The 72,089-nt window shown below is 42.2% G+C and overlaps 3 protein-coding genes across 3 annotated transcripts in view; 2 read left to right on the top strand and 1 right to left on the bottom strand.

Annotated features, from left to right (window-relative positions):
• Window positions 1-491, bottom strand: part of LOC145008334 (uncharacterized) — a 732-nt gene extending 241 nt beyond the window's left edge. The window contains exon 1 of the mRNA XM_078966953.1: window positions 1-491. This exon is cut by the window's left edge and continues 241 nt beyond it. Coding sequence (XP_078823079.1) covers window positions 1-256 — 256 coding nt within the window. The 5' untranslated portion in view covers window positions 257-491.
• A 37,547-nt stretch (window positions 492-38,038) lies between these two features.
• On the top strand, window positions 38,039-47,521 carry LOC145010698 (zinc finger BED domain-containing protein RICESLEEPER 2-like). The gene is made up of 6 exons (XM_078969206.1): window positions 38,039-38,043; window positions 38,131-39,032; window positions 39,110-39,162; window positions 46,930-47,251; window positions 47,327-47,391; window positions 47,474-47,521. Exons 1-6 carry the CDS (start codon window positions 38,039-38,041, stop codon window positions 47,519-47,521), a joined length of 1,395 nt encoding a protein of 464 aa, XP_078825332.1.
• Window positions 47,522-60,233: 12,712 nt separating this feature from the next.
• Window positions 60,234-61,136, top strand: LOC145010697 (uncharacterized). The gene is made up of 3 exons (XM_078969205.1): window positions 60,234-60,405; window positions 60,483-60,777; window positions 60,887-61,136. Exons 1-3 carry the CDS (start codon window positions 60,234-60,236, stop codon window positions 61,134-61,136), a joined length of 717 nt encoding a protein of 238 aa, XP_078825331.1.
• Window positions 61,137-72,089: the final 10,953 nt, after the last annotated feature.

Raw genomic sequence — 72,089 nt, 5'->3', positions numbered from 1 at the left:
CTCCTGTAACCACCGACGAAGTCGCCATTCTCATCATCATCCTCACATAACCGTCACGGATCCCGATCAGTAACTTCTTCGGAGAGCACCGAAACTTGAACTTCAGTTTCAGCTTCCGTGTTATTCTTATCCTCCAGAAACGGCTCCGCCGTTTAGGTCCAGATTCGTCGCGACTGTTCCCGCCAAGGCGCTGGTAGCGTCTCCTCCGCCAGTATCCTTTAACGCCTTTGTACACTCGATTCGTGATACCTTCCATCTTCGAGATTTATCGACTTAACTGCTTGCGAACAAAAAAAAAAAAAAAAAAAAAATCCAAATCAACCGATTGGTACGTGAGTACGCCTAGGAGTCGTAAGGTGAAGAAATGTTGATTAAGAGAAAGTAAAGAGGAGTCGCCGGAGAAGAAGGGTGGGTTGGTGGAGGGTGGGGGTTATAAATAGAGTTATGAGAGCTGTGCTGTCGTTCGGTGTGTGTGTGAAGTAGTGGAGATGTGGTGGCTTTTATAATTTTATTTCTTGCATTTCACACTTAATTTGGGCCCAGCTATCCCGTCCGTCGGATTCTGGTGTTTGACCTTCAGAAAAGGATGACTCGATAACGGGTGATCAAATTCTCAATATTCATCCACTTCTTTTTCCTAATAGAATTAATAATTGTTCTTATAATATCTGGTTAAAATATTTGTATTTAAATTCAGTTTGAATATAAATCATGGTAACCAATGTTGTCTAAAATTCTTACATTGTTAATCAAGTTCGATGACTAACAGAAGAAATGTTTGAATATTGCAAAATGCTTATTTATAGAAATATGAACGATATTTATTTCTATTTTTAGGTTTAGTTAAAAATTAACATGTAAAGATGTCAATAAGCTTCCTATATATTACCTCAATTAAAAAAATATAGTGCAAGTGAAGTTTACGTATTTTGATTTACGAATTAGAAAACCAGAAAAAATTACTTATCATTATTTCTAATTAGCGGTTTAATTTAATACGATTGTTAGGTCACTTACTTTGTTTAATGAAAAAACAAATATATGTTCATTGAAAATAATATGTCGTTATGGGTCTAAGTGATTACTGCCATCCACAATCTGAAGAACAAACAAACTGATTATTTATCAAGGAAGACTATACCGGAGGTTTGGAATAATATAGCAGGGGCAAAACGTGATTTGGAGATCTGTGGCTTACATTTTAATGATATTATTCAGAAGAGCGTGAATTCAGGTACCAGCACACTATTTTGGTTGGACAGCTGGGTTGATGGAGGTAAGCTAAACAACAGATTCCTTGGTTTATACTCGATAGAGATGAAGAAAAAATGCACGATGGCGGACATAATTAACGTACATGGGTTCAATTGGGACTGGGCTTGTGAAGTCTGGGTGACGGGACTCTCACGTGAGCTTGCCCAAATCAATGAGCTTGTGGGTCTTTTCACACCTGGCGTTGCAAGTGATGGGCAGCGATCTGGTCTCGATTCCAACGGGGTCTTCTCTATTGATGTGGTATGTAACACCCAAAGTCAGGAAGGCCAAGAAAGGAAAGGAAACCCTAAGTTTAGGGTACGACTCGTCGAGTCCAAGGAGGAACTCGGCGAGTCCGAGCGGGATCCGGTTTCAGGAGTTAGTGACCGACTCGGCGAGTCGGCTAAGAGGACTCAGCGAGTCTGGTCTGAACGAGGAAAACCCTAATCCCGGGAGTTGTATCCTATTTAAAGGGTGTTATGTCCCTCCGTCAGCCTCCATATCATCCTAGAGAACCTATAAACCCTAGATTTCGTGTGAGCTTCCATCATTTGAGAGAAATAGCTTTGGAGGAAGGAAACTTTGGAAAGGAACTTGAAGATCAAGAAGGTTGCTTCAAAGGGGAGGTGTAGATCCGGGATCTACTTCAGTTTGTGTTCCTCTTGGAGGTAATAAGCTGCTATCTTCCCTCCGTTGCATCTAGATCTACTTTTGTTATGAAATTTAGGGGTTTTATGGTTGTTTGAGACCCAATTCGAGTTTGGGGCCTAGATATGTCGTTGCCACTTCAGATCTAGTGTTGGGATGGTCCAATATGTCATAAAGCATCAAAAGATGAGTAGTTGGTGAAGCCCTTTTGTCCCTAAACCTAGCCCTAGAATGTTTTGAGCCTAGATCTCTTTAGTTATACGTAAAGTTTACAACTTTACGTGAGGATTGAGCTCTGGGAGTATGGATCTATGAGTTGGAGCCCTTGCATGGCTCGAAAAGCCACTATATTGATTAAGAACTGGAGCGACTCGGCGAGTCACATGGGGGGACTCGGCGAGTTGGATGAAGTTGGGCAGGAACTCGACGAGTTGGAAGATGAACTCGGCGAGTCTGTTGAAGATTGCCTTGGACTCGACGAGTCAAGTCGCGAAACCCCAAACCCTTTCGAGTTAAGACTCGGATCAGTGAGTTGAGTAGGGACTCAGTGAGTTGGACAGGTCAGGACTCGGAAAATCGGTGAACTCGGCGAGTCAGCAGGCAGACTCGGCGAGTAAGGTTGACCTTGACCAGGATTTGACTGTGACCAGAGTTGACTTGGTTGACTTTCGGGGGATAGTTAGACTAAGTGTTGCATTGATATTGGTAGCTCGGTGAGCTAGTGGAGCAGGAGTTCAGAGAGTTTCCAGACAGCAGCTAGAGGGGTTATCAGCAAGTTCAGCAAGATCAGGTGAGTTTCCCTTTATGTGAATGGGTCTAAGGCCACAATGTCGGCCCATGTAGATACGAGTAGGAAGACCCGTGGGTTAGCCCTAGGCACAGTATGCTAGTATGATATTCAGGACGAGGTCCAATGATAGTGGGCGGGTGCCCAAGGAATAGTTTAAATGTTAGTTTATACATGTTGTCTGTGTGATACATGTATGTGCTTGGTAGGGAGGTAAGTGTGGGTCTCGTATCTCACCAATGGCAGAGTGTGGATGGTGTTCCACATCTCATTAGCAGCAGAACAGGGGCGAGGCCCAAGTTAGGGAAAGAGTGAGTGTGGGTTGGGCCCGTATCTCACTTTTAGTAAGGGCGTGGACGGGGTTCCATGACTCATCAGTAGCAGGACAAGGGCGGGGCCCAAGATAGGCGAGGCCTCAGGACAGGATTTGTGAGTATATGTTAGCTTATGTGTTGTTATATGCTTATGTGCTATTATATGTTAGCGGGCGGGGCCCAGTGACAAGCGAGGCCTAAGTTAAACAGATCTGTATCCGAGCGGGGCTCGAAGCCAGGCGAGGCCTGGAGCGGTGGGGTTGTTGTAGCGGGCGAGGCCCAGAATAGCGGGCGTGGCCCAGTATGTGCAGTATGTGGTAGGTTGGGGAACTCACTAAGCTTCGTGCTTACGGTTTTCAGTTTTGGTTTTAGGTACTTCCGGTAGCGGAGGGAAGAGCTCGGGGTGATCGCATGGCACACACCATAGATTAGACAGCCTGGGAATGTTTTACTCTGATAATGAACATGTGTTTGGAAATTAATACTCTGGTTATGATATGGATTGATAATTATGTTTGGGTAAATGGCACAAAAAACACTTTTTTTACACAGAAATTTGATTTTGACACCGTGTTTTTTATTGTGTCAATTTTGACACTGTGTTTTCCAATTTGTTACAATTCTGACCACTTGACCGGTTAACCAGGTTATATTCTGACGTGGCATGATGACGTGTCAGTTTTGATGACGTGGTATGCTGACATGATATGCTGACGTGTCAAAATTGATTTTTTTTTCCACAAAAAACACTAAGTTTTCACTTTTTTTCGATTTTGACACTAAGTTTAATTTTTTATTTCAATTTTGACACTATGTTTTTTTTGGTTTAAGGGATTCGGACATGCTCTCGGGTGTGTTTGAACTCAAACTGAGAAATTGGTATAAAGGTTTTCAAAATGAAAAGACAGATTGTAAAAAGAAAGTTTTGAGAAAGAAAACAGTTTTAGAAAAGCAAGAAGAATTCAGAAAGAAAAGAATTTTGATAAGAGAACAGGGTGTGGTGCATGCAATCAGCCGAGCTCAAGTAAGTACCCCAAAATACCCATACAAGTTTATGTTATGAATATCGGTTAATAGAACAGCATGCTAGATTAGGACTAAGGATCTAGCGAGGATGCCTTATGTGCCTGTTATATGTGCCTTGAGCTACATGATAGTGCTGATTAGATAGTAATAGGATAGCCTGTTTAGGTTATGCCTGAGATTATGAGTTGGTGTTGCATGCTAGTATAGATTCTTGGTATGATATTATGATTGCTTGAGTATGTTATTGTTAGATTTTTCCCCTTGTCTGAATGTTGCTTGCTTTGTGCATTGTGGGACTCCGAGTGATGGGAGTTAGTCATTAGGTGGATACGTCACGTCACATGTGATCAGGGTTGAATAATCTTAGAGTGTTGGATTTGTCCCTATTGCGTAGCTCTTGTTTGAGTCCAACCGTTGGAAGGACGAGTCTTTTACTTGAAGGATTATCTGAGCCTCGTCACATGTGATGGTATCTATGTAATGGCTAATTGGCATCACAAGGAGTCCTTCAGCAGCTGAGGACTGGTTTGGTTTGAGTCAGAGGTTTCCTTAGGGCAAGTCTAGGATGAGGTAGTGCTGGGAGCGATAGTAGTAGAAAAGGGGCCTGGTGGAGTCGACGCAGTTCTTGAGGAAAGTACGGATAGATGTGGAAGGTAGTATGGGCCCGTACTACTGAAAGTAGAGGATCCGTACTCTATTCGGGAAAGGCCGAGACAAGACCGGGAACCTGGTAGTGCATGTGTTCGGTCTCGCAGCAGTGATAAGTATTCTGTTAGTGGCTGTGTTATATTTTCAGCATGGTGATGTCGCGAGAGAGACCAGTGGGCGGATCAGGCGCCGGAGAGAGATCAGGCTCGGGTTCAGGAGCCGAGCAGCTTGAGGAGCGAATGAGGGAGTTGATATCAGTGGAGGTTATGCGTAGTATTCTAGACCAGACTCCTGTGATCTTTGGCACGGTTAAGGAGGGTATATTGGAGATTTTGGATGAGAGGCTGGGAGCCTTCCGTACCGAGATAATGGCTTTGATGGGAGCGCGTACTTTGACATTTCGAGAGTTCAAGGATTGTGGGGCGCCAGATTATCATGGGGCTAGGGACCCCATCACTAGCAGCAGATGGTTGGCTGACGTTGCCAACGCATTCGGTATGAGCCGGTGTCCTAGGGGGACAAGGTCAGACACGCTTCCTGTCTTCTGAAGGACAGAGCGAGGGATTGGTGGGAAGAGATTGGTCATGCTTTGGGCGATGATGTCGTGTTGGACGCGATGACATGGGGTGATTTTTCAGCCAAGACCAGGGCTGAGTTTTCACTGATTATTGAGGTGCACCAGTTGGCACGGGAGTTTCAGGATTTGACGCAGACCACTGATACTGTGGCGGAGATCACCGCCAAGTTTAGGGAGAGGGCTCTTCTTGTACCGCAGTATGTCACGAATGAGGAGATGAAGAAGGCCTGATACCATGAGATGTTGAGGGATGACATCAGGCAGTTTGTGAGTAGGTCCAGCTGCAAAATGTTTGAGGATATGATCGCGCGAGCTAGAGAAAGGGAGATTGATTTGGAGCAGATCCGGAAGAGGAAGCCAGATGAAATTCAGACAGTTTCGGGTTCTGGAAAAAGGCCCAAGGGATCGTATTTGAGACCGAGTGATTATCAGGACCGCAGCCGGTGCGGGAAGTGTGGCAGGGCGCACGGGGGCGCGTGTAGGAGTGGTAGCGGTGGTGAGTCTGGCTGTTTCAAGTGTGGTCGGACTGGTCATTTTGCAGGGATTGTACTGCTACCACCACACAGGAATCCGATTTGATATGTTTTCACTGCAAGCAGCGGGGCCACAAGAAGGCCCAGTGCCCCAGTTTGTTTTCGACAGGACGAGTGATGGCACCTACCCCTGCAACTTTGAGGATCACAGACAGTCGTCAGGGCCGTGCGGAGGCGCTTGCGGTAGGAGGCAGGGCTTTTCAGATAACCACCCTGGAGACGCGAGCAACGCCGTATGTTGCAGGTATGCGGCTTCCCCTTTTCAGCTCTTTTATTTGTGCATGATTATATTGTTATGGTTCTGCATCATTATCAATATGAGTATTTTGTTGGGTTTTAGCCATAAGAACTTTCCTATGTGTGCATGCAAAACCCTATTGCTTGGATCTAGGCTTTCTAATAAACATGCTTTTGAATCCAAGACTTCTAATGGCTAATTAGGTTAAACAACAATATTAAAACAGATCTAGAATCATACCTTTGAATCCCTTGTTGATCTTGTTTGTCTTGGAGCTTCTAGAGTCACAATTGTCACTCCTCTAATGGCTTACAAACACCAATAGCAAGCAAGATGATTTAGGAGAGAGGAGAGGGGATGGAATTCGACCAGAGGTTCCTTGCTTCAGGTTCTACAAGGTTGTACGTCAAATTCCCTCACCCATAGGGGCTATTTATACTATTAGACTCCTTAAGGGCTTCACCCTAAACCCTAATTGGATAATCTTCTCTTAAGGCTATCCAAATCCATTCCATAGATAACCCTATGGACGATTTTGAGCTATCCTAAAGCTCTTAGAATCCGTCCAAGGTGTATCCTAATGGATTTATAGTCTAAAGTCTAACTATCAAACAATTGATAGTTTATACCCTCTTATTTAATTAATCTCTTTAAGTCACCAAATTAATACCAATTAATTTATGACTTATATTAATCAAATAGCTAAATATTATTCCTTATAATATTCACTCTCTCTTAATAAATCATCCTTCAAGTTGCTATGGTGAAGGCAACCCAAAAGGACCATGCACCACCGAATATAGTTATAGCCTTAGACACTATTCCAACAGTCTCCCACTTGGATAAGTCTAGTAACTATACAAGTACAATACGGTTCGCAATCGTAGCTCTCAAAGACGCTGTCAACTCTGATCTAATCAATCTTGTCCTTTAGATAAGGGATCGTACAGTCCTCTGTTAGATATCATGCTGACAATCCTATGGAATGGTTAGTCTAGCATTTAGATTTCTCGATCTTCGATTTATTTGACATAGAACTTAATCGAACACATCAATTCAGTTCTGACCGGGCCTGGCACATAAGTCAAATCAAATCATCGAGTGGCCAAGATATCTCTTCTATCCTCTTAGGATAAAATTTACAGATAAACTTCGACTTATATGTATTTACTTATTCATTAACCAACTATACACAACAATGCGTTTTATAACATCAAGTTACTGATGCGTTTTCGCATTATCAATGCACAATCAATTAACAAATAATAAACCATATATCTAGGTTTTAAGACCATATGATATTATCGTCTTTCGATCACCTTTTATATCGTATTCCATAAGGTGATTCCAGCAAGCGCGGGTTTATTCCAATGCTCAAAACCAGTTCATAAGCACTCATGAACGTTGCAGCAACCCTTGCCATGTCTAACACCATTTAGACATTCTACACACCAATTCATAACAATCTTCATTCATATCTACTCCCAGCATATGAACGATTGTGGACCATTTGAATAATTCGATTATTCCTAATAAACTCAATTATTCTGGAAGTCAAAACATGCAAAGTGAAACAATAGTTAAACAACTAACATGTGACAATAACTTTACTCATAAATAAAACTCCTTTATTTAATCATCAAATGTTAATTACATTTATCTATTATATGTTTCTAATACTATCTAATCTATACTAATATCATCCTTCAGCCCAATACTCCTAGCATGCTGCAAGTGCTTAACCCTACTCAGTCCCTTCGTAAGCGGGTCTGCTGGGTTATCTTCTGATGATATCCTCTTCACTACGAGTTGTCCTTCTTTTACATGATGTCTAATGAAGTGATATTTTCTGTCGATATGTCGAGATCTACCATGATCCCTCGGTTCCTTGGTCAAGGCAACCGCACCTTCGTTATCACAGAAAATCTCCATGGGCTCCTTTATGGCCGGCACAACTCCAAGATCACCGATGAAGTTCTTCAGCCATATTGCCTCCTTTGACGCTTCGCTCGCTGCGATGTACTCTGATTCGCACGTTGAATCAGCTACGGTTTCCTGCTTGGAACTTTTCCATGTCACTGCTCCTCCATTTAGGGTAAAAACCCAGCCCGACTGCGAACGATAGTTGTCCCTGTCGGTCTGAAAGCTGGCGTCACTATACCCTCGCACCTTCAAGTCATCACTCCCTCCAAGGACTAAGAACCATTCTTTCGTCCTCCGAAGGTACTTAAGGATGTTCTTCACCGCAATCCAATGTGCTTTGCCAGGGTTCCCTTGATATCTGCTAACCATGCTCAAAGCGAAGGCTACATCAGGGCGAGTACAAGTCATAGCGTACATGATTGAGCCAACTGCGGAAGCGTATGGTACTCGGCTCATTTCTGCTATCTCAGCTTCGGTACTCGGACTTTGAGTCTTACTCAACTTGGCATTTCCTTGTATCGGTAGTTCTCCCTTCTTTGAGTTTTCCATACTAACACGTTTTAGTACCTTCTCCAAGTAAGTATTCTGACTAAGTCCAATTAGTCTCTTACTTCTTTCTCTTACTATCCTTATTCCCAAAATGTAAGAAGCCTCTCCGAGGTCCTTCATAGAGAAGCACTTCCCGAGCCAGGACTTAACCTCCTGCAGAGTCGGGATGTCGTTTCCTATGAGTAATATGTCATCGACATATAGAACGAGGAAGCTTACTATACTCCCACTGGCTTTGACATATACACAAGATTCGTCTTCGCTTCGTACAAATCCAAACTCTTTGACTTTCTCATCGAAGCAAAGATTCCATCTACGAGACGCTTGCTTAAGTCCATAAATGGACTTCTCAAGCTTACACACTCTATTCAGATGCTTCGGATCCACAAACCCCTCTGGCTGAGCCATGTAAACATCCTCAGCCAACTTTCCGTTAAGGAAAGCGGTCTTGACATCCATTTGCCAAATCTCATAATCATGAAATGCGGCAATTGCTAGCATCACTCTAATAGATTTAATCTTCGCAACTGGTGAGAAGGTCTCATCATAGTCAACTCCGGGAGTTTGAGTAAAGCCCTTCGCAACCAATCGTGCCTTATATGTGTGTACGTTCCCATCCACGTCGGTCTTCTTCTTGAAGATCCACTTGCACCCTACGGTCTTACGTTCGGGCACGTAATCAACCAAATTCCAAACTTGGTTATCGTACATGGATTGGATCTCGCTATCCATCGCCTCTTTCCATTTCGCAGACTCCGGGCCTGCCATGGCTTCCTTATAGCTATTAGGTTCATCAAGATTTACTAGTGTACCATCACTAATATACGTGTCCCCTTCGGTAGTGATATGAAAAACATAAAACTGGGGATGAACTCTAACTCTATCGGAATGTCTAAGAGGTAAGGATTCGTCAATCGGTTCAATCGGAGTTTCCTCCTCGGGTTGAATGCCAGCGGTATAGGTTCCTTCATCTATCGACTCTTGAATCTCTTCAAGTTCGATTTGCCTCCCACTGTCTCCTTGGCTTATGAGTTCTCGCTCTCGGAAAACTCCTCTCCTCGCAACAAAGATAACATTATCTTTCGGTCTATAGAAGAGATATCCAAAGGAAGTTTGCGGGTAGCCAATGAAAATACATCGCTCACTTCGAGGTTCAAGCTTGTCGTGAGTATCTCGTCTTACGAAAGCCTCGCAACCCCAAACCTTGATATGTGCCAACGAGGGAGCTTTCCCCGTCCACATCTCGTGAGGTGTTTTGGCAACCTTCTTAGTAGGGACTCGGTTAAGGATATGGGCGGCAGTCTCTAAGGCATACCCCCAAAAGAAGATAGGTAGTGAAGCACGACTCATCATAGAGCGAACCATATCCAATAAGGTTCGATTACGCCTTTCTGCCACACCATTTAACTGCGGTGTCCTAGGAGGCGTCAATTGCGAAACTATTCCACACTCCTTGAGATAATCGTGGAATTCAAGACTTAGGTACTCTCCTCCTCGATCGGATCGAAGCATCTTGATTTTCCTGCCCAATTGATTCTCCACTTCATTCTTGAACTCTTTGAACTTTTCAAAGGTTTCTGACTTTTGCTTGATTAAATAGATATACCCATATCTACTATAATCATCGGTAAAAGTCACATAGAAGCGGTTCCCATCCTTCGTGGTTGATCTAAAAGGTCCACATACATTGGTATGTATTAGGTCTAATAGTCCCTCACCCCTTTCACAAGTACTCGTGAAGGGTGACTTAGTCATCTTTCCAAGTAAACAAGACTCGCATGTGTCATCTTCCCTAAGGTCGAATGACTCCAACACTCCATCCTTTTGGAGTTGGGCTATGCGTTTCTTGTTGACATGTCCAAGACGACAATGCCACAAGGATGCTTTATCCATACTAGTGGAAGAATCAATATTCAAAACATCATTTCCTAAGTTATCAACAATCATAACAGTTTCATATATTCCATTACATGGTATAGCTTCAAAGTAAAAGACACCATTTAGATAAGCCAAAATAGAACCATTCTCATTATTAAAAGAAAATCTAAATCCTTGTCTATATAAACCATGAAATGAAATGATGTTTCTAGCCATTTCTGGCGAATAGCAACAATTGTTCAAATCTAAAACTAAACTATTCTTAAGCACTAAAGAATACACTCCAATCTTGGTCACAGGCGACGATCTTCTGTTCCCCATGATTAGATTGATCCTTCCTTGCTCCACATCCCTACTTCTTCTTAGTCCTTGCACATTAGAACAAATGTGATAACCACAACCGGTGTCAAGAACCCAAGAAATAGCATGATTAGAATCATTAGATTTGATTGCATATATACCTGTGAAAGATGGCTTGATCTTTCCTTCCTTGATGGCTTGCAGGTAATCCGGGCAGCTTCTCTTCCAATGTCCTATCTTGTGGCAGTGGTGGCACTCTGCCTCCTTCGGGTTAGAGCAGGGCTTAGAGGGATCAACTTTGGTCCCACTAGAAGAGGAACCATCTCGGGCTTTCACCTTTCGATAGTTATTTGAAGAAGCTTTCCTCTTTTTTCCCTTCCCTTGACCAATAGCCAAGACAGGAGCAGCGGATGGATTGGGAGTTGGTGCAACAGACTTGTCCTTGAAATTGCTCTCCGCAACCCTCAAGAGACCTTGGAGTTTACTTAGAGTGACCTCCTCTTTGTTCATGTGGTAGGTCATCCTAAATTGATTGTACATCGGAGGCATAGAGTGAAGCACCATGTCGATCGCCAAGTCTTCGCCGAAGTCAACATTTAACTTGCGAAGGCGGTCGACATACCTTTGCATCTTTTGCAAGTGCACGGTAAGAGATTCTCCATGACCCATCTTGGCGGAAATCATGTTAGTGAAGATCTCGTAACGCTCTTGTCTCGCGTTTTGGTGGTACCTCTCCAACAAGTCTTGATGCATTTCGTATGGATACATGTCCTCGTAGGACTTTTGGAATTCGGAGTTCATGGTGGCGATCATGATGCAATGTACCTTCGTTGCATCTCGCTCATGAGTTTCAAAGGCGGTGATTTCGGCGGGAGTAGCAACTTCGGGGTTGATTTTCTCGAGCTTCTCATCGAGGACATACTCTTTATCCTCATAGCGAGCAATGGTGCGAATGTATCTTATCCATTCGCCAAAGTTCGTTCCATCGAAGGTGACCTTTTGGCAAAGGCTCATCAACGTGAAAGAACTAGCAGCAGCGTTGTTTGCGTTTGACATCTATAGAAAGGACAAAGATCGATTAGAATAAGAATCCCTAATTATCACCCAATAAGAAAAATTAGGGCTAGGATCCAACAATAACATTTACATACTAGAAAAGGGATGCCGTAATCTATCATGCAAATAAATTGAAGGTAAGTGAATGACGATTCACTAATTCTCCATCACAAAACTTAAACTTTTAGTCCTAAGTGTTTTTGAGAATTCCTAGATTCGGATGAGATTCATTGAACTATTCAATGGCATGTTTAAATCTCGATATGCCCATCTTGTTTGTGACTGGGATGCCGAGGATCACAAAGTGGGTGTGAATTACCATGCAAATTCACATGGTGCCTTCATTGTAACGATCACCTATTCGATGTGCCGGTAAACCACACACGCTCCATCGAACTATGATGAACAATGAATCACCCTTTGCCACCTTCACTTAGAACCAATTAGTGTGCCGGTAAACCACACACGCTCCACTAACATCTTAGCAAGGTGCAAAGTGTAATTTCATGGGATTGCATCAATTCACTTTTCCTAAAGTAACTAAGATTGGGAAATTTAAAAAAAATTTAGTTACTTCGTATTTCTTATCATACTTTTAATGAGAGGATGAGGTTGCCCTATCCTACCCGTTCGGCTAACGACCCTCCACCAATCAAGCAAGCGGTGGGTGTGAGTGTACACCCATTAAGCGCCATTTTATAGGCCGCAACCTTATACCCACCTTATAGATCGGCTTCGTGAATGAGGCCTACTAGCGGTAAGACTAGCATTTAGTTATACATATATATATTAATCTAGTAATATCATATAAGTATAGGGTTACATTTTAAACTTTTCATAATTTAGGGTTTGAAATTTAAGATGTTTAAATTAAAACTTTTAATCACAAATATAAATTTCAAACCTTTAGGGTAGGTTTTAAACATTTAAAACATGAAGGATCAAATAACAAATAATTTCAATTAACAATTAATATTCTAATTATCTTTAATTGATTTATCTTGATTTCTTTGAAGATAATTACCAAAATAATTAATCATTATCATATAAGGAAATTAAATATTTTATTGGATGATAAATATCTTTAATTAGATCAAGATAATAGTCATATTTATCAAAAAATCGGATTTACATTGATCTAATATGATTAAGGTAAGTTTCCATAAGATAATTATGAAAAAATCCCGAATCTGGCCATTCCTGACGCCTAGACTCGCCGAGTGCACAAGGGGACTCGCCGAGTCAGGCCTACTCGATGAGTCCACCTTGGAACTCGACGAGTCAGTGACTCAAAACCCAAAAAATCGAATTTTGCAGGTTTGTTTCAGTTAATTAAGCAACAATTTAAAGAAAACCAATCTAGGCTCTGATACCACTGTTGGGTTTTAACCATAAGAACTTTCCTATGTGCGCATGCAAAACCCTATTGCTTGGATCTAGGATTTCTAATAAACATGCTTTTGAATCCAAGATTTCTAATGGCTAATTAGGTTAAACAACAATATTAAAACAGATCTAGAATCATACCTTTGAATCCCTTGTTGATCTTGTTTGTCTTGGAGCTTCTAGAGTCACAATTGTCACTCCTCTAATGGCTTATAAACACCAATAGCAAGCATGATGATTTAGGAGAGAGGAGAGGGGATGGAATTCGACCAGAGGTTCCTTGCTTCAGGTTCTACAAGGTTGTACATCGAATTCCCTCACCCATAGGGTCTATTTATACTATTAGACTCCTTAAGGGCTTCACCCTAAACCCTAATTGGATAATCTTCTCTTAAGGCTATCCAAATCCATTCCATAGATAACCCTATGGACGATTTTGAGCTATCCTAAAGCTCTTAGAATCCGTACAAGGTGTATCCTAATGGATTTATAGTCTAAAGTCTAACTATCAAACAACTGACAGTTTATACCCTCTTATTTAATTAATCTCTTTAAGTCACCAAATTAATACCAATTAATTTATGACTTATATTAATCAAATAGCTAAATATTATTCCTTATAATATTCACTCTCTCTTAATAAATCATCCTTCAAGTTGCTATAGTGAAGGCAACCCAAAAGGACCATGCACCACCGAATATAGTTATAGCCTTAGACACTATTCCAACATATTTTACTTTGTGCGGCTTGATTGTGATCGAGTTATATGCCATCTGCATACCTTGGATATTGAATAGTAGTTAAGGGATGGGCTCTATTGGAGAAGGATGCTTAGGATGCAGTAATTTTAGCATGCCTAGGCGGGACTTGGTATGTCTCGCTAGTTCGAATCTGTATAGTTTTTAGAAATGGACTGGTTAGATCCCTAGCTATGGTAATCTTGGGGTTCCTCAACAGATTGATTATGGATTGGTAGCAGGCATTGGGTTTTCTTTTCGAGCATTGAGCAGCGAGGTGTAAGAAGAATCGAAGTGGGGGAGAATCCTCCGAGTGTTCAAGGGTAAAAGCATGCAGGTCCAGAATTAGTACATGATCTTTGAGAAGGAAAAGAAGTGGTACAGCGTTCAATGGTTAGTACGTGGTTGGGAATCCCGGTTAAAGCACGGTAGAGCGACGGGAGAGCCGTAACTTCCTCCAGCAGCGGTCAATGGTGGAAGGTGATGTAAGACTGCGGGTAAGCTGTAGCATTCCATAGTAGCTTTGTTAGTGGAGTTAGGGCGAGGTCCTTATCTCCTAGTGATCAAAGAGGGATCAGGAATGGGTAGTGGATGAGAATAGTAGGGAGTACCTGTATCGCCCTAATGAGGTGAGACCTTGGGAGAGGCCGCTACAGGGCGTAGTTGGGTGAGACCTGTGGGCGAGGCCCGTACGAGAGTGGTTAGACAAGTGAGACTAAAAGGATAGAGGCGGGTGAGACTCGTGGGTGAGGCCCGGGAGTTTTAGTAGCACAGGTGAGACCTGGTAGGGACCGTACTATCGGATAAGGGATCGAGGATCCCAGGATTGTAGTGCCTGAATGGCAGAATAGATTGAGCAATTACAGGTAGTCGAAGTGTCTTTGAAAGTCGCTGGGAGCGACTAGGAGTTGTGCTGGGACTCACGACCGGGGGAAGCCGGTAATCCAAAAATTGATAGATTGGTAGGGACCAGGGTGGTCTCAGTTTATTCGGAAGGCAGATAAGGAATAGCAGAAATTTTCAATCAGTAGTAGCGCTGGTAAGCAGTCTAAGGTGGTATTCAGTTAGTGGATCGTGGGGTGCTCGACACCAAAGTATAGTAGAAAGAAATGACCAGTGGATACTGGCGATAATGACCCGTAATGAAGGTAGCAGAAGGAATGGACTTAGTGAAGGATAGGACCTTCACAGTGACAAAGGAGATACTTGGTTATGGAGCATCGCCTTGCGAAGGAAAGAAAACGCACAAGGAAAGAGGGCGTGAACCCCTATGGGGTCAGTTGCAGTACTCAGAGAGTACCAGAAGGATTGTTGGTTGGGTAAAATATGTTTCCAAAATGTGCAGGGTCAGGGTTGACCCGAGATTATTATCTGCAAGGATTAATGGTTTTCAGGAGGACCGAGCGAAAGGCCAGCGAAGGTAGGCAGCGGGTTTTGGATTAATAGTAGGGTATTGGAAGCAGATTGCAGGCGGTGGGCCATAGCAAAAAATCGAGGATGAAGTTTAGTTTAAGTGGGGGAGAGTTGTAACACCCAAAGTCAGGAAGGCCAAGAAAGGAAAGGAAACCCTAAGTTTATGGACGACTCGTCGAGTCCAAGGAGGAACTCGGCGAGTCCGAGTGGGATCCGGGTTCAGGAGTTAGTGACCGACTCGACGAGTCAGCAAAGGGGACTCGGCGAGTCTGATCTAAATGAGGAAAACCCTAATCTCGGGAGTTGTATCCTATTTAAAGGGTGTTATGTCCCTCCGTCAGCCTCCATATCATCTTAGAGAACCTATAAACCCTAGATTTCGTGTGAGATTCCATCATTTGAGAGAAATAGCTTTGGAGGAAGGAAACTTTGGAACGGAACTTGACGATCAAGAAAGTTGCTTCAAAGGGGAGGTATAGATCCGGGATCTACTTCAGTTTGTGTTCAACTTGGAGGTAATAAGCTGCTATCTTCCCTCCTTTTCATTTAGATCTACTTTTGTTATGAGATTTGGGGGGTTTTATGGTTGTTTGAGACCTAATTCGAGTTTAGGGCCTAGATATGTTGTTGCCACTTCAGATCTAGTGTTGGGATGGTCCAATATGTCATAAAGCATCAGAAGATGAGTAGTTGGTGAAGCTCTTTTATTACTAAACCTAGCCCTAGAGTGTTTTGAGCCTAGATCTCTTTAGTTATACGTAAAGTTTGCAACTTTACGTTAAGATTGAGCTTTGGGAGTATGGATCTATGAGTTGGAGCCCCTGCATGGCTCGAAAAGCCATTGTATGGATTAAGAACTGGAGCGACTCGGCGAGTCACATGGGTGGACTCGGTGAGTTGGATGAAGTTGAACAGGAACTCGACGAGTTGGAAGAACAACTCGGCGAGTTAATTCGCGAAACCCCAAACCCTTTCGAGTTAAGACTCGGATCAGTGAGTTGGACAGGTCAGGACTCGGAAATCGATGAACTCGGCGAGTCAGCATGCAAAGTCGGCAAGTAATGTTGACCTTGACCAGGACTTAACTGTGACCAGAGTTGACTTGGTTGACTTTCAGGGAACAGTTAGACTAAGTGTTGCATTGATATTGGTAGCTCGGGGAGCTAGTGGAGCAGGAGTTCAGAGAGTTGTCGGGCAGCAACTAGAGGGGTTATCAGCAAATTCAACAAGGGCATGTGAGTTTCCCTTTGTGTGAATGGGTCTAAGGCCACAATGTCGGCCCATGTAGATACGAGTAGGAAGACCTGGGGGTTAGCCCTAGGCACAGTATGCTAGTATGATATTCAGGACGAGGTCCAATGATAGCGGGCGAGTGCCCAAGGAATGGTTTATATGATAGTTTATACTTGTTGTCTGTGTGATACATGGATGTGCCTGGTAGGGAGGTGAGTGTGGGCGAGGTCCCGTATCTCACCAATTACAGAGTGTGGATGGTGTTCCACATCTCATTAGCAGCAGAACATGGGTGAGGCCCAAGTTAGGGAAAGAATGAGTGTGGGCTGGGCCCGTATCTCACTATCAGTAAGGGTGTGGACGGGGTTCCATAACTCATCAGTAGCAAGACAAGGCGGGGCCCAAGATAGGCGAGGCCTCAGGACAGGATTTGTGAGTATATGTTAGCTTATGTGTTGTTATATGCTTATGTGCTATTATATGTTAGCGGGCAGGGCCCAGTGATAGGCGAGGCCTAAGTTAAACAGATCTGTATCTGAGCGGGGCATGAAGCCAGGCGAGGCCTGGAGCGGCGGGGCCGTTGTAGCGGGCTAGGCCCGAGGTAGTGGGCGAGGACCAGATTAGCGGGCGTGGCCCAACATGTGCAGTATGTGGTTTTGCATGGTATGTGGTAGGTTGGGAAACTCACTATGCTTCGTGCTTATGATTTTCAGTTTTGGTTTCAGGTACTTCCGGTAGCGGAGGGAAGAGCTCGGGGTGATCGCATGGCAAATACCATAGATTAGACAGCCTCAGAATGTTTTACTCTGATAATGAACATGTGTTTTGGAAATTAATACTCTGGTTATGATATGGATTGATAATTATGTTTTAAGTAATGTTTTATAAAAGAATTTTTTAGTCTTAACTTTTGGGACGTTACATGGTATGTACCAAACTGACTGTTACATTCCCTAGTTTCCCTCTTCATTGCATTTCTTGGTTTCAAAAGGTCCCTATTAAAGCCCTTACTTTTGTATGGAGGGCTAAAATGGATAGGTTCCCATCATCTATAGCTTTAAATTAACGTGGAGTGACTTTGGATTCCTTAACTTGTGATACTATAATGGGGTTGATGATTGTGCGGGCCATATTTTAACCGAATGTAATTTTGCTAGTACAACACAGGAATGGATGCTCATGTGGTGTAATATTGTCGTTAAAGACTTCATCAGTGTTGATGACTTACTTGTCTTTGTGTCTTCATGGGGGAACTATCCTAAAAGAAGGAAAATATTGATTCTAATTTGTTACGGGATGCTTTGGCTTATGTGGAAAGCGTACAATGAGCGGGTGTTTATAAATGGCAAACCTTCTCCTACTTTGGTAGCTAATCACATTAAATCATTGGTGTACGTTTGGGTGAAATATAGAGGGGTAAACAAGCGATTAAGTGGTTGATTGGAGTATTTCTCCATTTCTATGTTTGTAATTGTACTTAATTTAACTTCTCTTGTACTGTTTGTTTGCCCCTCAGTTGGCTAGTTTCTTACTAGTCTTAGGCTTTCTTTATATATCATATTTGCTGTTTCCAAAAATGTAACGACCCAAAAATTCAGCTTAAAAATTTCATTTTCCATTATAGTCAAACAAAGATGTTACCTAATCCAACCAGTCAAAAACATTTATTAGAGTTACATCCCAAAATCACATAACGCAGAAAACACGGGTGTATGCGCTTCGATCAAGTCAGGCCCTTTGTAACATCCAAAATAAAAATTTAAATTATTGAATTTTTGGTCCCTTAGTACGTTGGGCGTACTTAGGAGTACGCTTAGCGTACTAGGTCCTTTTATGGACGCGGGTGTTGGGAGGTATGCTGGGCGTACCAAGGTGTACGCGGGGCATACACGTCAGGGGCCAAAAAACCCTAATGACGGACTTGAGGCCTATATAAACAACTTTAACCCCTTGGGGCTAAACCCTGGAGAGCCTCCACTACCCTTAAACGTCATTTTACTGCTAGGATCTTTGAGGAATCATTTTGTGAGCTCTTAAGGTGTATTTTTGTGCTCTCTAGTGTTCATTTCAAAGAGAAGGGTTGGTCTAGCAAGCTTGGAATAGGAGGGAGCTTCAATATCTTGCATCATAATCATATTTCAGAGCTTTTGGAGGTAAAAATCTAGCACCTTTCCTTTTTGCTCTTTAGTTTTAGCTAGGGTTTTTGTAGTTGGTTCTCTTGATGGATTTTCGGCCTCATTTGTTGGCTAGAACGTCCCCATTCGTAAATAAGGTCAGATATGGGGTCCTTAAACAATTTGAGGGTATAAAAATAGGATCTTGGTGGAAGTCATAACCTTATGAATGAATGAGAGGCTTGGGAAAGGTCTTAATGATGACTTTGGGGGCTTAATGGACATGAATAGGCATAAAGTTAGCAACTTTATCACCTAGGAGGTATTAAAGGACTCAGATCTAGATTTTGGTCGTAAAAGAATGAAGTAATAGGCACTTAATGGAGAAAGTGCTTAACTGAGACTTACGCCGGGCGTACTCCAAGTACGCTATGCGTAACCCCTGAAGACCCGGTACGCTGCGCGTACCTGGAGCGTACGCTGGGCGTACACGGAACAGTTTGGGTCAATCTTATTTTGGGCTGTCAAACTTTTGGGCCTCTTATGGGTTTTGGGCCTGTTTGGATTCTGAGGGTAAAGCCTTTTATCAATTGGATCATGGACATATTAAGTAGGCCCATTAAGGACATTGGACTTAGATCATGGGCCCATTTGCAATGCAAGGGTATTTGGGCCTTTGGGATTAGGGTTTAAAGGTTGGGCCTTCCCTTGGGATAATTTATGGACCAATCATTGATGATATTATTATTATTGTTATTATCCAGTTGGGAGGTTGCAGGTCATTGAGGGTGCCTTATTCGTAGTCTTTGGGAAAATGTGAGTCTTCTCACCATACCCATGGGTCTACGGTACCAAGGCCGACCAATTATGTGGTTATGATTTATGTGATTACTTTGTGTCTTGATATGTATTATGATCTTATGTATTGCATGAAGACCCTGGGGGGAGCCCATGGCCTTGGGTGTAAGACCATGTAGGGTAGCTCATGGCAGTCCAAGTAAAGACCATGTGGGGTAGCCCATGGCCTTGGGTGTAAGACCATGTGGGGTAGCCCATGGAAGTCCAAGTAAAGACCATGTGGGGTAGCCCATGGCCTTGGGTGTAAGACCATGTGGGGTAGCCCATGGCAGTCCAAGTAAAGACCATGTGGGGTAGCCCATGGCATTTTGCTGGTTCTTTGTATACATGGCTTATATGACTTGTACTTGTGTCTACATATGTGTGGTATGCTCTGGGAACTCACTAAGCATTTCTCTTACAGGTTGTGGATTTGTTTCAGGTACATTTGAGCCGAAAGGCAAGGGCAAGGCTTGATGGCGCGACGTGCACTCTATCTATCTATATCTTTGTTCCACGATATGTTGGGGACCTACTCTGATATTTTATATATAATGTAAAAGACGATATTTTAACTAAACATGTGTTTTATGGATTTCATGACGTTATATATATATATATATATATATATATATATATATATATATATATATATATATATATATATATATATATATATATATATTAAATGAAAAAAATTTCGTTGTAAAATCGGGCTGTTACAAGTTGGTATCAGAGCCTTGGTTTGAGAGATTCGCGCACACTCTCGAGTGTGTTGGGACTCAAACTAAGGAAATGGTAGAAATGTTTTCAAAATAATAACAAGAAAAACAAAAGATGAGAGTGCACTGCGCGTAATCAGCTGAGCCAAGTACGTAATTCCGCTATATGTTTGCCATGTTATACTGAATCGAACCATGTTGCTTATGTGAAAATTGCTATGTGTATCCTTTTAAAATTGTATACGGTTATGACCTTATAGCCTCAGAATGATTGGTTTGGCCTTATTTCCTGTTCCTTGTTTGGTTGTGGCTTTAGGGTAGAATCTTTTATTCGAAAGTCTATTTGATCACTTATATGTGTATAATTTGCATGCATAAGAGCAACCTGTTATGACAATGTGATTGCTAGGAGTAGAGGAACCTTTGAGTTGACCAGAGATTTTATTGTGTGTTAAATGTGGGGTATGGTTCAATCATGGGAAAAATTGGAGTTTTTGGATTGAGCAGTGGCGATGGGTACAGGTATGTGTGGATGGTGGTATTGGGCCCGTACTTCTGGAAGCACAAGATCTGTACCCACAACACTGATGGATCCGGGAACCCCAACGAGGCCCGGTGTGGGATCGCCTCTTATATGAAAACCCTAATCTTTGTTATTTATGGAATTTCAGTTATCATGGTTGTAACACTGTAAAATTTAAAACAATTTTTTGCATTTGTAACCACATTTTTCCAAACACATTTATTAATAAAATCCCATTGCATCATAACTTTGCTTCACACAATGTATCCCAAGATCAAAATACATAAAACCCATGCGTGTGTACGAATCATGCCGGTGCCTTCCTGCGATCATCACTGGTACCTGTAACACATGACACATAACACTGTAAGCATAAAGCTTAGTGAGTTCCCCAAAACACCATACATAACACATACTAGCCACTCGAGGATATAACTCTGTGGGCCCGTGGGCCCTAACTCTGTGGACCCTCTGGTCCTAGCTCTGTGAAACTTTCGGTTCTACCTCTGATATACTCTAATATACACATGGCATAAATCACATAGACATAATGAAGTGCAACACATCACATAATAGCATACCGTAACTCTGTCACATGACTCTAATTACCACTCAAGGTAAAGTATAGTGATAAGACTCACCTCAGATGTCTCGGTAAATCTCTGACTCGGTGGAAATACGATCTAGCGTCCACCTAATCACATAAAGTAATACTGTCATAAATATAACTCTCAGGACTAGACTCAACCCTCTTTAGGCACCCTCAGAAGAGTAAAAGACCATTTTACCCCTCCTTTGGCTCAAAGGCCCTCATTGTAGACCAAACCCTAAAGGTCAACCAAAGTCAATGGTCAAACTTTGACCCGACTCATCGAGTGCATTTGGGTAACTCGGTGAGTCCACACGTGTCCAGTAACTCCCTAGTCTCACTTGGCATGTCGAGTCCCTCCCCTTGCTCAATGAGTCACACCTGGCATGAATCGCGGGGCTACCCCGACTCAATTCGCTGAGTCTCAAGATCAACTCGGCGAGTTCCGTCTTGAACTCCAGTCCTGTAATTCCTCTCTGACTCACTGAGTTATTCCCCCAACTCGGTGAGTCTAGTCGCTGAGTGATTTACGGGAAACCCTAACCCTACTCGCCGAGTCTGATCTTTGGACTCGGCTAGTTCATGCCATGCAAAAACTCCATTGACCTCCTGAGGTCAGATCTGTTCCTTAAACCCATAGATCTGACCTTCCCAAGCATGATAATCACGTAAAGTTCAGACCTTGACACTCATATAACATCTAGATGGTCCTACTTGGTGATTTAGTCCCAAAAATAAACTCCTAAGTTCATGGCTCCTAAAATAACTCATAAAGATCCAAGGGTTAAGGTCTCTAGACCTCTTTGAGTCCATATCCAAAGCATAAATTCGAGAAGGGTCCAATTGCTCCACATATCCATTCTCTAAATGGGTTAGAAAACCCTAACTCTAAGAATCAACCCCAAAACCAAAGAAGAACTGAATAAATACCTCAAGATGAAGATTCTGAACTCTGAAATCACAAGATCCGCTCCTCCTTCAACCTCCTCTTGCCTTGGTCACCTCCTTTTTGCAATCACACCAACAAAATGATCAAAAATGGCCTCTCCTCCCTCACAAACGCTCTGGATCTCTTAGGGTCTCTCTCTGGGGTTTGGTAGCCGAAAATGACAGTCCTAAGGGCCTTTAAATTGGTGCCAAACCTGGGAAATTAGGTTTTCATTTTGCCGATTCCGGTCATGAACCCGGATGAGAATCCGCGACCCTACTCAGCGAGTCTAAGCACCAACTCACTGAGTCCCTCTACAAAATCCAAAATAGATGAATAAGAATAATATACCTGGGAATCCGGATGTTACAATTCTCCCCCACTAGAATCAGACTTCGCCCTCAAAGTCTCACTCTGCAAACAACTCTGGATGCTGCTCACGCATCTCGCGCTCCGGCTCCCAAGTCAGCTCTGACCCTTTCCTATGCTGCCACTGTACCTGTACTAGAGGCACTTCCTTGTTGCTTAGAACCTTGATCTTCCAATCTCTAATTGCCACCGGTCTATCAATATAGTTCAAGCCCACATCCACCTGAATATCCTCTAATGGTACTACTGCCGACTCGTCGGCTATACACTTTCTCAACTGTGACACGTGGAAAGTGTCGTGAATCTGTCCCAACTCCGTAGGTAGCTCCAAATGATAGGCTACCATGCCTACTCTCACGATCACCCTGAAAGGTCCAATATATCGAGGTCCCAACTTGCCCCTCTTCCTGAATCGGATCACTCCTTTCCGAGGAGAGACTTTCAGGAGCACAAAGTCGCTGACCTGGAACTCGAGCTCGGACCAGCACCTGTTCGCATAACTCTTCTGATGACTCTGAGTGGTCAACAACCTCTGTCTGACCAGCTGTATCTGCTCAGTCGTCTGAAGCACAATCTATGTACTACCCATCACATGTTGCCCTACCTCTCCCCAGCAAATGGGGGTCCGATACCTCCTCCCATACAACAGCTCGAAGGGTGGCATACCAATGCTCGAATGATGGCTGTTGTTGTAGGAAAGCTCTGCCAAGGGCAAATATGTGTCCCAACTCCCGCCAAAATCCAACACACATGCTCAGAGGATCTCCTCGAGCATCTGAATTGTCCGCTCGCTCTACTCGTCAGTCTGTGGGTGATATGCGATACTAAAATTCAACCTCATACCCAACTCCTCATGAAATTTCTTCCAGAATCTGGAAGTGAAACGCACATCTCAATCCGAGACAATCGAGATCGGTACTCCATGCCGCGATACCACCTCTCTCACATACAACTCCGCCAGCCTCTTCGCAGAAGAGCTCTCACTAATAGCAAAGAAGTGAGTGCTCTTCGTCAACATATCTATAATCAACCAAATTGCATCAACGCCCCTCGAAATGTTCGATAATTTGGTGATAAAATCCATAGTAATCTGCTTCCACTTCCACTCGGGAACCTCTAACGGCTGCAACTTACCATGCGGTCTTTGGTGCTCGGCCTTAACCCTACGACAGTTTAGACACCTCTCAACGAACCACGCGACGTCCCTCTTCATACAGGGCCACCAATACTCCTTCTTTAGGTCCAAATATATCTTAGTGGCCCCGAGATGGTTCGAGAACTTCGATCGATGTGCCGCTTCCATCAAAATGGTACGCGTCCCGCCGACAAACGGTACCCAAATCCGACCCTGAAATGTCATAAGCCCCCGGCTATCGGTAACGAACTCCAAAACCTGCCTGATAACTCGCTCCCTCTTCTGGTTTTCTGGTCTCACAGCCTCAGCCTGGGCCCCTCAAATGGTGTCCAACACCGGAGTCATTACTGTCAACCTCATGAAAACGTCCCACATCGGGGCTCTTTTCCGCCCTACAAATCAGGGCATTGGCTACCACATTAGCCTTACCCGGGTGGTACAGGATCTCGCAATCTTAATCGTTTACCACGTCCAACCATCTCCTCTGCCGCATATTCAAGTTGGGCTGATCCATCAAGTACTTCAGGCTCTTTTGATCCGTGTATATGGTACACCGGACCCCATACAGATAGTGACGCCAGATCTTGAGGGCGAACACTACTGCTCCCAACTCTAGATCGTGGGTGGGATACCTTATCTCATGAGGCTTCAGCTGCCTCGATGCGTATGCTATCACGTGCCCCCTCTGCATAAGCACTGCTCCCAACCCTGATATCGACACATCGCAATATACCACGAAGTCCTCCATTCCCTCCGAAAGGGCTAACACCGGGGCTTTGCATAACCTTTGGCAAAGTGTCTCAATGGAGGCACGCTACTCTGGGCCCCATGAGAAACCAACACCCTTCCAGGTCAACTTGGTGAGTGGCATGGCGATCTTGGAGAAATCTCTGATAAATCTCCGATAAAAGCCTGCCAATACTAGGAAACTCCCGATCTCTGTAGGTGACCTCGGCACCTCCCAACTCATCACCGCCTCAATCTTGGCCGGATCGACCAATATCCCTTTCTGGTTAATAAGATGCCCTAGGAACTGGACCTCTCGTAACCAAAAATCAAACTTGGAGAATTTGGCGTAAAGCCTCTCCGATCTTAAAACTCTGAGGATCTCTCTCAAATGTTCCTCATGTTGTTCTCTGGATCTCGAATACACCAATATGTCGTCAATGAACATGATCACCGAGCGATCCAACAGTGGCCTACATACTTTGTTCATGAGATCCATGAACATCGCCGGCGTATTGGTGAGCCCGAAAGGCATCACCACGAACTCGTAATGCCCGTAATGAGTCCCGAACGCTATCTTCTGGATGTCCTCATCTCGCACCCTCACCTGATGATATCCCGACCTCAAATCAATCTTGGAGAACCAAGATGCTCCCTGTAACTGATCGAACAAATCGTCTATCCTCGGCCATGGGTAATGGTTCTTGACTGTCATCTTGTTCAATTCCATGTAATCAATGCACATCCGGTGTGAGCCATCCTTTTTCTTAACAAAAAGGATAGGCGCTCCCCATGGAGAACTGCTCGGCTGAATAAATCCTTTCCCTAGCAGCTCCTGAAGCTACAATAATAACTCCTGCATCTCTGGAGGCGCAAGGCGATAAGGTGCCTTGGCGATAGGCGCAGCCCCTGGAACCAAATCGATGATGAACTCAACCTGCCTCTCGGGAGGCACACCCGGTAACTCTTTCGGAAATACATCCGGGAACTCACACACTATCGGAACCTCATTTACTGACTTCGGTCTCTCTGAATCAACCCTCTTATCCATCACATATGCTACAAATCCCTTACAGTCCTGCTGTAGACTCTGCTCGCTCTAGCGGCTGAACAAATTCCCGACCCAGAACGTGTACCCTCGTCGTACACAGTAAGAACTCCCCCACTAGGGTCTCATATTGTCACCAGCTGTCTCTCACAGTCGATAACCGCTCCAAACTTGCTCAACCAGTCCATGCCCACGATGACACAAACATATCCCATCACAATAGGAACTAGATCAATCGGAAACTCAATGCCGAAAATCTCGAGTACACACCCTCGGATCACCTCGGTCACATACACCGCTCTCTCTTCAGCTATGGAAACTCTTAGAGGTCGACTCAACGCCTCTCGACTAATACTGATGTGCTGACTAAAAGCCAAAGATACAAAAGACTGACTCGCACCTGAGTCAAATAACACCAAGGAAGGTACAGAATTCACAAGAAAAGTACCTACGCATATCATAATATAAGCACAATATCTCAACACAAAAGTAAATATATGAAAGAATACATACCAACCATGACATCGGGCGCTGCGTGGACCTCCTCCGCAGTCAACTGCAAGGCTCTCCCTCGCGCCTTCGGTACCTCGGCCTTCACTGGCCGGCTCTCAGTAGCTCTGATAGCAGCAGGAGCAGATCCCTGAGGTGCTCCCTGGGTAGTCCCTCGTAACCGTGGACACTTTGCCTTCCGGTGTCTGGTCTGGTTGCAATGAAAACATACTGCAAACCCCTTGGGGTAATCCTTGACCATATGCCCCTCCTTGCCACATTTGTAGCAAGACCCCGCTCTGCAGACCCCCTCGTGCCTCTTTCCGCACTTGCCACAAGTGCGGCCCCTTTGACTCATAGATCGCAAATCATTGGGCTTGGCCCGCTTGGCTGCCGGCTAAGACTGTGCCGGTCGCCGATCCCTTGCCTGAGACTCAGCCTCCTCCCTAGCCTGGGTCTCTTACTCTATCTCCCTCTTCCGAGCATTTTCCTGAAGCTAAGTAAATGTCCGATACGTCGAGTTCGCCATGAACTCCCGTATATCCCACCTCAAAATACTCAGATAGTGACTCATACGTACCTGCTCGGAGGACACGTGCTCTGGGCAAAACATTGCCAGCTCATGGAACTTCCTCGTAATCACTGTGACATAATCAGTACCCTGCTTGAGGGTTAGAAACTCCTGGGCCTAACGCTCCCTCTCCACCTCGGGAACGTACTCATCATAGAACATATCAGTGAACCTCTCCCAAGACACTGCAGCAAGCTCAGTAGGCGAATAATGCACCGTCACAAACTTCCACCAATCCTTCGCCCCCAAGCGAAGCTGGTTCAGCACGAACCGGACTCTCAAATGCTCAGGAGATGAGCAAGTAAAGAAACGCCCCTCCATGTCTGATATCCACCTCATCGCTGCAATCGGGTCCTGGGTCCCATCAAACTCTGGTGGTTTTGTGTTGCTGAACTCTCGGAACAACAACACATCACCAACCTGCGGTCTAGCCACAGTTACAACTGCAGTGGCCGCAACAACCACAACATCAGAAAGAGCAGCGCATATCTCATCGAATGTCTCTATCAGGGTGGTCTTGATAGACCCGAACATCTCTGGAATCTCATCGCGGATGGCAGCAGCCACCTCATCATGAATCATCTGGCGGAGCTCCACGTCGCTCACACCCCCTCCACTGGTCCCTGGTCTGTGGCGTGTCTCTACCATGATGCCTCTCTGAAATACAACATAAGTTATCAGTAATTTGCTCGGATATACACACACTCGATATCCCAACCCTACTTGATCTCTGGTACCATAAGGATTCTTACTTGGGTTGCACACTGACCCGGTGCCTTCGGTAGTACGGGCCCAATACTGCTAACCACACCGACTCAGCATTCACACCAAGTACTCCTCCCAAAGTCCCAAATCCCAAGTACGCTATTCTCTCTAATCATGTGCTACTCACTATCAGATCTCTTCATAAGCTCCTTGTTGCTATCTAAACACTCTCAAGCATCCCTAGTAGCAAAAACGCTAGACTAAGGCATCATATATCAGGCCACTCTAGTCCTAATAACAATACCTAGTCTTACTCTAGCATGCATAATATAATTCATCATATAGCATAGCATAACGTTTCTTTTAAAACTTATTTTAAGGGTATTTTGGGAAATCACCGTTCGGATACTGGCTGATCGTACAAATGGTTCCACTCTGTTTGTCTCAAAACTCTTTTTACTCTCTTTTCTTTTTTTTAAATTTACTTTATTATCAATTTTTTCTTCAAATCCTCAGTTTGAGTTCAGATACACCCGAATATGCATCCGAATCCCTCAAACCAAGGTTCTGATACCAAATTGCAACACTGTATAATTTAAAACAATTTTTCGCATTTTTAAACACATTTATTAACAAAATCCCATTGCATCATAACTTTGTTTCACAAAATGTATCCCAAGATCAAAATACATAAAACCCATGCGTGTGTACGAATCATGCTGACGCCTTCCTGCGATCATCACTGGTACCTGTAACACATAACACTTAACACTGTAAGCATAAAGATTAGTGAGTTCCCCAAAATACCATACATAACACATACTAGCCACTCGAGGATATAACTCTGTGGGCCCTAACTCTGTGGACCCTCTGGTCCTAGCTCTGTGAACCTTCTGGTTCTACCTTTGATATACCCTAATATACACATGGAATAAATCACATAGACATAATGCAGTGCAACACATCACATAATAGCATACCATAACTCTGTCACATGACTCTAATTCCCACTCAAGGTAAAGTATAGTGAGAAGACTCACCTCAGATGTCTCGGTAAATCTCTGACTCGGTAGAAATACGATCTAGCCTCCACCTAATCACATAAAGTAATACTCTCATAAATATAACTTTCAAGACTAGACTTAACCCTCTCTAGGAACCCTTAGAAGGGTAAAAGACCATTTTACCCCTCCTTTGGCTCAAAGGCCCTCATTGTTGACCAAACCCTAAAAGTCAACCAAAGTCAATGGTCAAACTTTGACCCGAATCGTCGAGTGCACTTGGGCAACTCGACGAGTCCATATGTGTCCACTAACTCCTAGTCTCACTTGGCATGTCGAGTCCCTCCCCTTGCTCGACGAGTCACACCTGGCATGAATTGCGGGGCTACCCCGACTCAACTCGCCGAGTCTCAAGATCAACTCGGCGAGTTGCGTCTTGAACTCCACTCCTCTAATTCCTCTCTGACTCACTGAGTTATTCCCCCAACTCGGTGAGTCTACTCGCTACGTGATTTACGGGAAACCCTAACCCTACTCGCCGAGTCTGATCTTTGGACTCGGCGAGTTCATGCCATGCAAAAAATCCATTGACCTCCTGAGGTCAGATGTATTCCTTAAACCGATAGATCTGACCTTCCCAAGCATGATAATCACGTAACGTTCAGACCTTGACACTCATATAACATCTAGATGGTCCTACTTGGTGATTTAGTCCCAAAAATAAACTCCTAAGTTCATGGCTCCCAAAATAACTCATAAAGCTCCAAGGGTTAAGGTGTCTGGACCTCTTTGAGTCCAGATCCAAAGCATAAATTCGAGAAGGGACCAATTGCTCCACATATCCATTCTCTAAAGGGGTTAGAAAACCCTAACTCTAAGAATCAACCCCAAAACCGAAGAAGAACTAAATAAATACCTCAAGATGAAGTTTATGAACTCTGTAATCACAAGATCCGCTCCTCCAACAAAATGTTCAAAAATGGCCTCTCCTCCCTCATAAATGCTCTAGATCTCTTAGGGTCTCTCTCTGGGGTTTGGTAGCCGTAAATGATGGCCATAAGGGCCTTTAAATAGGTGCCTAACCCGGGAAATTAGGGTTTCATTAAACAACGTGGACTCGCCGAGTCCGGTCATGAACCCGGATGAGAATCCACGACTCTACTCAGCGAGTCTAAGTACCAACTTGCTGAGTCCCTCTACAAACTACAAAACGAATGAATAAGAGTAATATACATGGGAATCCAAATGTTACAATGGTGGTGACACGATTTGGAGCAGGAGGGTTAGGATCGGGATCGAGATCTGGGGCAGAATCGAGAGACACAACCGATGTCATTGATGAGAGGCTACGAGAACTCATTGCAGCCGAGGTTACCAGGGACATCCTGGACGCAACCCCAGTCATTTTTGGAATGGTCAAGGAGGGTATTATGGAGATTATGGAGGAGAGACTCAGATCTTTCAAGACGGAGATGGCAGCAGGATAGATTAGGACCCGGACTCCCTTCTTCCGGGAGTTCAAGGCGTGTGGGGCGCTGGAATTCTTCGTGTTAGGGACCCCATTGTCAGCTGTCGCTGGGTAACAGATATTGATAATGCCCAACACACGAGCTCCTGCCCGGAAGTGGAAAAGGTTGGGTTTGCTTCATGTATGTTGAGAGACAGGGCTCGCGACTGGTGGGGCGAGGTTACCAGTCAGGTGGGGCCAGCAGGATTGGTCGAGATGTCATGGGCTGAGTTCGTTCGACGGTATGATTCGGAGTTTGCACTGCCTATTGAGCTGCAACGGCTAGTAAGGGAGTTTCATGATTTGCAACAGACCACCGAGACTGTGGTGGAAATCACCGCCAAGTTTCGAGTGCGAGCCTTATTGATTCCGCAGTATGCTACCGATGAGGAAATGAGGCGGACCCGATATCATTCCATGCTGAGGGATGATATCCGAGAGTTTGTGATTTTTACATGGTGCAAGAACCTAAACGAGATAGTGGAGAAGGCCCGTGAAAGGGAAATAGAGTTGGATACCCACACAAAGCGGAAGAATGATCAGGCACAGGCGGCGGGGGCTCAGGCTAAGAAGCCTAAGACCTCTGATTCTTCAAGTAAGGGCCAGCAAGGTCGGGGACGATGTGCTAAGTGTGGGAGATTCCATAATAGTCTGTGTTGGGTGAGTGGGATGACAGGATGTTACTCTTGTGGCTAGCCGGGCCACATGAGTAAAGACTGCGCTAAAAAGTGCTTGATATGTTTCCACTACAATCAGATAGGCCATAAAAAGGCCGAATGCCCTAGGTTGCAGGGAGGAGGAGGAACGGTGGCGGCGCCCGTACCCCCACCCTGAGGATCACCGATGGCCGCCCTGGCAAGGCGGATATTACGATAGTGAAGAGCCGTGCGTTCCAGCTGTCTACCGAGGAGGCTTGGGTTGCACTAGACGTCGTGACTGGTATGTATCTAATAATTTACTGCTTATTGTAATTGTATGTCTTATGTTTATATCATGGTTGTTCAGGAACCTTTTTAGTCAATGGTATGACTGCTCATATTTTGTTCGATTCGGGTGCTACCCAATTATTCGTGTCTCTTGTGCTTAGCAAGTAATTCTGGGACATGCCAGGGGCCCTGGACACCCACTCGAGGTTGAGATTGTAGCAGATCGCACTGTTAGTGTAGTGAGGGTGTATTGGGACTGTGTCCTGAATGTACTTGGGGAAAGATTTCGAGTCGACCTAGTTCCGATACCGTTACGGGGACTGAAGGTGATTATCAGGATGGATTGGCTGGGAGTCAATAGGGGCATGATCGATTGCGAGCGACAGTTGGTTCGGGTTCAAACTCGCAGTGGGGGAGAGCTGGTTATTGATGGTGAGGGGACCTCGTAGGGACCGACACTCTGTTCGGCTATGAGAGCAATGATGTTTCTTCAGCAGCGTTGGAGGCGGTTTCTGCATTATGTCGTGGATACAAGGGTAGGGCCCGCGACGGATGTGGGTAGTGTGCCAGTTGTCCAAGAATTTGGGACGTTTTCAGGAACCTTTTTAGTGTAATTGTGTGGCTTATGTTTATATCATGGTTGTTCAGGAACCTTTTTAGTCAATGGTATGACTGCTCATATTTTGTTCGATTCGGGTGCTACCCGATTATTCGTGTCTCTTGCGCTTAGCAAGTAATTCTGGGACATGCCAGGGGCCCGGGACACCCACTCGAGGTTGAGATTGTAGCAGATCGCACTGTTAGTGTAGTGAGGGTGTATCGGGACTGTGTCCTGAATGTACTTGGGGAAAGATTTCGAGTCGACCTAGTTCCGATACCGTTGCAGGGACTGAAGGTGATTGTCGGGATGGATTGGCTGGGAGTCAATAGGGGCATGATCGATTGCGAGCGACAGTTGGTTTGGGTTCAAACTCGCAGTGGGGGAGAGCTGGTTATTGATGGTGAGGGGACCTCGTAGGGACCGACACTCTGTTCGGCTGTGAGAGCAATGATGTTTCTTCAGCAGCGTTGGAGGCGGTTTCTGGATTATGTCGTGGATACAAGGGTAGGGCCCGCGACGGATGTGGGTAGTGTGCCAGTTGTCCAGGAATTTGGGATGTTTTCCCCGAAGAATTGCCAGGGGTGCCTCCGGAGAGACAAGTGGAGTTTCGTATTGACTTCGTACCAGGTGCCGCCCCAATAGCAAAGGCACCATATCGGTTGGCACCACCTGAGATGCAAGAGTTATTTGCGAAGCTTCAAGAACTGTTAGACTGTGGGTTAATTCGTCCAAGTAGCTCTCCATGGGGCGCACCGATCCTTTTCGTGAAAAAGAAAGACGGGACACACCCGATGTACATTGATTATAGGGAGCTGAACAAGCTGACAACGAAGAACCGCTATCCTTTTCCAAGGATCGACGATTTGTTTGATCAACTTCAAGGTGCATCTTGGTTCTCCAAGATTGATCTCAGGTCCGGGTATCATCAGATGAGGATTAGGGAAGAGGATATACTGGAGACAACTTTCAGAACTCGGTACAGGCATTATGAGTTTATGGTGATGCCATTCGTACTCACCAATTCTCCGATAGTATTCATGGACCTCATGAATAGGGTATGTAGACCGATGTTGGATCAGTCAGTGATCGTTTTTATCGATGATATCCTGGTTTACTCCAAAACCAGGGAGCAACACGAACAACATTTGAGGGAAGTACTGGAGACTTTGAGGGCGGAGAAACTCTATGCAAAGTTCTCCAAATATGACATATGGCTGCGGGAAGTGCAGTTTTTGGGGCATGTCATCAATCAAAAAGTTATTTCGGTTGATCCAGCAAAGGTGGAGGCGGTGATGCGATGGGGGGTACCGAGAAACGCCTCGGAAATCCGTAGCTTTCATGGTTTAATAGGATACTATCGGAGATTCGTCCATGAGTTCTCCAAGATTTCTATGCCATTGATGCATTTGACCAAGAAGAATGTGACTTTTCAGTGGGATGAGGGTCAGCATGAGGCTTTTGAGACTCTAAGGCAGAGATTATGCGAGGCTCCAATCCTCGTACTGCCTGAAGGATTGGACGATATGGTAGTATATTGTGATGCATCGATTTCAAGATTGGGTGCAGTGTTGATGCAATGAGGGCATGTGATTGCCTATGCCTTGAGGAAGTTACCCCACACATGACCTGGAACTAGGGGCGGTGGTGTTCGCCCTCAAGATTTGGAGACACTATCTGTATGGGGTGCGTTTACCATCTATACCGATCACAAGAGTCTAAAGTATTTGATGGATCAGCAGAACATTAATATGCAACAAAGGAGATGGTTGGACGTACTTAAAGATTATCATTACGAAATCCTGTATCACCTAGGGAAAGGCAACGTGGTGGCTGATGCCTTGAGTCGCAAGGCGACAGGTTCCCGGTTAGGGACATTTGTATGAGGATGACAGTGATGTCACCTTTGTTGGAAATGATCAGAGGGGCACAGGTGGAAGGGGCAAAGAAGGAAAACTAGAAATCAGAGAAAATACGGGGTCAGTATCCATTGTTCGTTAAGGATAGTCGCAACCTTTTGACTCAATGTGGACAACCTTTGGCAGGGGGAGTGAGGCAAAGGCTGTTGGAGGAGGCTCATAAGTCTAAGTTCTCTATACACTCGGGTGCAACAAAGATGTATAGAGACTTGAGGATTAGTTACTGGTGGCCCTACTAGAAATGAGAAATCGCTTGGTTCGTGGAGCGATGCTTGACGTGCAGGAAGGTGAAGGCTGAGCACTAGCGACCTCATGGAAAGGTTCAGCCGCTACCCATACCCATGTGGAAGTGGGAGGATATCACTATGGACTTTATTACGATGCTACTAAGGATGAAGAGGGGGTGGATGCCATATGGGTCATTGTTGATAGACTAACGAAGAGTTCCCATTTCATTCCAATCACCGAGAGCATATCCGCAGAAAAGTTAGCAGACATTTATGTTCGAGAAGTGGTGGCCAGGCACGGGGTGCCGGTGTCGGTGGTTTCTGATAGGGATGTTTGGTTTACATCCAGATTTTGGAAAAAGTGTCCCGAAGAACTGGGTACTCAGCTGCATTTCAGTATAGCATATCACCCTCAAACTAGGGATGGCAAAAAAACCCGAACCCGACGGTGAAACCCGATTCCCGAATTTTTCGGGTCGGGTCAGTACTATCGGGTATCGGGCCGGGTTTCGGGTTCTTATCGGGTATTTTTTCTGGGTTCGGGTCAGGGAGTGGGTTGTGTCTGCCCCGCCCCGAATATATATATATATATATATATATATATATATATATATATATATATATATATATATATATATATTAATATTACACTTCAGCCCTAACAATCGTTCACAAATCACACTTCTCACTCTTCTCTTCATCTTCTACTAATCTAGGTTACAGCCGAGACCGAGAGCCGACATTCCAAATCGACTGAAATCAAATCGCAAGCTACGAGCGAGCATGCGATAGACGATAGTGCGACCAATGGGCATTCCGCATTCGGGCAATGACAGACGATACGCAACCCACAAATCGAACGACTTTGTCTTCGATCGACACCACACAGTGACGGTGACGCTCACGCACAAGAAACAATCACCGGTAATCAATCATTGGGAATCGGTCGCATCTTTCTTTAATTCTCTTCATTTTTCTTGAAATTGAGCATATGTAATTGATCACTACTTGTATCTTTCTTCAATCGCTCACTGTGACCCTGTATCTTTTTCATTCCATGTGGTAATTTGAATTCTTGAAATTGAGCATATGTAATCGATCCCTACTGTAATCTGTATCTTTCTTTCCCTGTATCAATTTCTTATTTAGAAATCTGAATAACTTGTAAATATGAATCTAGGTTGGCCATTGAAAAGATTGGTGTTGAGATGAGATGAGATGGGAACAGTTTATGCGTCAACTTTTAGTTTTGCAGTTTCACTTTGACCCTTTCATCTTGAAGAATCTTTTTTGTGTACCTTAGAAACCCATTCTTGAATGTCGACACCTGATCAAAATAATTAAAAAAAAAAAAAACTAATCCTGTTAAATTTTATCAAATCTTGGATGATATTGCTAAAGTTATACCTAAAGGGCATCGTTATCTTCTAAGGAGTTTAAATAAAGTTCCTTATGCCAAGGGAATGTTGTGGATTCCTAATAAAACACACTTTTGGTGTAGTATAATTTTACGCATCCTACAATCCTACTGTAATCTGTATCTTTCTTTCCCTGTATCAATTTCTTAAAATCAATTTCTTATTTAGAAATCTGAATAATGTTTTGATTTTTGAACCTTTAGAATCTGTATCTTTTTCATTTGTGTGGTTAAGAATAATGCCCTGATAGGTAAACTAATATTTTTCAGGAAATATGAATTCAACTAGTCAAAATCATGCTCCAACTGCAAGTAGTCAAGATGTGGGAGGTTCGGGTTCTAATCAACAAAATACTGATTCTGTGGATCAACAAGATGGAACAAATATTAATGATACAGTTTTTGATGAAGATGGAGATGAAGTTGTTGGTTCGAAAAGGGCAACACGTTCACCGGCATGGCAACATTTTATAAAATTTAAATTGAATGATGAAGTTAAAGCAAGATGTAAACATTGCTCTAAAGTGTTGGGTGCAGATAGCAAGAATGGCACAAAACATTTACTTGCACATTATCAGCGTTTTTTACACAAACCTTTTCCAGATATTCGTCAATCTATCTTGGTGCAAGAAAAAAAGAAATTAGATGGTACTACAACGCATGTTTCAAATTATACATTTAATGCTGATACTTCTAGGAAGGATTTGGCTGAAATGATTATTGTGCATGAGTATCCGCTTTCAATTGTAGAGCATCATGGATTTAGGAAGTTTGTGGGAGGTCTTCAACCTTTGTTTAAGGTTCCTTGTCGAAACACCATCAAGGATGACATCAAAAGAATTTATGATTACGAAAGGGATAAAACTATGAGTTTGTTAGCAAAGACCAAAAGCAGAATTGCAGTTACTACTGATATGTGGACATCTAATCATAAAAAAAAGGATTTATGGCAATGACAGCACATTTTGTAGATCAAAACTGGAACTTGCAAAGCAGAATTATGAGGTATATTATACTTATTTAACTACAATTTATACGTACTTATTATTTATATGTTAATATTAACATATATATTTATATATTCTTAAACAGGTTTATTTACGTGCCTTGTCCGCATACATCTGATGTTCTTACCGATATACTTTATGCTACTTTGTGTGATTGGAATCTTGATAGGAAAGTTTCAACTCTTACTGTGGATAATTGCACCACAAATGATGCAATTATCAGGATATTATTTGAGAAACTTCCTCTAAAATCACTAATGATGAATGGTGATTTGTTTCATATGCGTTGCTGCGCACATATTCTCAATCTTATTGTCCAAGATGGCTTGTCTCTCATTAAATTTGAGATTGAGAGAATCAGAGAGAGTGTTGCATTTTGGTCTGCATCACCAAAGAGGGAGCAAAATTTTGTGACAGCAGCAGAACAGTTAGGAATACCATACTCAAAGAAGTTGATACTTGACTGCAAGACACGGTGGAACTCTACTTTCTTAATGTTGAGTGTTGCTATAAGCTACAAAGAGGTTTTCGATCGGGTAAAGACAAGAGACTATAAGTATACATGTTTTCCTACAGAAAAGGATTGGGAGTTGGCTAGTGAGATTTGTGAAAGATTACAACTTTTTTATGAGGTGACTGTTATGTTCTCTGGTTCAAAGTATCCTACAGCTAATGTTTTCTTTCCTTTGATATGTGAGATTGGGTATTCTTTGCGTGAGTGGACGAAATCTCCTATTGAGGAGATTAAGATGATGGCTGACCAAATGGTTTCTAAGTTCAATAAGTATTGGTCTGTAATTCATGGGGTAATGGGAATGGTAGCGGTTTTAGATCCACGATACAAATTAAATTTTGTGGAGTTACTTTTTCCTGTGCTTTATGGAGAAGAAAAGGCAAAGATTGAATTTCAAAATTTGGAGGCGTTTGTCCAAACTTTGTTTCAAGAGTACGTGTCAAGTAATGCATCTAAAAAAAGGAAGAGTGAAGGTATTATATTCTTCTTATTGTTTGTATAATAAATAGATCATATCTTAAATTATTAACATTTTTATAATAAACATTAGGTTTTTATGGTGGTTCAGTTCCTGGTTCATCTTCATTTGGTTCTAGTATCTCTTCCGGTCATCGTGTTGGATTCAAAAAGCTCTTATCGGATATTGCTTCTATTACTAGAGATGATGATGAAGCAGGAGGTATGAGTGAGTTGGATAACTACTTGAAGGAGAAATTGTTGCCTAAAGATATGGAACTTGATTTGTTGGCATGGTGGAAAACAAATGGGATTAAGTACCCGACACTACAAAGGATAGCTAAAGATATATTAGCTATTCCTGTTTCCACTGTTGCCTCGGAATCAGCTTTCAGCACTAGTGGAAGATTAGTAAGTCCTCATCGTAGTCGACTTCATCCAAAGACATTGGAGGCTTTAATGTGTGCTCAAAGTTGGTTGTTGAATGAAATTCGAGGTAGTATACTATTTTATATTAATTATATGAAATTGTGATTTTTATTTGAATATTAATAATATTAATTTTATGCAGCAACTTGTTCTGAAGAGACCGACGCATATTGTCGTTCTGTTGAATTTGATTATGATGTGGAAGAGGTAAAACGACACTTCTAAAAATATTAATTTTATATCATTTCCATGATTTTGTTTGATTTTGAGTTTGTTTAATATTTTGTAGGAAAACACTAAAGAAAGCGGGACAACAAGTTTGGATGATTTTGTTTGATTTTGAGTTTGTAACTTTGTTTTAATGTTAATTGGTAATGTATTATTATGATGAATTAGTTTTTCATGTTGTATACTTGGATGTTTTGGTTGGTTGGTTGATGTTACAATATTAGACTATTAGTAATTTCTATTTGGTTAAATGATTTAAGAACTTATTTTGTATTTTAAGCCTATGCAACGTCTTAATTTATCATTATGTATTTATAGTTTTTCCTTTTTTTTTCCTGCCATATTTCGGGTTATAGGGTCGGGTTATCGGGTAATTATCGGGTTTCGGGTTTAGGGTTGGGTTCGGGGAAAGTTTCAGCCCCGACGGGGCGCCCCGATAAGAAACCCGTCGGGTATCGGGTCGGGTTCGGGTACATGTGTGAAAATCGGGTTCGGGTTTGGGACACTATGCCCCGCCCCGAACCCGCCCCATTGCCATTCCTAAGCAGAATTATGAGGTATATTATAATTATTTAACTACAATTTATACGTACTTATTATTTATATGTTAATATTAACATATATATTTATATATTCTTAAACAGGTTTATTTACGTGCCTTGTCCGCATACATCTGATGTTCTTGCCGACATACTTTATGCTACTTTGTGTGATTGGAATCTTGATAGGAAAGTTTCAACTCTTACTGTGGATAATTGCACCACAAATGATGCAATTATCAGGATATTATTAGAGAAACTTCCTCTAAAATCACTAATGATGAATGGTGATTTGTTTCATATGCGTTGCTGCGCACATATTCTCAATCTTATTGTCCAAGATGGCTTATCTCTCATTAAATATGAGATTGAGAGAATCAGAGAGAGTGTTGCATTTTGGTCTGCATCACCAAAGAGGGAGCAAAATTTTGTGACAGCAGCAGAACAGTTGGGAATACCATACTCAAAGAAGTTGATACTTGACTGCAAGACACGGTGGAACTCTACATTCTTGATGTTGAGTGTTGCTATAAGCTACAAAGAGGTTTTCGATCGGGTAAAGACAAGAGACTATAAGTATACATGTTTTCCTACAGAAAAGGATTGGGAGTTGGCTAGTGAGATTTGTGAAAGATTACAACTTTTTTATGAGGTGACTGTTATGTTCTCTGGTTCAAAGTATCCTACAGCTAATGTTTTCTTTCCTTTGATATGTGAGATTGGGTATTCTTTGCGTGAGTGGACGAAATCTCCTATTGAGGAGATTAAGATGATGGCTGACCAAATGGTTTCTAAGTTCAATAAGTATTGGTCTGTAATTCATGGGGTAATGGGAATGGCAGCGATTTTAGATCCACGATACAAATTAAAGTTTGTGGAGTTACTTTTTCCTGTGCTTTATGGAGAAGAAAAGGCAAAGATTGAATTTCAAAATTTGGAGGCGTTTGTCCAAACTTTGTTTCAAGAGTACGTGTCAAGTAATGCATCTAAAAAAAGGAAGAGTGAAGGTATTATATTCTTCTTATTGTTTGTATAATAAATAGATCATATCTTAAATTATTAACATTTTTATAATAAACATTAGGATTTTATGGTGGTTCAGTTCCTGGTTCATCTTCATTTGGTTCTAGTTGTTGGGTTTTAGCCATAAGAACTTTCCTATGTGCGCATGCAAAACCCTATTGCTTGGATCTAGGCTTTCTAATAAACATGCTTTTGAATCCAAGACTTCTAATGGCTAATTAGGTTAAACAACAATATTAAAACAGATCTAGAATCATACCTTTGAATCCCTTGTTGATCTTGTTTGTCTTGGAGCTTCTAGAGTCACCATTGTCACTCCTCTAATGGCTTAGAAACACCAATAGCAAGCAAGATGATTTAGGAGAGTGGAGAGGGAATGGAATTCGACCAGAGGTTCCTTTCTTCAGGTTCTACAAGGTTGTACACGAATTCCCCATCCCAAGGGCCTATTTATACCTTTAGACTCCTTAAGGGTTTCACCCTAAACCCTAATTGGATAATCTTCTCTTAAGGCTATCCAAATCCATTCCATAGATAAGCCTATGGACGATTTTAGCTTATCTAAAGCTCTTAGAATCCGTCCAAGGTGTATCCTAATGGATTTCTAGTCTAAAGTCTAACTATCAAACAACTGACAGTTTATACCCTCTTATTTAATTAATCTCTTTAAGTCACCAAATTAATACCAATTAATTTATGACTTATATTAATCAAATAGCCATATATTATTCCTTTATAATATTTACTCTCTCTTAACAAATCATCCTTCAAGTTGCTATGGTGAAGGCAACCCAAAAGGACCATGCACAACCGAATATAGTTATAGCCTTAGACACTATTCCAACAGTCTCCCACTTGGATAAGTCTAGTAACTATACAAGTACAATACGGTTCGCAATCGTAGCTCTCAAAGACGTTGTCAACTCTGATCTAATCAATCCTGTCCTTTAGATAAGGGATCGTACAGTCCTCTGTTAGATATCATGCTGACAATCCTATGGAATGGTTAGTCTAGCATTTAGATTTCTCGATCTTCGATTTATTTGACATAGAACTTAATCGAACACATCAATTCAGTTCTGACCGGGCCCGGCACATAAGTCAAATAAAATCATCGAGTGGCCAAGATATCTCTTCTATCCACTTAGGATAAAATTTACAGATAAACTTCGACTTATATGCATTTACTTATTCATTAACCAACTATACACAACAATGCGTTTTATAACATCAAGTTACTGATGCGTTTTCGCATTATCAATGCACAATCAATTAACAAATAATAAACCATATATCTAGGTTTTAAGACCATATGATATTATCGTCTTGCGATCACCTTTTATATCGTATTCCATAAGGTGATTTCAGCAAGCGCGGGTTTATTCCAATGCTCAAAACCAGTTCATAAGCACTCATGAACGTTGCAGCAACCCTTGCCATGTCTAACACCATTTAGACATTCTACACACCAATTCATGACAATCTTCATTCATATCTACTCCCAACATATGAACGATTGTGGACCATTTGAATAATTCGATTATTCCTAATAAACTCAATTATTCTGGAAGTCAAAACATGCAAAGTGAAACAATAGTTAAACAACTAACATGTGACAGTAACTTTACTCATAAATAAAACTCCTTTATTTAATCATCAAATGTTAATTACATTTATCTATTATACGTTTCTAATACTATCTAATCTATACTAATATCATCCTTCAGCCCAATACTCCTAGCATGCTGCAAGTGCTTAACCCTACTCAGTCCCTTCGTAAGCGGGTCTGCTGGGTTATCTTCTGATGATATCCTCTTCACTACGAGTTGTCCTTCTTCTACACGATGTCTAATGAAGTGATATTTTCTGTCGATATGTCGAGATCTACCATGATCCCTCGGTTCCTTGGTCAAGGCAACCGCACCTTCGTTATCACAGAAAATCTCCATGGGCTCCTTTATGGCCGGCACAACTCCAAGATCACCAATGAAGTTCTTCAGCCATATTGCCTCCTTCGATGCTTCGCTCGCTGCGATGTACTCTGATTCGCACGTTGAATCAGCTACGGTTTCCTGCTTGGAACTTTTCCATGTCACTGCTCCTCCATTTAGGGTAAAAACCCAGCCCGACTGCGAACGATAGTTGTCCCTGTCGGTCTGAAAGCTGGCGTCACTATACCCTCGCACCTTCAAGTCATCACTCCCTCCAAGGACTAAGAACCATTCTTTCGTCCTCCGAAGGTACTTAAGGATGTTCTTCACCGTAATCCAATGTGCTTTGCCAGGGTTCCCTTGATATCTGCTAACCATGCTCAAAGCGAAGGCTACATCAGGGCGAGTACAAGTCATAACGTACATGATTGAGCCAACTGCGGAAGCGTATGGTACTCGGCTCATTTATGCTATCTTAGCTTCGGTACTCGGACTTTGAGTCTTACTCAACTTGGCATTTCCTTGTATCGGTAGTTCTCCCTTCTTTGAGTTTTCCATACTAAAACGTTTTAGTACCTTCTCCAAGTAAGTATTCTGACTAAGTCCAATTAGTCTCTTACTTCTTTCTCTTACTATCCTTATTCCCAAAATGTAAGAAGCCTCTCCGAGGTCCTTCATAGCGAAGCACTTCCCGAGCCAGGACTTAACCTCCTGCAGAGTCGGGATGTCGTTTCCTATGAGTAATATGTCATCGACATATAGAACGAGGAAGCTTACTATACTCCCACTGGCTTTGACATATACACAAGATTCGTCTTCGCTTCGTACAAATCGAAACTCTTTGACTTTCTCATCGAAGCAAGGATTCCATCTGCGAGACGCTTGCTTAAGTCCATAAATGGACTTCTCAAGCTTACACACTCTATTCGGAAGCTTCGGATCCACAAACCCCTCTAGCTGAGCCATGTAAACATCCTCAGCCAACTTTCCGTTAAGGAAAGCGGTCTTGACATCCATTTGCCAAATCTCATAATCATGAAATGCGGCAATTGCTTGCATCACTCTAATAGATTTAATCTTCGCAACTGGTGAGAAGGTCTCATCATAGTCAACTCCGGGAGTTTGAGTAAAGCCCTTCGCAACCAATCGCGCCTTATATGTGTGTACGTTCCCATCCACATCGGTCTTCTTCTTGAAGATCCACTAGCACCCTACGGTCTTACGTTCGGGCACGTAATCAACCAAATTCCAAACTTGGTTATCGTACATGGATTGGGTCTCGCTATCCATCGCGTCTTTCCATTTTCCAGACTCCGGGCCGGCCATGGCTTCCTCATAGCTATTAGGTTCATCAAGATTTACTAGTGTACCATCACTAATATACGTGTCCCCTTCGGTAGTAATATGAAAACCACAAAACTGGGGATGAACTCTAACTCTATCGGAACGTCTAAGAGGTAAGGATTCGTCAATCAGTTCAACCGGAGTTTCCTCCTCGGGTTGAATGCCAGCGGTAGAGGTTCCTTCATCTATCGATTCTTGAATCTCTTCAAGTTCGATTTGCCTCCCACTGTCTCCTTGGCTTATGAGTTCTCGCTCTCGGAAAACTCCTCTCCTCGCAACAAAGATAACATTATCTTTTGGTCTATAGAAGAGATATCCAAAGGAAGTTTGCGGGTAGCCGATGAAAATACATCGCTCACTTCGAGGTTCAAGCTTGTCGTGAGTATCTCGTCTTACGAAAGCCTCGCAACCCCAAACCTTGATATGTGCCAACGAGGGAGCTTTCCCCGTCCACATCTCGTGAGGTGTTTTGGCAACCTTCTTAGTAGGGACTCGGTTAAGGATATGGGCGGCAGTCTCTAAGGCATACCCCCAAAAGAAGATAGGTAGTGAAGCACGACTCATCATAGAGCGAACCATATCCAATAAGGTTCGATTACGCCTTTCTGCCACACCATTTAACTGCGGTGTCCTAGGAGGCGTCAATTGTGAAACTATTCCACACTCCTTGAGATAATCCTGGAATTCAAGACTTAGGTACTCTCCTCCTCGATCGGATCGAAGCATCTTGATTTTCCTGCCCAATTGATTCTCCACTTCATTCTTGAACTCTTTGAACTTTTCAAAGGTTTCTGACTTTTGCTTGATTAAATAGATATACCCATATCTACTATAATCATCGGTAAAAGTCACATAGAAGCGGTTCCCATCCTTCGTGGTTGATCTAAAAGGTCCACATACATCGGTATGTATTAGGTCTAATAGTCCCTCACCCCTTTCACAAGTACTCGTGAAGGGTGACTTAGTCATCTTTCCAAGTAAACAAGACTCGCATGTGTCATCTTCCCTAAGGTCGAATGACTCCAACACTCCATCCTTTTGGAGTTGGGCTATGCGTTTCTTGTTGACATGTCCAAGACGACAATGCCACAAGGATGCTTTATCCATACTAGTGGAAGAATAAATATTCAAAACATCATTTCCTAAGTTATCAACAATCATAACAGTTTCATATATTCCATTACATGGTATAGCTTCAAAGTAAAAGACACCATTTAGATAAGCCAAAATAGAACCATTCTGATTATTAAAAGAAAATCTAAATCCTTGTCTATATAAACCATGAAATGAAATGATGTTTCTAGCCATTTCTGGCGAATAGCAACAATTGTTCAAATCTAAAACTAAACTATTCTTAAGCACTAAAGAATACACTCCAATCTTGGTCACAGGCGACGATCTTCTGTTCCCCATGATTAGATTGATCCTTCCTTGCTCCACATCCCTACTTCTTCTTAGTCCCTGCACATTAGAACAAATGTGATAACCACAACCGGTGTCAAGAACCCAAGAAATAGCATGATTAGAATCGTTAGATTTGATTGCATATATACCTGCCAAAGATGGCTTGATCTTTCCTTCCTTGATGGCTTGCAGGTAATCTGGGCAGCTTCTCTTCCAATGTTCTATCTTGTGGCAGTGTTGGCATTCTGCCTCCTTTGGGTTAGATCAGGGCTTAGAGGGATCAACTTTGGTCCCACTAGAAGAGGAACCATCTCGGGCTTTCACCTTTCGATAGTTATTTGCAGAAGCTTTCCTCTTCTTTCCCATCCCTTGACCAATAGCCAAGACAGGAGCAGCGGATGGATTGGGAGTTGGTGCAACAGACTTGTCCTTGAAATTGCTCTCAGCAACCCTCAAGAGACCTTGGAGTTTACTAAGAGTGACTTCCTCTTTGTTCATGTGGTAGGTCATCCTAAATTGATTGTAAATCGGAGGCAAAGAGTGAAGCACCATGTCGATCGCCAAGTCTTCGCCGAAGTCAACATTTAACTTGCGAAGGCGGTCGACATACCTTTGCATCTTTTGCAAGTGCACGGTAAGAGATTCTCCATGACCCATCTTGGCGGAAATCATGTTAGTGAAGATCTCGTAACGCTCTTGTCTCGCGTTTTGGTGGTACCTCTCCAACAAGTCTTGATGCATTTTGTATGGATACATGTCCTCGTAGGACTTTTGGAATTCGGAGTTCATGGTGGTGATCATGATGCAATGTACCTTCGTTGCATCTCGCTCATGAGTTTCAAAGGCGGTGATTTCGGCAGGAGTAGTAACTTCGGGGTTGATTTTCTTGAGCTTCTCATCGAGGACATACTCTTTATCCTCATAGCGAGCAATGGTGCGAATGTATCTTATCCATTCGCCAAAGTTCGTTCCATCGAAGGTGACCTTTTGGCAAAGGCTCATCATCGTGAAAGAACTAGCAGCAGCGTTGTTTGCGTTTGACATCTATAGAAAGGACAAAGATTGATTAGAATAAGAATCCCTAATTATCACCCAATAAGAAAAATTAGGGCTAGGATCCAACAATAACATTTACATACTAGAAAAGGGATGCCGTAATCTATCATGCAAATAAATTGAAGGTAAGTGAATGACGATTCACTAATTCTCCATCACAAAACTTAAAGTTTTAGTCCTAAGTGTTTTTGAGAATTCCTAGATTCGGATGAGATTCATTGAACTATTCAATGGCATGTTTAAATCTCGATATGCCCCTCTTGTTTGTGACTGGGATGCCGAGGATCACAAAGCGGGTGTGAATTACCATGCAAATTCACATGGTGCCTTCATTGTAACGATCACCTATTCGATGTGCCGGTAAACCACACACGCTCCATCGAACTATGATGAACAATGAATCACCCTTTGCCACCTTCGCTTAGAACCAATTAGTGTGCCGGTAAACCACACACGCTCCACTAACATCTTAGCAAGGTGCAAAGTGTAATTTCATGGGATTGCATCAATTCACTTTTCCTAAAGTAACTAAGATTGGGAAATTTAAAAAAAAAAAAAATTTAGTTACTTCGTATTTCTTATCATACTTTTAATGAGAGGATGAGGTTGCCCTATCCTACCCGTTCGGCTAACGACCCTCCACCAATCAAGCAAGCGGTGGGTGTGAGTGTACACCCATTAAGCGCCATTTTATAGGCCGCAACCTTATACCCACCTTATAGATCGGTTTCGTGAATGAGGCCTACTAGCGGTAAGACTAGCATTTAGTTATACATATATATATTAATCTAGTAATATCATATAAGTATAGGGTTACATTTTAAACTTTTCATAATTTAGGGTTTGAAATTTAAGATGTCTAAATTAAAACTTTTAATCACAAATATAAATTTCAAAACTTTAGGGTAGGTTTTAAACATTTAAAACATGAAGGATCAAATAACAAATAATTCCAATTAACAATTAATATTCTAATTATCTTTATTTGATTTATCTTGATTTCTTTGAAGATAATTACCAAAATAATTAACCATTATCATATAAGGAAATTAAATATTTTATTGGATGATAAATATCTTTAATTAGATCAAGATAATAGTCATATTTATCAAAAAATCGGATTTACATTGATCTAATATGATTAAGGTAAGTTTCCATAAGATAATTATGAAAAAATCCCGAATCTGGCCATTCCTGACGCCTAGACTCGCCGAGTGCACAAGGGGACTCGCCGAGTCAGGCCTACTCGACGAGTCCACCTTGGAACTCGACGAGTCAGTGACTCAAAACCCAAAAAATCGAATTTTGCAGGTTTGTTTCAGTTAATTAAGCAACAATTTAAAGAAAACCAATCTAGGCTCTGATACCACTGTTGGGTTTTAGCCATAAGAACTTTCCTATGTGCGCATGCAAAACCCTATTGCTTGGATCTAGGCTTTCTAATAAACATGTTTTTGAATCCAAGACTTCTAATGGCTAATTAGGTTAAACAACAATATTAAAACAGATCTAGAATCATACCTTTGAATCCCTTGTTGATCTTGTTTGTCTTGGTGCTTCTAGAGTCACAATTGTCACTCCTCTAATGGCTTACAAACACCAATAGCAAGCAAGATAATTTAGGAGAGTGGAGAGGGAATGGAATTCGACCAGAGGTTCCTTTCTTCAGGTTCTACAAGGTTGTACACGAATTCCCCATCCCAAGGGCCTATTTATACCTTTAGACTCCTTAAGGGTTTCACCCTAAACCCTAATTGGATAATCTTCTCTTAAGGCTATCCAAATCCATTCCATAGATAACCCTATGGACGATTTTAGCTTATCTAAAGCTCTTAGAATACGTCCAAGGTGTATCCTAATGGATTTCTAGTCTAAAGTCTAACTATCAAACAATTGACAGTTTATACCCTCTTATTTAATTAATCTCTTTAAGTCACCAAATTAATACCAATTAATTTATGACTTATATTAATCAAATAGCCATATATTATTCCTTTATAATATTTACTCTCTCTTAACAAATCATCCTTCAAGTTGCTATGGTGAAGGCAACCCAAAAGGACCATGCACAACCGAATATAGTTATAGCCTTAGACACTATTCCAACACTAGTATCTCTTCCGGTCATCGTGTTGGATTCAAAAAGCTCTTATCGGATATTGCTTCTATTACTAGAGATGATGATGAATCAGGAGGTATGAGTGAGTTGGATAACTACTTGAAGGAGAAATTGTTGCCTAAAGATATGGAACTTGATTTGTTGGCATGGTGGAAAACAAATGGGATTAAGTACCCGACACTACAAAGGATAGCTAAAGATATATTAGCTATTCCTGTTTCCACTGTTACCTCGGAATCAGCTTTCAGCACTAGTGGAAGATTAGTAAGTCCTCATCGTAGTCGACTTCATCCAAAGACATTGGAGGCTTTAATGTGTGCTCAAAGTTGGTTGTTGAATGAAATTCGAGGTAGTATACTATTTTATATTAATTATATGAAATTGTGATTTTTATTTGAATATTAATAATATTAATTTTATGCAGCAACTTGTTCTGAAGAGACCGACGCATATTGTCGTTCTGTTGAATTTGATTATGATGTGGAAGAGGTAAAACGACACTTCTAAAAATATTAATTTTATATCATTTCCATGATTTTGTTTGATTTTGAGTTTGTTTAATATTTTGTAGGAAAACACTAAAGAAAGCGGGACAACAAGTTTGGATGATTTTGTTTGATTTTGAGTTTGTAACTTTGTTTTAATGTTAATTGGTAATGTATTATTGTGATTAATTAGTTTTTCATGTTGTATACTTGGATGTTTTGGTTGGTTGGTTGATGTTACAATATTAGACTATTAGTAATTTCTATTTGGTTAAATGATTTAAGAACTTATTTTGTATTTTAAGCCTATGCAACGTCTTAATTTATCATTATGTATTTATAGTTTTTCCTTTTTTTTTCCTGCCATATTTCGGGTTATAGGGTCGGGTTATCGGGTAATTATCGGGTTTCAGGTTTAAGGTCGGGTTCGGGGAAAGTTTCAGCCCCGACGGGGCACCCCGATAAGAAACCCATCGGGTATCGGGTCGGGTTTGGGTACATGTGTGAAAATCGGGTTCGGGTTTGGGACACTATGCCCCGCCCCAAACCCGCCCCATTGCCATTCCTACCTCAAACTGATGGTTAAAGCGAGAGAATGATCCAGACATTAGAAGACATGTTGTGTGCATGCGTGCTAGATTTCAGATGAAGTTCGGATACATATCTCCCACTGGTAGAGTTCTCATACAATAACAGTTACCATGCTAGTATCGATCAAGCCCCATTCGAGATGTTATATGGTCGGAGGTGCAGGACCCCCGTATGGTGGGACGAGGTCGGTCATCGGGACATGGGGAGCTCGGAAGTGGTACTCAATACCACCAGGTTGATTCAGCAGGTGTATGACTGGCTACGGGTCGCGCAGAGCCGACATAAGAGTTATGCCGACCGACGGCGATCAGATCTTGAGTTTCAAGTGGGGGATTTTGTTTTATTAAAGGTGTCACCGTGGAAGGGGATTATCAGGTTCCGTAAGAAAGGCAAGTTGGGTCCTCAATTTATAGGTCCATTCAGGATCCTAGCCCGAGTAGGCAAGGTGGCCTGTCTATTGGAGCTCCCCGAGGAGCTTAGTCAGATTCATAACACCTTCCACGTATCCCAGCTTTGGAAGTATATTGCTGACGAGTCCGCGGTTATACCCTTGGATGACATTCAGGTGGATAGGGGATTGAATTATGTAGAAAGGACAATTTCCATACTAGACAGGAGACGAAGATGCTTTGGAATAAGGTGGTAAGGATGGTAAAGGTGCAATGACAACATCGAAGGGGCTCCGAGTGGACTTGGGAGCCCGAGGAGGAGATGCGGGAAAATTACCCTGATCTGTTTGCCTCTACGAACTTCGAGGGCGAAGTCTAGTTCAAGTGGGGGAGAGTTGTAACATCTAAAATAAAAAGGTATGTCATGAACCCGATTTAGAATTTGAATTGTTGAATTTTTGGTCCCTTAGTACGCTGGGCGTACTTAGGAGTACGCTTAGCGTACTAGGTCCTTTTATGGACATGGGTGTTGGGAGGTACGCTGGGCGTACCAGGGTGTACACAGGGCATACACGTCAGGGGCCAGAAAACCCTAATGACGGACTTGAGGCATATATAAATGACTTTAAGCCCTTAGGGCTAAACCCTGGAGAGCCTCCACTACCCTTAAACGTCATTTTAATGTTGGGAGCTTTGAGGAATCATTTTTTGAGCTCTTAAGGTGTATTTTTGTGCTCTCTAGTGTTCATTTCAAAGAGAAGGGTTGGTATAACAAGCTTGGAACAGGAGGGAGCTTCAAGATCTTGCATCATAATCATATTTCAGAGCTTTTGGAGGTAAAAATCTTGCACCTTTCCTTTTTGCTCTTTAGTTTTAGCTAGGGTTTTTGTAGTTGGTTCTCTTGATGGATTTTCGACCTCGTTTGTTGGCTAGAACATCCCCATTCGTAAATAAGGTCAGATCTGGGGTCCTTAAACAAACTGGGGGTATAAAAATAGGATCTTGGTGGAAGTCATAACCTTGTGCATGAATGAGAGGCTTGGGAAAGGTCTTAATGATGACTTTGGGGGCTTAATGGACATGCAAAGGCATAAAGTTAGCAACTTTATGCCCTAGGAGGTATTAAAGGACTCAGATCTAGATTTTGGTCGTAAAAGAATGAAGTAATAGGCACTTAATGGAGAAAGTGCTTAAGTGAGACTTACGTCGGGCGTACTCCAAATACGCTACGCGTAACCCATGAAGACCTGGTACGTTGTGCATACCTGGAGCGTACGCTGAACAGTTTGGGTTAATATTATTTTGGGCTGTCAAACTTTTGGGCCTCTTATGGGTTTTGGGCCTGTTTGGATTCTGACGGTAAAGCCTTTTATCAAATGGATCATGGACATATTAAGTAGGCCCATTAAGGACATTGGACTTAGATAATGGGCCTATTTGCAATGTAAGGGTATTTGGGCCTTTGGGGTTAGGGTTTAAAGGTTGGGCCTTCCCTTGGGATAATTTATGGACCAATCATTGATGATATTATTATTATTGTTATTATCCAGTTGGGAGGTTGCGGGTCTTTGAGGGTGCATTATTTGTATTCTTCGGGAAAAGGTGAGCCTTCTCACCATACCCGTGGGTCTACGGACCAAGGCCGGCCCATTATGTGGTTATCATTTATGTGATTACTCTGTGTCTTGATATGTATTATGATCTTATGTTTTGCATGAAGACCCCGGGGGGAGCCCGTGGCCTTGGGTGTAAGACCATGTGGGGTAGCCCATGGCAGTCCAAGTAAAGACCATGTGGGGTAGCCCATGGCCTTGGGTGTAAGACCATGCGGGGTAGCCCACGACACTCCAAGTAAAGACCATGTGGGGTAGCCCATGGCCTTGGGTGTAAGACCATGTGGGGTAGCCCATGGCAGTCCAAGTAAAGACTATGTGGGGTAGCCCATGACATTTTGCTGGTTCTTTGTATACATGGCTTATATGACTTGTACTTGAGCCGAAAGGCAAGGGCAACGCTTGATGGCGCGACGTGCACTCTATCTATCTATATCTTTGTTCCTCGATATGTTGGGGACCTACTATGATATTTATATATCATGTAAAAGACGATGTTTTAACTAAACGTGTGTTTTATGGATTTCATGATGTTATATATATATATATATATATATATATATATATATATATATATATATATATATATATATATATATATCTAAATTAAATGAAAAAAAATTCGTTGTAAAATCAGGCTGTTAAAAGTTGGTATCAGAGCCTTGGTTTGAGAGATTTAGGCACACTCTCGAGTGTGTCGGGACTCAAACTAAGGAAATGGTAGAAATGTTTTCAAAATAATAACAAGAAAAACAAAAAATGATAGTGCACTCCACGTAATTAGCTGAGCCAAGTAAGTAATTCCGCTATATGTTTGCTATGTTATACTGAATCGAACCATGTTGCTTATGTGAAATTTGCTATGTGTATCCTTTTAAAATTGTATACGGTTAGGACCTTATAGCCTCAGAATGATTGGTTTGGGCTTATTTCCTGTTGCTTGTTTGGTTGTGGCTTTAGGGTAGAATATTTTATTCGAAAGTCTATTTGATCCCTTATATGTGTATAATTTGCATGCATAAGAGCAACCTGTTATGACAATGTGATTGCTAGGAGTAGAGGAACCTTTGAGTTGACCAGTGATTTTATTGTGTGTTAAATGTGGGGTATGGTTCAATCATGGGAAAATTTGGAGTTTTTGGATTGAGCAGTGGAGATGGGTATAGGTATGTGTGGAAGGTAGTAATGGGCCTGTACTTCTGGAAGCACAGGTTCTGTGCCCATAGCACTGATGGATCCGGAAACCCCAACGAGCGCCAGTGTGGGATCGCCTCTTATATGAAAAACCCTAATGTTTGTTATTTATGGAATTTCAGTTATCATGGTGGTGACACGATTTGGAGCAGGAGGGTCAGGATCGAGATCGGGAACCGGGGCATAATTGAGAGACACAACCGATGTCATTGATGAGAGGCTGCGAGAACTCATTGCAGCCGAGGTTACCAGTGGCATCCTGGACGCAACCCTAGTCATTTTTGGAACGGTCAAGGAGGTTATTATGGAGGAGAGACTCAGATCTTTCAAGAAGGAGATGGCAGCAGGACAGATCGGGACCCGAACTCCCTTCTTCCGGGAGTTCAAGGCGTGTGTGGCGCTGGAATTCTTCGCGTCAGGGACCCCATTGTCAGCCGTCGCTGGGTAGCAGATATTGAGAATGCCCAACGCACGAGCTCCTACCCGGAAGTGGCAAAGGTTGGGTTTGCTTTGTGTATGTTGAGAGACACGGCTCACGACTGGTGGGTGAGGTTACCAGCCAGGCAGGGCCAGCTGGAGTGGCCGAGATGTCATGGGCTGAGTTCGTTCGACGGTTTGATTCGGAGTTTGCACCGCCTATTAAGGTGAAACGGCTAGTAAGGGAGTTTCACGATTTGCAGTAGACCACCGAGACTATGGCGCAAATCACCGCCAAGTTTTGAGAGCAAGCTTTATTGATTCTGCAGTATGCTACCGATGAGGAAATGAGGTAGACCCGATATCATTCCATGCTGAGGGACGATATCCGGGAGTTTGTGAGTTTTACAGGGTGCAAGACCCTAAACGAGATGGTGGAGAAGGCCCGTGAGAGGGAAATAGAGTTGGATACTCACACAAAGCGGAAGAATGATCAGGCACATGTGGCGGGGGGGGGGGGGGTCAGGTTAAGAAGCCTAAGCCCTCTGATTCTTCGGGTAAGGGTCAACAAAGCCGGGGCCGGTGTGCCAAGTGTGGGAGATGTTGGATAAGATGTCTAAGTCCATAACAATTTTTGGTATGTACTTGACCCGACCCGGCATGGTCCATTTGGGTTGCATGGCATCATGCAATTGGATAGACTAAATGAAAGAAATAACACTTGGAGATTATTAATATATTATAAGTTCTAATATATTAATAATATTATTTGATTAGTTTGATCAAGAATTAATTTAGAATTAATTAAGTGATCAAAAGATAACTAATTAAATATATGGGTTAATTATGTAAATCATCCATATCTTGTATAGTGGGCTAAAAGGCTCCATGGACTATCAAGTTGGGTTCCACCCATAGGATGCTCCATGGGAGTTACAAACCCATGGGTCATGGAAATGAAGAGTCATGACACATTAGGGTTTAACCCTAGATGTGTCAACACTATATAAGTAACATGTTCTCCACCTAAAATCGGCTACACTAAGAAATAAGAGGGCTTGGCCGATTTTGAAGAAGTGTGTGTTCTCTCATAAGTTCTTCCAAGAGCATTTGGTGTTGTGTGAAGCATTTGAGGCATCACACTTGGGGTGCTAGGCTCACAAGGTTTCAAGGAACACAAACAACAACAAGGTAAGTTATTCTATCTATACTATAAGTTAAAATTGTTCCCCATGTATACTAGATAGGAATATAACCTTGGAATTCAACTTTGCATGATAATTAGACAAACATAGATCCAAGGTTATTAGGGTTGCATGTACACTTAGGAAGTGTTAGAATGCTCAAAACCCATCAGTGGTATCAGAGCCTAGGCTTGTTTGCTCTTATTTGTGCTTAAAAGTTGAAAACAGAATCGGAAATCTTGCTGTCTGCGAATGGACTCGTCGAGTCTATAGGGGGGACTCGTCGAGTTCATGAGTATCTTCAACCAACTCGGCGAGTGAGTTCATGCACTCGGCGAGTAGGGTCGACTGAGTGCAGAATTTCGATTCAGTTGCTGGAAATGAATTAGAAACACTACCCTAAACTGTTTTGGTAATTGAAAACTTGTTTTTGGTGGTGTAATGTCTTTGCTAATTCATTTACAACAACTAGTTATCAAAATTACAAAGTTTTAAATGTAATTTTTGATTGTGTTCATATTCATGTTCTTGTTCTTATGATGTTTTAGATGATCATAGGAATTATTTGTAACCTATGTGGTAGATTAATTCTTGATCATAATGTGTTTTAATGGAGTCCATAACTTATCCTTAAGTTATGGAAAACCAAGAGTCACACTTGAATTAAAACCATTAAAAAACACAAGAGTTAGAAAAATGAAGAGTCTTCATTTTATTACTCTATTAAACTCATAAGTTACAAGAAATGAAAAGTTTTGAAAGTTACAAAACTTGCCCTCAAGTTTTGGAACAAGTAAAGTTAAGTTAAAACTTTAAGTTCCAACCCCTAGAATTTTAAAAGTTAAAATTCAACCCTTATACTTATATTATGATGATTTAATAATTATATATATGTATAAGAATAAAGTCGTCTTACCGCTAGTACGCCTCATTCATGAAGCCGGTCTATAAGGTGGGTATAAGGTTGTTGCCTATAAAATGGTGACTTAATGGGTGTATATTCTCACCCACCGCTTGCTTGACTGGTGGAGGGTCGTTAGCCGAACGGGTAAGACAAGGACTTATAAATTCTCATTCAAAGTATGATGAATATAATAAAGTAACTAAATGTTTATTAAATTCTCAATCTTAGTTACTTTAGGAAAAATGTGAATAAGGTGCTAATCCATGAAATTACACTTTACACTTTGTCTAAGTCGTTGGTGGAGTGTGTGTGGTTAACCGGCACACTAACTTGGACTTAACAAGGTAGGTAAAGGGTGACTTAAGGTTTATTATAGTATCGGTGGAGCGTGTGTGGTTTACCGGCACATCGATTGAGTGATAAACTTTAAGGGTACCAAGTGATTTGCATGGTTACTTCACACCTTGTTTTGTGATCCTCGGCATCCCAGTCACAAAACATGGAGGGCACTCTCGAGATTGAAACATGCCTTTGAAAAGTTCATTGGATCTCAAAGAATCTAGGAATTTCTATAACCAATAAAAAACTAAATATCTAATATTTCGGTTTTCGTGGTGGAAATTGGTGAATCGTCATTCACCTACCTTTCAAATATGGTATAGCTTAGATTACGGCATACCTCTTCTAAGTTATACTATATTGTGATTGGATCCTAGCCTTAATATTACATTTGGGTGTTTTATTAAGGACTCTCTTAAATCTATACTAAACTTGTTCTTCTCTTTCAGATGTCTTCAAATAATGCTTCTGGCTCGAATCCTAATGGCTCCTTTACTTTTATGAGTCTGTGTGGGAAAGTCACCTTTGATGGATCCAACTTCAATAAATGGATCAGAAACATCAGGATGATTACCCGCTACGAGGACAAAGAATATGTCCTTGACAAGGAGCTTAAGGAAATTAATGAGTCCACTGCAACTCCCCAGGAGATCGCTGACTTTCATACTCATGAAAGAGATGCAACCAAGGTGGCTTGCATCATGTTAGCCACAATGACAGCTGAACTCCAAAAATCTTATGAAGATTTCTACCCTTATGAAATGCACCAAGATTTGATGGAAAGATACCATCAAAGTGCACGACAAGAGAGGTACGAAGTCATCTGCTCCATGATAACAACCATGATGAAGGACGGAGAGTCCGTCACGAGCCACATGCAGAAAATGCAAAGGTATGTGGATCGTTTGCTGAAGCTCAATGTGAACTTCCCTGAGGAGCTTGCAATAGATATCATTTTGCACTCCTTACCATCGTGCTATGATCAATTCCGCATGACATATCACATGAACAAGGAAGAGGTCACCCTCAGCAAACTTCAGGGACTTCTCAAGACCGCAGAAACAGGTCTTAAGGGGAAGTCGGTTGCTATCACTCCTACTCCAGACTCAACTCCAGTCTTGGCAATCGGGCAAAGTCGAGGGAGGAAGAGAAAGAGATCTTCGAAGGGTACCAAGGCTCGGACCCTTGATGGCTCTTCTTCAAGTGGAACCAAGAAAGGTTTCATTACTCCTTCTTCTGACCCAAAAGAGGCTGAATGCTTCTATTGCCATGAAAAAGCTCATTGGAAGCGGAACTGCCCAAAGTACCAGCAGGATGTGAAGGATGGGAAAGTCAAACCCAACCATGCAGGTATTTACACTATCATTTCTAATAACTCACCCCATTCGAAATCTTGGGTCCTTGATACCGGTTGCGGTATTCATATTTGTTGTGACTTGCAGGGACTAGGAAGAAGTGAGAATGTGGAGCAAGGAAGAATAAACTTAATCATGGGGAATGGGAAAGTTACACCTGTCACCAAGATTGGAGTTTATACTTTATCGCTAAGTAGTGGGTTAAATTTAGATTTGAATAAATGTTGTTATTCGCAAGAAATGGCAAGAAATATTATTTCCTTTCATGCATTGTACAAACAAGGTTTCACCTTTTCGTTTGATAATGAAGTTGGTTCGATTAATGCTTTCTTTAATAATGTTCTTTATTTTAAAGCATTACCTTGTGATGGTGTGTATGAAGCTGTATCTGTTGTAGATAACTTAGGAAATAATGTTTTGTGTATTGATTCTACTAATAATAATAACTTGGATAAAGCATCATTATGGCATTGTCGTCTTGGACATATAAGCAAGAAACGCATAGGCCAACTCCAAAAGGATGGAGTCTTGGAGTCGTTTGACCTAAAGTCAAATGATAGTTGCGAATCATGCTTACTTGGAAAAATGACAAAGTCACCCTTCACAGGCTCGTGTGAAAGGGGTGAAGGTTTGTTGGACCTTATACACACGGATGTGTGTGGACCATTCAAACATGCCACAAGGGATGCTAATCGTTATTATTTGACTTTTACTGATGATTATAGTAGATATGGATATGTCTACTTAATCAAGCATAAGTCAGAGACTTTCGAGAAGTTTAAGGAATTTAAACAGGAAGTCGAGAATCAATTGGGCAGGAACATTAAGATGCTTCGATCCGATCGGGGTGGTGAGTATCTTAGTTCAGAGTTCCTCGACTATCTAAGGGAATGTGGGATTGTCTCACAATTGACACCTCCCAGGACACCGCAGTTGAATGGTGTGGCTGAGAGGCGTAATCGAACCTTGTTGGACATGGTTCGTTCCATGATGAGTCGAGCTTTGCTACCAATCTCATTCTGGGGGTATGCCTTAGAGACTGCCGCCCATATCCTTAATCTAGTCCCTACAAAGAAAGTTGCCAAAACTCCTCACGAGATGTGGACTGGTAAAGTACCTAAACTAGACCACATCAAGATTTGGGGTTGCGAGGCTTTCGTGAGACGCGAGACTCATGATAAGCTCGAACCCCGAAGCGATAGGTGTATTTTCATCGGCTACCCACAGCAATCCTTTGGTTACCTCTTCTACAGACCTAGTGACAATGTGGTCTTTGTAGCAAGAAGAGGAGTCTTTCGAGAAAGAGAGTTTATAAGCCAAGGAGACAGTGGGAGGCAAGTTGATCTTGAAGAAATTCAAGAGTCAAGTGGTGAATGAACTTCAAACTCTAGCCCTCAACTTGAGGAGGAAACTCCTGTTGAGCCAATTGACGAATCTGTACCTCTGAGGCGTTCCACGAGAGTTAGGAGTGCACCTAAGCATTACTATGGATTCCATATTACTGCAGAAGGTGAGACACTTATTAGTGATGAGACACTAGTAATTCAAGATGACCCTAACAGCTACGAGGAAGCCATGGCAGGCCCCGAGTCTGCTAAATGGAAAGAGGCTATGGATAGTGAGATACAATCCATGTATGACAATCAAGTTTGGAACTTGGTTGAGAATGTACCAGGTCGAAAGACTGTAGGGTGCAAATGGGTCTTCAAGAAGAAGACCGACATGGATGGTAAAGTACACACTTATAAGGCTAGACTAGTTGCAAAGGGCTTCTCTCAAATTCCTGGAGTGGATTATGATGAGACCTTTTCTCCGGTAGCCAAGATTAAGTCTATTCGGGTTCGGTTAGCCATAGCCGCATTTCATGACTATGAAATTTGGCAAATGGATGTCAAAACCGCTTTCCTTAATGGAAAGTTGGCTGAAGATGTTTACATGAGTCAGCCAGAGGGTTTTATCAGCAACGAGTACCCCAATAGAGTGTGTAAGCTTGAGAAATCCATTTATGGATTAAAGCAAGCACCTCGCAGATGGAATCTTTTTGTTTTGATGAAAAGGTCAAGGAATTTGGGTTTTCTAGGAGTGAAGATGAATCTTGTGTGTATGTCAAGGCTAGTGGGAGTATAGTTAGCTTTTTGGTATTGTATGTGGATGACATACTACTCATAGGAAACGACATTCTAACCCTGCAGGAAGTAAAGTCCTGGCTTGGAAAGTGTTTCGCTATGAAGGACCTTGGTGAAGCTGCCTATATATTGGGGATAAGGATCTTGAGAGATCGGAGTAAAAGACTAATTGGACTTAGTTAAAGTACCTACTTGGATAAGGTGCTGAAGAGATTCAGAATGCAAGACTCCAAGAAAGGAGAGTTGCCCATCCAAAGTAGCGCCAAGCTGAGTAAGACACAAAGCCCTAGCACTGAGGCTGAGATAGCAGAAATGAGTCGATTACCTTATGCTTCGGCTGTAGGTTCGATCATGTATGCTATGACGTGTACTCGACCTGATGTAGCCTTTGCCTTGAGCATGGTTAGCAGGTTTCAGGGGAACCCTGGCAAGGCACACTGGACTGCGGTAAAGAATATTCTCAAGTACCTGCGAAGGACTAAGGACTGGGTCCTTACCCTCGGTGGGAGTGATGACTTGAGAGTTGTAGGGTATAGTGATGCTAGCTTCCAGACTGATAGGGATAACTTCCGCTCTCAGTCGGGCTGGGTCTTTACCCTAAATGGAGGAGCAATTTCTTGGAAGAGTTCCAAGCAAGAGACAGTGGCAGATTCTACTTGTGAATCAGAGTATATTGCAGCTAGCGAGGCGGCAAAGGAGGCGTTATGGCTGAGGAACTGCATTGGAGACCTTGGAGTTGTACCAGCTATTAAAGAGCCAATGGAAATTTTCTGTGATAGTGAAAGTGCTGTTGCCTTAGCCAAGGAACCAAGGGATCACGGGAGATCCAGACACATCGATAGAAAATACCATCTCATCAGACATCGGATCGAAGAAGGACTCCTCGTGGCAAAGAGGGTATCATCAGATGAGAATCCGGCAGATCCCCTCACGAAGGGACTGACTCGGATTAAGCATCTCCAGCATGCTCGGAGCATAGGGCTGAAGGATGATATTAGATTTAGTAGTTAGATAACCTCGAAATTTGTAAAGTGTAATTGACATTTGATGATGAATAAAAGTGTTTTATTTATGAGTAAAGTGTTGCTATCTCTTGTCGATCGTTTACTATATTTCTTTTGCATGTTTTGACTTCCAGAATAATTTTGTTTGGTATAACATATTATTCAAACCTCCACAGTCGGTCATATGTCGGAAGTAGGTACGAATCAAGACTGTCATGTTTGGTTGTAGAGGTCCTGGACAAGGCTACAACAATCATGAGTGCTCATAAGTTCTGAGCATTGGACTCAACCCACGCTCACTGGAATCACTTCATGGAATTCTATCTCGAGTGATCGTGAGACGGTAATATGATATAAGTCTTTAAACCTAGAGATATGATTTGTTACTTACAAGTTGGTTATGCATTGATTGTACGAAAAACGCATTGGTAACTCGATGTTATAAATCGCGCTCTTGTGTGTAATTCAATGAGTAGTAGAACAAACATATGAGTTGAAGTTTATCTGTTCCTTCTTGGATTAGAAGCTGATATCTGGGCCCCTCGATGATTTTGTTTTGACCTATGTACCGGGCCCGGTCAGAACTAAATTGATGTGTTCAATGAAGTTCTTTGTCAAACAAATCGGAAATCGGGAAACAAATTGTTGGACAATAAGTAAGACATTGTTCCATGTATTTGTACGACTGATATCTAGAACAGAGGATTATATGATCACTTATCTTAAATGGCGTACTATCATCTTCTCAGTTTCGAGAAACCTTGTAAAGAGCTACGATTGCCGATCGGTTGCTGAAGTCATACTTGCAGTAATAGTTATTAGACTTATCCAAGTGGGAGACTGTTGGATAAGGTGTCTAAGTCCATAACTATTTCTGGTATGTACTTAACCCAACCCGACATGGTCCATTTGGGTTGCATGGCATCATACAATTGGATAGACTAAATGAGAGAAATAACACTTGGAGATTATTAATATATTATAAGTTCTAATATATTAATAATATTATTTGCTTAGTTTGATCAAGAATTAATTTAGAATTAATTAAGTGATCAAAAGATAACTAATTAAATATATGGGTTGATTATGTAAATCATCCATATCTTGTATAGTGGGCTAAAAGGCTCCATGGACTATCAAGTTGGGTTCCACCCATAGGATGCTCCATGGGAGTTACAAACCCATGGGTCATGGAAATGAAGAGTCATGACACATTAGGGTTTAACCCTAGATGTGTCAACACTATATAAGTAACATGTTCTCCACCTAAAATCGGCTACACTAAGAAATAAGAGGGCTTGGCCGATTTTGAAGAAGTGTGTGTTCTCTCATAAGTTCTTCCAAGAGCATTTGGTGTTGTGTGAAGCATTTGAGGCATCACACTTGGGGTGCTAGGCTCACAAGGTTTCAAGGAACACAAACAACGACAAGGTAAGTTATTCTATCTATACTATAAGTTAAAATTGGTCCCCATGTATACTAGATAGGAATATAACCTTGGAATTCAACTTTGCATGATAATTAGACAAACATAGATCCAAGGTTATTAGGGTTGCATGTACACTTAGGAAGTGTTAGAATGCTCAAAACCCATCAGGAGATTCCATAACGGGGCGTGTAGGGTGAGTGGGACGACATGATGTTACTCTTGTGGCCAGCCAGGCCACATGAGTAAAGACTGCCCTAAGAAGAGCTTGATATGTTTCCACTGTAATTAGACAGGCCATAAAATGGCTGAATGCCCTAGGTTGCAGGGAGGAGGAGGAACGGTGGCGGCGCTCGCACCCGTCATCCTGAGGATCAACGATGACCGCCTTAACAAGGCGGATATTCTGACGGTGAATAGCCGTGTGTTCCAACTGACTACCGAGGAGGCTCGGGTTGCACCAGATGTTGTGACTGGTATGTATCTAATACCTTACTGCTTATTGTAATTGTGTGGCTTATGTTTATATCGTGGTTGTTCAAGAACTTTTTAGTCAATGGTATGGGTGCTCATGTTTTGTTCGATTCGGGTGCTACCCAATCATTCGTGTCTCTTGCGCTTAGAAAGAAATTCCGGGACACGCCAAGGGCCTTGGACTCCCCACTCGAGGTTGAGATTACAGCAGATTGCACATTTAGTGCTGCGAGGGTGTATCGGGACTATGTCCTAAATGTACTTGGGGAAAGATTTCGATTCGACCTAGTTCCAATACTGTTGCGGGGACTGAAGGTGATTGTCGGGATGGGTTGGCTGAGAGTCAATGGGGCCATGATCGATTGCGAGCGACAGTTGGTTCGGGGTTAAACTCCCAGTGGGGGAGAGCTGGTTATTCATGGTGAGGGGACCTCGCAAGGACCAATCCTCTGTACAGCTGTGAGAGCAAGGTGGTTTCTTCAGTTGGGTTGCATGGGGGTTTTTGGCTTATGTTGCGTATACAAGGGTAGGGGCCACGATGGATGTGGGCAGTGTTCCAGTTGTCCAGGAATTTCAGGATGTTTTCCCCGAAGAATTGCCAGGGGTGACTCCGGAGAGACAGGTGGAGTTCCGTATTGACTTAGTACCAGGTGCCGCCCTAATAGCAAAGGTGCCATATCGGTTGGCACCACCTAAGATGCAAGAGTTATTTGCGCAGCTTCAAGAACTGTGAGACTGTGGGTTCATTCGTCCAAGTAGCTCTCCGTGGGGCGCACCAATCCTTTTTGTCAAAAAGAAAGACGGGACGCACTGGATGTACATTGATTATAGGGAGCTGAACAAGCTGACAGTGAAGTACCGCTATCCTTTGCCAAGGATCGACGATTTGTTTGATCAACTTCAAGGTGCATCTTGGTTCTCCAAGATTGATCTCAGGTCCGGGTATCATCAGATGAGGATTAGGGAAGAGGATATACCGGAGACAGCTTTCAGAACTCGGTACGGGCATTATGAGTTTGTGGTGATGCCATTCATACTCACCAATGCTCCGACAACATTCATGGACCTCATGAATAGGGTATGCAGAACGATGTTGGATCAGTAAGTGATCATTTTTATCGACGATATCCTGGTTTACTCCAAAACCAGGGAGCATCACGGACAACATTTGAGGGAAGTACTAGAGACTTTGAGGGCGGGGAAACTCTTTGCAAAGTTCTCCAAATGTGACTTCTGGCTGCGGGAAGTGCAGCTTTTGGGGCATGTCATCAATCAAAAAGGTATTTCGGTTGATCCAGTAAAGGTGGAGGTGGTGATGCGATGGGGGGTACCGAGAAACTCCTCGGAAATCCGTAGCTTTCATGGTTTAGCAGAATACTATCGGAGATTCATCCAGGATTTCTCCAAGATTGCTATGCCATTGACGCATTTGACCAAGAAGAATGTGACTTTTCGGTGGGATGACGGTCAGCAGGAGGATTTTAAGACTCTGAGGCAGAGATTATGCAAGGCTCCAGTCCTTGTACTGCTTGAAGGATTGGATAATACGGTAGTATATTGTGACGCATCGATTTCAAGATTGGGTGCAGTGTTGATGCAATGAGGGCATGTGATTTCCTATGCCTCGAGGCAGTTAAATCCTCCCAAGGCAAATTACCCCACACATGACCTGGAACTAAGGGCGGAGGTGTTCACCCTCAAGATTTAGAGACACTGTCTGTATGGGGTGCGGTTTACCATCTATACCAATCACAAGAGTCTAAAGTATTTGATGGATCAGCAGAACCTTAATATGTGACAGAGGACATGGTTGGACATAGTTAAAGATTATGATTGCGAAATCCTGTATCACCCAGGGAAAGCCAACGTGGTGGCTGATGCCTTCAGTCGCAAGGCGATAGGGTCCCCGATTAGGGACATTTGTATGACGATGATGGTGATGTCACCTTTGTTGGAAATGATCAGAGCGGCATAGGTTGAAGGGGCAAAGAAGGAAAACTAGAAATCGGAGAAAATACGGGGTCAGTATCCATTGTTCGTTAAGGATAGCCGTGACCTTTTGACTGAATGTGGGCGAGTGTGGGTATATTTGGCTGGGGGAGTGTGGCAAAGGCTGTTGGAGGAGGCTCATAAGTCTAAGTTCTCTATACACCCAGGTGCAACAAAGATGTATAGAGACTTGAGGGTTAGTTACTACTGGTCCTGCATGAAACGAGAAATCGCTTGGTTCGTGGAGCGATGCTTGACCTGCAGGAAGGTCAAGGCCGAGCACTAGCGACCTCATGGAAAGGTTTAGCCGCTACCCATACCCATGTGGAAGTGGGAGGAGATCACTATGGACTTTATTACAAAGCTACCGAGGACGACGAGGGGGGTGGATGCCATATGCTTCATTGCTGACAGACTAACGAAGAGTTGCCATTTCATTCCAATCACCGAGAGCATATCCGCATAAAAGTTAGCAGACATTTATGTTCGAGAAGTGGTGGTCAGGCACAGGGTGCCGATGTCGGTGGTTTCTGATACGGATGTTCGGTTTACATCCAGATTTTGGAAAAAGTTTCACAAAGAACTGGGTACCCAGCTGCATTTCAGTACATCATATCCCCCTCAAACTGATGGTCAGAGCGAGAGAACGATCCATATATTAGAAGACATGCTACGTGCATGCGTGCTAGATTTCAGGGGATGTTGGGATACATATATCCCACTGACAGAGTTCTCATATAATAACATTTACCATGCCAGTATTGATCGAGCCCCATTCGAGATGTTATATGGTCGGAGGTGCAGGACCCCCATATGTTGGGACGAGGTCGGTCATCGGGTCATGGGGAGCACGGAAGTGGTACTTAAGACAACCGGGTTGATTAAGCAGGTGTGCAACCGACTGCGGGTCGCGCAGAGCCGACAGAAAAGTTATGCCGACCGATGGCGATCAGATCTTGAGTTTCAAGTGGGGGATTTTGTCTTATTAAAGGTGTCACCCTGGAAGGGGATTATTAGGTTCCATAACAAAGGCATGTTGGGTCCTCAATTTATAGGTCCGTTCAGGATCCTAGCTTGAGTAGTCAAGGTGGCCTATCGATTGGAGCTCCCCGAGGAGCTTCATCAGATTCACAACACCTTCCACGTATCCTAGCTTCGGAAGTGTATTGCTGACGAGTCAACGGTTATACCCTTGGATGACATTCTGGTGGATGGGGGATTGAATTATGTCGAAAGGCCAATTTCCATAATAGACAGGATGACGAAGATGCTTTGGAATAAGGTGGTAAAGATGGTAAAGGTGTAATGCCAACATCAAAGGGGCTCCGAGTGGACTTGGGAGCCCGAGGAGGAGATGTGGGAACATTACCATGATCCTTTTGCGTCCACGGACTTCGAGGGCGAAGTCTAGTTCAATTGGGGGAGAGTTGTAACATCCAAAATAAAAAGTTATGTCATGAACCCCCTTTAAAATTTGAATTGTTGCATTTTTGGTCCCTTAGTACGCTGGGCGTACTTAGGAGTACACTTAGCGTACTAGGGCCTTTTATAGACGCGGGTGTTGGGAGGTACGCTGGGAGTACCAAGGTGTACGCAGGGCGTACACGTCAGGGGCCAGAAAACCCTAATGACGGACTTGAGGCCTATATAAACGACTTTAAGCCCTTGGGGCTAAACCCTGGAGAGCCTCCATGTCACACCCCCAAACCGGAACGGCAGAAACATTTGGGGGCGGATGACTTCATGTGGTAACGTAACAAATGAGTACATAGTAAAGAAAGCAATACAACCATCATATATATAATTGAAAGTTTACATTGTTTAAAAGAGTACATGTTCAAAACCAATTACAATATGATGTCAAAATATGAATTTAAAGTAGTGTCACAATCAGGAATCTTGTGCCTTGTAACTACAATACTTAAGTCAAATTATGAATCCAAACATAAGAGCATGTATGATGCTTATTCTATGACAACAAAATTTGTAATCAAACACACCATACAAGCATTACAAATAGTCAACAAGCAATTGGAAACCCTATAAGTTCTTGTTTAGGTCCATTTTGGTCTAGGACTTCCTTATTGGGCCCAATGGACCAATAAGCTTCCAATTAGACCAAATTGGGCTTAGAACTCTTAAATGGGCTCTATTTGGACCCACTTCCATTTCTTTCAACATTTTGGGCCATATTGGGCCTAGAATGAAATAAATCAATTATATGAACCATTTTTGGGCCATATTTAACCTAATGTAGTCCTAATAGGTCATAAGGGTCATATTTACGGTTATTTGGACCAAAAATCACTCAACATAATCAAGAGATTGGGCTTAAGCCTTTAAGGCCCAAAACTCACTTCTCTTTCTCTAATTCTCGGCGCAAGTGGGATAAACAAGAAAAAGAAAAAAAAAGAGAGAATGAAATTAAAAGAGTTGACTTTTAAGTTGACACCTCATGAATATCCAACATATCTCTAAGTATTATCTCCCATATATCCATGCATAGTTTCATGTATCAAGGCAAGCTCATCTCTCCCCCCTCTCTCTTTTCATTTGGCCGAGAGCCTCCCAAACATACACACTTCATCCAATTTTCTTAAACCAACTCTCTCAAAAAACATCCTCACCTTCCTTTATCAAATTTTTGAGACTTAAGAGCTTTTCAAAGAGATTTTTCCACAAAAATCATCATCCAAGGTAAGTTCATACTTAAATCTATGATCTAGACTCCTTGTTCTATCTAAAAATCTCTTCTTAACTCATATGAAATCATGATCTTGTATCTTATAACCCCCCTAAACTCGAGATCTTCCAAGGAAAGGTTGCTAGGGCCGAAATAGCAACAAACTCTTCTCTTTTCTTCTTCAAATCGAAACCACAACTCAAGGTGAGCTTCATACCCCCTATTTTTTGGTTTTATAAGTTTTGTGGGGGGAGAATACAAGCAAATGTGTAGATCTATGTGTATATGTATGCCTTGTGTGATTTCTATGTTTATATTTGTGTTTTTGTGTGATTATGATGTTGGATCTAGTCAAAAAGCCCTTAAAACCCGAGATTTACTTTGGGTTATATGATACTAGCATAAATTATATTACTACATACAAATCATTTCTAGGAAAATAACCATGTTGTTTAATATTAACTTCTTTGGGCTAAAAACTCATTGTTGGACTCAAAATGTTAAAAATATAAAGTTAAAGGGCCCAAAATGACAAGATATAAATTCTGATGGTTGAAATATGTCAAAACTGTTTCAATAATGTATTTTCTGAAAATATATTCTTTTGAGGGATTAAAATGTAAAATATTAAGCATAATGGGCCAAAAATGGATTTTTCAGCCCAATAAAGCCCAATATACGAGATTTTCAAATTTGAGGGGCTGAGACTGTATTTTTCTGTAAAACAGGGGTCTACTAGTGCTCCAAGTCCATTTCAAGGGTTAAAAATGCTTTTCATATTTAAAAAGGACCAAAGATGCAAAAAATTTCTATTTTGGGCCAAAAGTGTAAAAGTTGCGAAAAAATGAGGTTTCAGCCGAGAAAACTTCATTTTGAGGGACTAAAATTGTTTTTCAAATAAATTTGAGCTGAAAAACACCTTTTCAACAAGTTTTGATACTAAAATGTCAAGAAAAATGGTTTAAGGACTAAAATAGAAATTCTTTTATACAAAGGGTCAAAATTGTAAATTATCCAAAAGAAAGGGGCTGCAAAAGGAAAATTCTAATGTTGTAACAAATAAATCCGTTATGATAAAATACTAGTACCATGACTACAGATGAAACATAATACACCTTCAACACCAAAATCGTTATCAAACGAATTGATTTGGTCTCGAATCAACAACGAATCAAAAATTAATACACGGCGAAACTTCAATACACACGCGGGAATTCACCAGAAGTCAATACACATGCAGAAATTCACCAGAAGTCAATACACATTTGAGAATTCACCAGACGTCGATACACCATCTTGGGGCCCGAAAGTTTCAAATCGTGCTTGTTGGGCCTAGGTAGTCCAATGACATGATCTTTAGGCCCAAAGGTAACTCGCTTACATGTCGTTGGGCTTGTATGACCTAATTTTGTGTAAAAGGACTTTCAATGGCTTTTGTGCTATTGGGCCCCAAGGGTCCTTTGGTACTGCCAGCAAAGTCGAGAATTCACCAATGCGAGTCGGGCCAAGGGCCCTTCGCATTCACGATAGCCTTGAACAACCTATGGAAATATCGGGGGTTCGCACCCTCTCTTCTGCTTGGTTGTGGGGCTATGAGAAGTCGGGGTGGTTGGATTAAGTGAATGATACAGACGACGCCTAAAGGATCGTTTGTATAGTTGTAACCTAGTCGTTTTCATTAATGCGTGTTTATAACGATTCACAAACCATATTTAATCCAATGACACATGGAATTATCGAATACACACGTCATAACGGTATAAGAAATTATATAATGCGTAATTCGAAGTATTAGGAAAACATCGGGTTTTCCTAGGGTTTTCAATACATACGCCTGCAAGATGCATACCAAGTCTAGCAATTTTTCTTACATTTATAGAAACAAACAAGCATACTTACGGATCTTCACACTTTTTATACGATACGATTTTCAGAAAATATCGGATTTTCTGGTGGTCTTTTTTTCAAAACAGTACAAACCATTTTATTTCAAACATTACTTATGAACTCACCAACATTTCATATGTTGACGTTTTTCAAAATGCTTGTATTCTCAGGTAACAGGTAAATCGAAGGGAAAAATGTATTCAGTGATGTCATGTTCTTTATTTAACTAGTATCGAACAATCTACTTTTGGGAATGTAATGTTTTGAAACAATGTACTAAATGTAAACACTACTAGTTGTACTATTTCAATGCATGGTGATGAATCATGTTATGTTTCATTTATATTCACTGTGATGGTATTCAATTGAGTCACAACAGCCCTTGGACGTTTCCACCGTCTGGTTCGGGGGTGTGACAGGTTGGTGTCAGAGCTTTGTTTATAGTGAACTAGCATATCTAACCACACATTGATATGCAACTGTAAACCAAAAGAGGGACTAACACAATTCTGAACAAAACAAGTAAAACACAACAGTAAAACACCCTTGCTTGCATTAGGAATAAAAACATAACGCTGAACCAAACAAGATAATGCTAGTATCCTGGTTAATTCAGGACTGTTCTTAGTGGTATCAAGGAGTGGATGTAGCTTGATCAACTACATTCTCTCCATGGTATAACTAACACCTGTTCTGATGAGATTGCGATAGCTAGGGAATCTAAAACTATACCCCTTCGACACCAAAAAGAGGATGCCTGCTTAGTCTGTACAATAGTTGTAGCATCCTAGGGATAATATTAGTGAACTTTTGCGTATTTTTGTTATGATATTACCAATTGCTATGCATTGCGAATCTATGATTGTATGCTGAGTTGTAGAAGTACTTAAACTCGTACCATACACCTAGTCAGTAGGATCACAACCTCACAGAACCCCCAAACACTCAACATATTTCCGTTTCATGACAAAAAGATGCCTCGCCGACCTACTCGCGGAAACCCTAGACCAACCCCACCCGAAGTTGACTCCACTGCATTCCAGGCGGCCGTATCTGATGCGGTCACCACAGCTATGGCAGAAATTCACGTAGGGAACAACGGAGGAGGCAACGGACAAGGTGCCGGGGGTTCAATCAACAGAGTGAATCAAGGACCCACCAAAACATGTACCTACAAGGACTTCACAAACGCCAAACCACGAACCTTTAATGGTACTGGAGGAGTGATCACCCTGAAGCAATGGATCAAGAAGGTGGAATCGGTATTCGAGATATGAGATTGTCCTGAAGAGATGAAGGTGAAGTTTGCAGCCTGCACTTTCGTTGACCAAGCGCTCACTTGGTGGAATGAACATGTGGAAGCCATGACACTCCCCGTAGCCAACTCCATACCATGGGCAGAAATGAAGGAAATGCTGAAGGCTGAATACTACCCTCGTGGTGAGATTCAGAAAATGGAGCAAGAACTGTGGAACCTCACCGTACGAAATGCTGATATCGATGCCTACATATCAAGATTTAGTGAAATATCTCTGCTATGCCCGGGCATGATCACCTCAGAAGGAAAGAATAGGGATGTTATTTGGGTCGGAACCGAACCGAACCGACCCGAACCCGAATAAACCGAAAACCGAATAAGGGTAATTGTATGAACCGAAAACCGAACCAAATAAGCAATACGGGTTCGGTTTGGTTCGGGTATTATTCGGTTCGGTTCGGTTCCAACCCGAATAACCCAAATAACATGTACAAGATGATTAAGGAGTCAAATAACCCGAATAACCCAAATAACCCAAATTACATTTACAAATAACACATTGAAAGATTGAGTAGTAGATTAAGATAAAAATACTTACTTGAGTTTCTTGATTTAGAACCTAATTTTCCATGACTTGAATGGAGTTTGATCACAATAGAAACTAGAAAACGAGGATGAGGAGATGATTTTTTTTCCAAATGCAAGGGCAGATTTTTTTCTTATCGTTAATGGACTTTGAACTTTGAACTAGTGATGATTGATCAAAGATTCCAGGTTATCGCAACTCGCAAGGGAAGCAGATACAACTCGCAAGGATGAGAAAAACCTCAATCGATCAAAGAGTAATGTCGTCGATTTGGTGTAATACGCTACTGTCGAGTTGGTGTAATATGCTACCGGATGATCGAATATCGATTTCGTTGATTTTTTATGGTGTATTACGTGGGTATTTTGGGTAACGATCGATAGAACACAAGACCGAATAAGAAATCGTGCAAGGGAAAAAAATATGAATTTTCATATTCGGTTCGGTCCTTTTGGACCAAATAAGCCCTTATTCGGGTAACCGGACCGAATAACCCGAAAACCGAATAAGCCTTATACATATACCCGAAAACCGAATCGAATTGCTTATTCGGGTCTAATTCGGTTCGGTTCGATTCGGTTCTCGGTTCGGTTCGGGTTTTCGGGCCAAATTCTCATCCCTAGGAAAGAAGATTGAGCGATTCATCTGGGGACTAACCTCTCCGATCCAAGGGAACGTGATAGCTGCAAAAACCCGAAACTTTTGACAGTGCAAAAAGATTGGCGAAGAAGCTGTATGACCACAACAACAAGAAGGATGAGAAGCCAGCGGAGGCTGAAGGCAAGAAGGAAGGTGATGGAAAGAAGGGGAAGAACAACAAAAGAAAGGGGCGTCAAGGATCCGAGACCTCCAAGAAGCAACAGACAGTGGCGATCAATTTTGCTACCGCGCAAGTGATGGGTTTTGAGCATTCTAACACTTCCTAAGTGTACATGCAACCCTAATAACCTTGGATCTATGTTTGTCTAATTTGTCATGCAAAGTTGAATTCCAAGGTTATATCCTATCTAGCATACATGGGGAACAATTTTAACATAAAGTACAGATAGAATAACTTACCTTGTTGTTGCTTGTGTTCCTTGAAACCTTGTGAGCCTAGCACCTCAAGTGGTGATGCCTCAAATGCTTCACACAACACCAAATGCTCTTGGAAGAACTTATGAGAGTATACTCACTTCTTCAAATCGGCTAAGCCCTCTATTTCTTTGTTGCAACCGATTTTGGTGGAGATTATGCTTCTTATATAGTGTTGACACATCTAGGGTTAAACCCTAATGTATCATGACTCTTCATTTCCATGATCCATGGGTTTGTAACTCCCATGGAGCATCCATGGAGCATCCTATGGGTGGAACCCAACTTGATGATCCATGGAGCCTTTTAGCCCACTATACAAGATATGGATGATTTACTTAATCAACCCATATATTTAATTAGTTATCTTTTTGATCACTTAATTAATTCTAAATTAATTCTTGATCAAACTAATCAAATAATATTATTAATATATTAGAACTTATAATATATTAATAATCTCCAAGCGTTATTTCTCTCATTTAGTCTATCCAATTGCATGGTGCCATGCAACCCAAATGGACCATGCCGGGTCGGGTCAAGTACATACCAGAAATAGTTATGGACTTAGACACTTTATCCAACAGTCTCCCACTTGGATAAGTCTAGTAACTATTACTGCAAGTATGACTTCAGGAACCGATCGGCAATCGTAGCTCTTTACAAGGTTTCTCGAAACTTGAGAAGATGATGGTACGCCATTTAAGATAAGTGATCATATAATCCTCTGTTCTAGATATCAGTCGGACAAATACATGGAACAATGTCTTACTTATTGTCCAACATTTGTTTCCCGATTTCCGATTTGTTTGACAAAGAACTTTATTGAACACATCAATCTAGTTCTGACCGGGCCCGGTACATAGGTCAAAACAAAATCATCGAGGGGCCCAGATATCAGCTTCTAATCCAAGAAGGAACAGATAAACTTCGACTCATATGTTTGTTCTACTACTTATTGAATTACACATAAGAGCACGATTTTATAACATCGAGTTACCAATGCGTTTTTCGTACAATTAATGCATAACCAACTCGTAAGTAACAAATCATATCTCTAGGTTTAAAGACTTATATGATATTACCGTCTCACGATCACTCGAGATAGAATTCCATGAAGTGATTCCAGTGAGCGTGGGTTGAGTCCAATGCTCAGAACTTATGAGCACTCATGATTGTTGTAGCCTTGTCCCAGACCTCTACATCCAAACATGACAGTCTTGATTCATACCTATTTCCGACATATGACCGACTGTGGAGGTTTGAATAATATGTTATACCAAACAAAATTATTCTGGAAGTCAAAACATGCAAAAGAAATATAGTAAACGATCGACAAGAGATAGCAACACTTTACTTATAAATAAAACACTTTTATTCATCATCAAATGTCAATTACACTTTACAAATTTCGAGATTATCTAACTACTAAATCTAATATCATCCTTCAGCCCTATGCTCCGAGCATGCTGGAGATGCTTAACCCGAGTCAGTCCCTTCGTGAGGGGATCTGCTGGATTCTCATCTGATGATACCCTCTTTGCCACGAGGAGTCCTTCTTCGATCCGATGTCTGATGAAATGGTATTTTCTGTCGATGTGTCTGGATCTCCCGTGATCCCTTGGTTCCTTGGCTAAGGCAACAGCACTTTCACTATCACAGAAAATTTCCATCGGCTCTTTAATAGCTGGTACAACTCCAAGGTCTCCAATGAAGTTCCTCAGCCATAAAGCCTCCTTTGCTGCTTCACTAGCTGCAATATACTCTGATTCACAAGTAGAATCTGCCACTGTCTCTTGCTTGGAACTCTTCCAAGAAATTGCTCCTCCATTTAGGGTAAAGACCCAGCCCGACTGAGAGCGGAATTTATCCCTATCAGTCTGGAAGCTAGCATCACTATACCCTACAACTATCAAGTCATCACTCCCACCGAGGGTAAGGACCCAGTCCTTAGTCCTTCGCAGGTACTTGAGAATATTCTTTACCGCAGTCCAGTGTGCCTTGCCAGGGTTCCCCTGAAACCTGCTAACCATGCTCAAGGCAAAGGCTACATCAGGTCGAGTACACGTCATAGCATACATGATCGAACCTACAGCCGAAGCATAAGGTAATCGACTCATTTCTGCTATCTCAGCCTCAGTGCTAGGGCTTTGTGTCTTACTCAGCTTGGCGCTACTTTGGATGGGCAACTCTCCTTTCTTGGAGTTTT

Source organism: Lactuca saligna, chromosome 8 (assembly GCF_052625555.1).
Source record: "Lactuca saligna cultivar CGN05327 chromosome 8, ASM5262555v1, whole genome shotgun sequence".
Taxonomy (NCBI): Eukaryota; Viridiplantae; Streptophyta; class Magnoliopsida; order Asterales; family Asteraceae; genus Lactuca; species Lactuca saligna.
This window is presented reverse-complemented; position numbering and strand designations above follow the sequence as displayed.

Excerpts from the sequence above, each read along its gene's own strand:
- LOC145010698 (XM_078969206.1), top strand. Across the intron at positions 39,033-39,109 it reads TAAAAAAAGGAAGAGTGAAG|GATTTTATGGTGGTTCAGTT; the intron begins GTATTATATTCT and ends AATAAACATTAG. Across the intron at positions 39,163-46,929 it reads CATTTGGTTCTAGTTGTTGG|CTCTTATCGGATATTGCTTC; the intron begins GTTTTAGCCATA and ends GGATTCAAAAAG.
- LOC145010697 (XM_078969205.1), top strand. The coding sequence starts at position 60,234 with ATGGCTGAATGCCCTAGGTTGCAGGGAGGAGGAGGAACGGTGGCGGCG. Across the intron at positions 60,406-60,482 it reads TGCACCAGATGTTGTGACTG|TCAATGGTATGGGTGCTCAT; the intron begins GTATGTATCTAA and ends AGAACTTTTTAG. Across the intron at positions 60,778-60,886 it reads ATGATCGATTGCGAGCGACA|TTGGGTTGCATGGGGGTTTT; the intron begins GTTGGTTCGGGG and ends TGGTTTCTTCAG.